This window comes from Bos indicus, chromosome 10, assembly GCF_029378745.1.
Source record: "Bos indicus isolate NIAB-ARS_2022 breed Sahiwal x Tharparkar chromosome 10, NIAB-ARS_B.indTharparkar_mat_pri_1.0, whole genome shotgun sequence".
NCBI classification, from domain to species: Eukaryota; Metazoa; Chordata; class Mammalia; order Artiodactyla; family Bovidae; genus Bos; species Bos indicus.
This window is the reverse complement of record NC_091769.1, coordinates 25884007-25944954: the sequence shown is the minus strand read 5'-3', so window position 1 is coordinate 25944954 and position 60948 is coordinate 25884007. Positions and strand designations below refer to the sequence as shown.

At 48.3% G+C, this 60948-nt stretch overlaps 3 protein-coding genes across 8 annotated transcripts; 2 read left to right on the top strand and 1 right to left on the bottom strand.

Moving 5' to 3' along the window:
* Nucleotides 1-335: 335 nt before the first annotated feature.
* ARHGEF40 (Rho guanine nucleotide exchange factor 40) lies at nucleotides 336-22477 on the top strand. 4 transcript variants are annotated; one of them, XM_019968410.2, is made up of 24 exons: nucleotides 336-547; nucleotides 3289-3486; nucleotides 4106-5357; nucleotides 5505-5672; nucleotides 5821-5941; nucleotides 6492-6588; nucleotides 6699-6779; nucleotides 6909-7025; nucleotides 11576-11671; nucleotides 11779-11894; nucleotides 12269-12395; nucleotides 14431-14553; nucleotides 14630-14773; nucleotides 15260-15870; nucleotides 15984-16218; nucleotides 16577-16663; nucleotides 17504-17719; nucleotides 18430-18600; nucleotides 19403-19580; nucleotides 20281-20385; nucleotides 20611-20754; nucleotides 21260-21390; nucleotides 21773-21818; nucleotides 21938-22477. In XM_019968410.2, exons 1-23 carry the CDS (start codon nucleotides 545-547, stop codon nucleotides 21812-21814), a joined length of 4563 nt encoding a protein of 1520 aa, XP_019823969.2. In that variant the 5' UTR covers nucleotides 336-544; the 3' UTR covers nucleotides 21815-21818; nucleotides 21938-22477. The 4 variants fall into 4 exon arrangements, with proteins under 4 accessions (XP_019823969.2, XP_019823968.2, XP_019823971.2 ...); XM_019968409.2 differs by having other exon boundaries at nucleotides 21248-21390; XM_019968412.2 differs by lacking the exon at nucleotides 20611-20754.
* Nucleotides 22478-22975: 498 nt separating this feature from the next.
* Nucleotides 22976-37346, bottom strand: ZNF219 (zinc finger protein 219). Of its 3 annotated transcripts, XM_070797156.1 has the most exons (6): nucleotides 37244-37346; nucleotides 35814-35887; nucleotides 26380-26471; nucleotides 24691-26098; nucleotides 24257-24388; nucleotides 22976-24037 (listed from the first exon to the last, which is right to left on the bottom strand). In XM_070797156.1, the coding sequence occupies exons 3-6, from the start codon at nucleotides 26383-26385 to the stop codon at nucleotides 23433-23435; spliced, it is 2151 nt and encodes a 716-aa protein (XP_070653257.1). In that variant the 5' UTR covers nucleotides 26386-26471; nucleotides 35814-35887; nucleotides 37244-37346; the 3' UTR covers nucleotides 22976-23432. The 3 variants fall into 3 exon arrangements, with proteins under 3 accessions (XP_070653257.1, XP_070653256.1, XP_070653258.1); XM_070797155.1 differs by lacking the exons at nucleotides 35814-35887; nucleotides 37244-37346 and adding an exon at nucleotides 31129-31500; XM_070797157.1 differs by lacking the exons at nucleotides 35814-35887; nucleotides 37244-37346 and adding an exon at nucleotides 30720-30795.
* Nucleotides 31537-37099, top strand: TMEM253 (transmembrane protein 253). Its single transcript, XM_070798048.1, is given in 9 exon segments — nucleotides 31537-33980; nucleotides 34368-34478; nucleotides 34563-34619; nucleotides 34910-35020; nucleotides 35136-35282; nucleotides 35836-35916; nucleotides 36518-36609; nucleotides 36737-36874; nucleotides 36946-37099. Coding segments are annotated over 9 exon segments (1071 nt in total). The 5' UTR covers nucleotides 31537-33800.
* Nucleotides 37347-60948: the final 23602 nt, after the last annotated feature.

Here is a 60948-nt window from a genome sequence, read left to right as displayed (position 1 = left end):
GCGAGTTAGACTCAGGAGGCTTCCGGCCATCAAATGACTCCAATCCTAGGCTGAGGACCCCAGGGAATTCACGCACGCCCCAGTCTCTGGACAGTCCCTTGCGGAGACTAAACTGATCGCCTAGGGAGCTAGGCGGAGGCGGGAAAAGAGGGGCATCTTCGGCGGGACGGGCCTCCGAGGGTCAGGGTCGGGGAGACGGGCTGGAGGGCGGGGCGGAGGTGGAAGAGGGTTGCGGGAGAGCCGGGGAGATCCTCTGGGGGCGTCGGGGGGAGCGGCCAGAGGCCCGGCGCGGGAGAGGGCGTCCCGGCAGGGGGTCGGACGCGGAGGCGGAGGCGGGCACTGCAGGGCGGGGCGAGGAGGGGCGGCCGTCTCGACCCTCCCTGGTGGGGCCCCGCGGCCTGGGAGCCCGAGCGGGCCGAGCCGCCACCGCGGCCGGAGCTGTCCCCTAGCCAGACCCGGCGAGACGCGAGCGGCGGGAGGGAGGCGGCGGCGCGCTCGGCCCCGCCCGCCGGCCCGAGCGTCGGACGCGGCCGCGAGCCGAGCCATGGTGAGTCCCGCGTCGCCACCCGGTGTCCCCTCCGCTTTCGCGCCGTCCTCTGCGGATCGCCAGCCCCAAGCTGGGTGCCTCCTGCTCCAGCTTGGAACTCTTGAGCGCTCCTGAGACTCTCCTTCCTCCCATCCCCCCTTCTTTTCTTTGATCTGCCTGTCTGCCCCACTGACTGACCCCACTGGGCACTGCCCTCACTCCTTTCTTCCCCTTTTCTTCGCGCCCTCCCCCAACCTCCCTTAGGTCTCTCCCCCTAATCCACATACCTCCCCTCGCCCTCCTCTGTCCTGACTTGTGCTTTCCTTTGCAGGATCTTCCCTCCCCCTCCCAGTCCCAACTCCTTACCCGCGGGAGACCCCTGCGGGTTCGTGCTGCAGCGGCCCTGGAGGGGGGCCCGGCCTTGGGTCATGAGAAATGACCTGCCTGGAACCACCATTTTCCATCCCGGGCCCCACCCCGGGCCCACCCATCCGGCCCTGGGGGACCGGCCACAGCTGCGGCTGGGTTGGGGCCAGGGACCTCGTCAAAAAGGGAAATTCCCGTGGAGAAAGAGATGTTGCCTCAGAATAGTGGACAGAGTGGGGAGGGGGCCCACAGTGCCAGGGGGCGTAACGATGCCGGAGCCGACCCGAGATGCGATGGGGGAGGAGTGCCCCGGAGCTCCCGCTGCAGGGAAGCGAAGCACTGTCTCGGAGCATTCCCGCTGCAGCGGGTTGGGGACCCTGGCAGCAGCAACTCGAGGGCACAGGAAGCAGGAGAGCGCTGCTAGAGGATGGCAGTGCCTATAGGAGTGGACATGGTCCTGTGAACTTTCACTCCAAAAGAACTCTCTAAAGAGTCATTGCAGGTGTGGGCACTGCCAGGGAGAGCGCCCACTGCGGAGGGAGGGGGGGGGGCACGGCCATGGGGGCGCTCACAGCACGGAGTGGAGGAGGGGGGAGAGGCCCTGCCAGGGGGCGCTCACAGCAGGGAGTGGAGGAGGGGTAGGAGCACCACCGGGGTTGTTCCTCTACAGAAGGAAGGGCAGCCCCTGGCAGGGAGACTGGAACAAGAAGAAAGAGGAACTGGGCCAGGGAGAGCTGACTCAGTCTCTCTGCTCTTCTCTTTGGTCCGGGCCGGCTGGAGGCCGGGTCGCTGAGCTCCTGCCCGCCCTTTCCCACCCCAGACCCCTCCTCCCCTCCTGCCGCTGCCGTTTCCTGTGGCTGAGACTCTCACTCAGCCATGAGCTCACCGCCCCTAATGGGTTGCAGCTGCCTCGCCGCTCCAGCTCTAGCTCCCCCTTCCAGGCCTCCGAGGGGACAGCCCACTCTGCCTCACCCCGCCCATCCCCACCCTCCCCCACCCACGCTCCCGGAGCTGGCCGGGTCCCCGGAACACTGGGGGGTCTGTCTGCTCGCCCACACACCTTGGGGCCGGGTCTCGGTGCTGACGCACTGACTGTCGCTCTCTGGAGTGGCTGCCTCGCTTCTCTGACTGTCGGGATAGGCTTGTAACACCCAGGCTGGAAGGATTCAAAGTAAAGTATGCGGTTTTATCCTCAGGGCAGAGCCGGCGGAGTAGGGGGTGGGGAGGGCAATGCAGAGTAGAGAACTAAGTAAACACTTCAATTCGAGCATCACCCTTGCCCAGTTACAGCAAAGAAATCTGATAAAAGGAATTTCAAAGCCACCTTGAAAGAGAAGTAAGTTTGTAAAGGAATAGCCTAAGGGGTGGCTGTTTAGGTTCTGAGATGGAGAAAGATATCCAACTGATTCACTTAGGGAGGTGAGTCTAGAGGAAACAGGGCTGAGAACTTTTGAGTGGCCCAGGATGGAGGTTGTTAGACAGGCCTTACAGAAATCAGAAAATATTTCAGCTCCAATACATACCAGCAAAGCCTCCTCCTCCCTTCCCTACGTGTTCCTTTTGTGACTTTTCCTTCTTTCAGCTGTCCCCACCCAAGTCTTTGTAACCTAATCCAGCACACTCAGGGAATGAGTGATTCCTTGAGAGCCACTGGAGAGGATGAGGGGTGCTAGAAAGACTCAAGACAGATAGCCCTTCAGTCCTTCTTCCCACCCAATGACCATTAGCATATGATTGCTCATGGGTGGTGGCACCTCTACTTAAGAAGGGGGTCTCTGGTTGGTAGTGATTCCCTGGTAGCTCAGACAGCAAAGCATCTGCCCGCAATGCAAGAGACCTGGGTTCAATCCCTGGGTCGGGAAGATCCCCTGGAGAAGGAAATGGCAACCCACTCCAGTACTCTTGCCTAGAAAATTCCATGGATGGAGGAGCCTGGTGGGCTACAGTCCATGGGGTCACAAAGAGTCGGACACGACTGAGTGACTTCACGACAACATGACTCTGGTTGGCAGGCCCTGTGAGGAGGGACTAGTAGAATGGCTGTATCAAAAGGCTTCACCCTGCAGAACTCTCAGCCACCTGTGACTTCCCTGATGGCCCAGGGGCCCATCTCTTCTTGAGAAAGAGGGCCTATGCAATTATCCCAATGTACAAAAACCAAGTTCAGCCCTGATAAAAGACATTCACAGAAAAGTCTCCCCGGATCTCCAAAACCAAGGTCTCAGAGTGCACTCTGATTGGCCCAGCCCCACTCCCATCTCATTCAGCCAGCATTTCCTGAATGTTGCCTCTCTACACACACTTTGTACGTGATGGGGCCCCTGGGGGACAACACCAGCCTTTAAGGAACCATGCTTGGGTGCTAGGGATCCACTGTCTGATCTTGTCTCTTCCAGGAGCCTGAGCCAGTAGAGGACTGTGTGCAGAGTACTCTAGCGGCCCTTTACCCACCTTTCGAGGCAACAGCCCCCACACTGTTGGGCCAAGTGTTCCAGGTGGTGGAGAGGACTTATCGGGAGGATGCGCTGAGATACACACTGGACTTCCTGGTGCCTGCCAAGCACCTGCTTGCCAAGATCCAGCAGGAAGCCTGTGTAAGTGAACACGTTCCTGTTTTGTCTCCCCTAAGATCCACTGCCTCACCCCAGGCACCAGTCAGACTAATTTCCCCCCACCTGGAGACACTGCCTGCCCAATACTGATGCCCCCAGAGACACTTACCACTCAGATACTAACACATAGACACTCATCTTCCTAAATAGTGATCCCTGAGAAACATCAACTCCCAAAGATGTTGACCCTCCAGACCAAATTCCAGACATTTCCCTCCTCATATCAATTTTTTCAAGATACTGACTCCCCCAAGAATGACTCAACAAAGTCACTTCTACAGCTCTAAAGACCTCCTAAGAGTCTCCAACTCCTCCAAAACAATAGCATCTGCTGACCATATCTTTATAATGACTCAGTTCTGCCCCTCCTACTCGTGGAACCAGCTTCCTAGAGAAGCTTCCTACCACCAGAAAACCGATCAGTTCCAATCCTTCCCTCTGTCACATGCACACAGCAAGATATCTCCTCCTGCACCCCTGGAGTCTTAACCCACCAGGCATAAGGCCACTCCTGCCTAGGCTAGTCCCATTCTAACTAGCCTCTCCTGCTGGCTTCATCTGCAGAGGAAGCCTGAGCACAGCCTGCCCTCTATCTCCCCAGGCCCAGTACAGCGGTTTCCTCTTCTTCCACGAGGGCTGGCCCCTCTGCCTGCACGAGCAGGTAGTGGTGCAGCTGGCCGCCCTCCCCTGGCAGCTGCTGCGCCCGGGAGACTTCTACCTGCAAGTGGTACCCTCAGCAGCCCAAGCACCCCGCCTAGCACTCAAGTGCCTGGCCCCAGGGGGTGGGCGAGTGCAGGAGCTGCCTGTGCCTAATGAGGCTTGTGCATACCTGTTCACACCTGAGTGGCTACAAGGCATCAATAAGGACAGGCCAACAGGTCGCCTCAGCACCTGCCTTCTGTCTGCGCCCTCTGGGATTCAGCGACTGCCCTGGGCTGAGCTCATCTGCCCTCGATTTGTGCACAAAGGAGGCCTCATGGTTGGACATCGGCCAAGCACACTACCCCCAGAACTGCCCTCGGGGCCCCCGGGGCTCCCCAGCCCTCCACTCCCAGAGGAAGCCTTGGGCACCCGGAGTCCCGGGGATGGGCACAATGCCCCCGCTGAAGGACCTGAGGGCGAGTATGTGGAGCTGCTGGAGGTGACACTGCCTGTGAGGGGGAGCCCCATGGATGCTGAAGGCTCCTCTGGCCTCTCCCGGACCCGGACAGTACCCACACGCAAGGGTGCTGGAGGGAAGGGCCGGCATCGGAGACACCGGGCATGGATGCACCAGAAGGGTCTGGGGCCTCGGGACCAGGATGGAGCCCGGCCACCTGGTGAAGGGAGCAGCACTGGAGCCTCCCCTGGGTCTCCCCCGGGAGCTGAGGTTGAGGCTTTCCCAGAGGCAGCAGCCCTGGAGGTATCTGAGCCCCTGGCAGAGGCACTGGGAGAAGCCTCCGAGTCTTGCCCTCTGAGGCCAGGCGAGGTTGGAGCAGGACCAGGCCAAGGGGCTGAAGGGCTGCCTGGTACCCCTCGGAGAACAGGCAAAGGAAACAGGAGAAAGAAGCGAGCTGCAGGCAGAGGGGCTCTTAACCGAGGAGGGGACAGTGCCCCACTGAGCCCTGGGGACAAGGAAGAGACCAGCCACCAGGAAGCCCTTGTCAGCCTGCCCCCACCAAACGAACACGAGCTTCCAGGATGCAGCCCAGTTAAGGAGGAACATGAAGGCTCGGGGAAGCCAGAACCTGAGCCAAGAGAGGAGCTCAAACCACCAGATGAAAAAGAGCCTCGGTCCCAAGAAGTCTGCGGGCCTGTAGAAGAAAGGGCCAGAGAAAGAGAACAGGAGGGGCTAAGCCTGGTGTGCATGGCAGGTGAGACAACATTGAGGCCAGTAGGGCAAGGGCCGGGCTAGGTGGAGTCTAGGGAAGGGGGCTAGAGGAAAAGCAGAAGTGAGGCTGGGAGTGGAACAGCCAGACCTGTCCTCACTTCAGGCCCATAGCTCTGCCCTGTGTCTGCAGCGCCCAACGATCCAGAAGGGCTCCTCTCCGACCCCCTAAAACCACCCCCAGAGACTGTGCAAGAAGTGAAAGGGGAGAGCATTCCGGAAGAAGGGCCCCCAGTCTCCATCTCTGATGACCCTGGTGTAGCTTGGGACTTACTGGCATCTGGATTCCTCATCCTGACTGGTCAGTGGGCAGCAGTGGCTGAAGGGAAGGGGTTGAAAAAGCCTCTAAGGAAAAGCCTCCAAGGTGGGCTGCAGAGGGAGGCGGGGTAGATGGGAGGTAGCCAAGGCCTGCCCTCAGCCAGGACAGCCTGGCCATTTTGTGTCCTTAGGAGGGGTGGACCAGAGTGGGCGAGCTCTGCTGACCATTACCCCACCGTGCCCTCCCGAGGAGCCCCCACCCTCCCAAGACGTGCTGAGCACTGCTCTTCATTACCTTCACTCACTGCTCAGGTAACTGAGGCCCAGGCTGCCACCCTGCACAGTAACCTCCTGGGTCATAAGGACCCTGCCCTCTTCTTTCCACAGGACACTGACCTCTAGGACACCTACTTCTACAACCCTCAGATTGTTCAGGTCATTGATGTCTGACCTTCCTGACCCCTGACTTGCAGAATGTCTTCATCAATCCTCAAAATCAACCCTGCTGACTTTCAGTCTCCTAAGATACTACCTAGATTATAAAAATGTTGATTTATTCATCCAACAACTATTTCTTGAGACCCAGAATCTATTAGGCTAGGTGCTGGATTGAATTCATATCCTTCTGGAGCACAGAATTCGTAACTTTTTAAACTCTGATCCCATGACCCAGTAGTTGTATGAATATAGACTCCTAATTGCTAGTCATCACTATCGCTTGGACACACATCCCAGGCTTTGTTTGATCCTTTGCCCATTTCTAGGATCTAACTTCTCCTGAGGATGAGTGACACTCACACACACACACACACACACACACACACACACTCTCTCTCTTTCCTTGGCTCTTCTGCCCCCACAGACCTGATCTACAGATATTGGGGCTATCTGTCCTGCTGGATCTTCGCAAGGCACCCCCACTGCCTCCAGCTCTCATTCCTGTCCTGAGTCAACTTCAGGTAACCAACCCCTTGAGATGATTACTTCTTCTGGGCCCTAACTCTTTCCTAGTGGTCATTCCAGGCCACCTAGTCACCTGTAGTTTAGGGTTATTCTTCTCTGCCTTCAGGACTCGGGAGACCCTCCCCTCATTCAGCGGCTCTTGCTTCTCACTCTTGATGAGCCTCCAGCTGAACTCCATGGACTTCAGGTTTGAGCTCCTCATTCCCACCTAGTTCCCATCAGTGATGGAGAGAGAAGAGGCTAGTTGGAGCCCCTGGTCAATCCCTGAATCCCTAGGTGCCCAGGCCCAAAACCCCCTGTCTTCATGTGTCTACAGGGTGCTGAGTTGCTATCAGAGGGCGATCTGAAAAGAGTGGCCAAGCCAGAGGAGCTGCAGTGGGACTTGGGAGGTCACAGGGAGCCCTCTCCTAGTCACTGGGTAGAGACACACCAGGTAAGCTTCCTCTCCCACACCCAGGACACTGGGAGCCAGGAGTGACCCAGCAGAGGACATTTCTAGGAAAAAATGGCAAATGAGACTTGACCAAGGGGCTGGGAAAGAGTGGTTTCCCTTCCATTTAGTTCAATAAGTAGTTATGGTTCACAATTCAACACCTGTTTATTAGCAAATTTAATAAGTATTTATGAGCAAAAGATTGTGCGTGTACCCTGGGCTGCTGGGAAGATGGGAGGAATATATTAAATAAATTCTTTTTTTCCTTCTAGTTTTGAGATATAGTTGACATACAGCACTGAACAAGTTTGAGGTATACAACACAGTGATTTACATACAATCATGAAGTGATTACCACACTAGTGAATATTCATCATCTCATACAGATACAAAATTAAAGAAATAGGAAGATTGTTTTCCTTGTGATGAAAACTGTTAGGATTTACTCTTAACAACTTCCATATTTAACATACAGCAGTGTTAATTATATTGTGTTGTACATCACTTCCCTAGTACACAGCACATTTTGTAACTGGAAGTTTTAACTTTTGATTGAGTGAGTGAGTGAAAATCGCTCAGTTGTCCAACTCTTTGCAACCCCATGGACTATACAATCCATGGAGTTCTCCAGGCCAGAATGCTGGAATGGGTAGCCTTTCCCTTCTCCAGGTGATCTTCCCAACCCAGGGATAGAACCCAGGTCTCCCACATGGCAGGAGGATTCTTTACCAGCTGAGCCACCAGGGAAGCCCAAGAATACTGGAGTGAGTAGCCTAGCCCTTCTCCAGGGGATCTTCCTGACCCAGGAATTGAACCAGGGTCTCTTGCCTTGCAGGCAGATTCTTTACCAGCTGAGCTATCAGGGTAGCCCTGATCATCTTTGTCCAATTCCCCCTCCCCCTCATCTACACCCTTTAAAAAAAACAAAAACCTGATCTCTTTTTCCATGAGTTTTTTGTTTATTTGTTTTTGAAGTATAATTGACCAACAACACTATTTTAGTTCCTGGTATACAAGAGTAGATTCAATATTTCCATACATTTCAAAATGATCACCATGATGTTTAATTAACATCTGTCACCATACAAAGGTATTACATAATTATTGACTATATTCCCCACACTGTACATTTCATACCTGTGGCTGATTTACTTTGCAACTGAAAGTTTGTACTTCTTAATCTCCCCCACCTATTTCTTTCGTCTCCCCACACCGCCCCCCCACCTATTTCTTTTCTCTCCCCACCCCCTCCCCTTTGGCAACCACCTGTTTTTTCTCTGTATCTATAACTTTGTTTCTGTTTTGTTATGTTTGTTCGTTTGTTTTTTAGATTCCACATATAAGTGAAATCCTTCAGTACTTGTATTTTTCTGTCTGACTTATTTCATTTAGCATAATACCCTCTAGGCCCATCCATGTTGTCACAAATGGCAAGATTTCATCCTTTTTACGGTTGAGTAATATTCGTGTGTGTGTGTGTGTGTGTGTGTACACCACATCTTCTTTAGCCATTCATCTACTGATGGGAACTTAAATTGGTTCCTTATCTTGGCTATTGTAATAATGCCACAATTAACATGCTGCTGCTACTGCTGCTAAGTCACTTCAGTCGTGTCCGACTCTGTGCGACCGCATAGACAGCAGCCCACCAGGCTCCCCTGTCCCTGGGATTCTCCAGGCAAGAATACTGGAGTGGGTTGCCATTTCCTTCTCCAACACATGAAAGTGAAAAGTGAAAGTGAAGCCGCTCAGTCGTGTCCGACTCTTAGCGACCCCATGGACTGCAGCCCACCAGGCTCCTCCGTCCATGGGATTTTCCAGGCAGAAGTACTGGAGTGGGTTGCCATTGCCTTCTCCGACAATTAACATAGAGGTGCATATATATTTTCTAATTGCTGTTTTCACTTTCTTTGTATTAAATACTCAGGAGTGGAATTGCTGGATCGTATGAGGATTATCCATACTGTTGTCCAGAGTGCCTACACACCAGTTTATATTCCCACCAATAGTGCATGAGGGTTCCCTTTTCTGCACATCCTCACCTATACTTATTCTGACAGATGTGAGGTGGTATCTCATGGTGGTTTTGATTTGCACATTCCTGTTTATTGATAATGTTGAGCATTGTTTTCGGTGCCCATTGGCCATGAAACGATGTCTGTATGTCTTCTTTGGAAAAATGTTTATTCAGATCCTCTGCCCATTTTTTAATTGGGTTGCTTGCTTATTTGATATTGAGTTGTATGAGTTCTTCATATAATTTGGATATTAACCCCTTATAGGATATATTGTTTGCAAATGTCCTCTCCCCTTCAGTAGGGAGTTTTTTCATTTTGTTGATGGTTTCCTTCACTGCACAAAGGTGATGTAGTTTGATGTAATCCCATTTGTTTATTTTTGCTTTTGTTTCCCTTCCCTAGAGATGTATCCAAAAAAATAATACTAAGATGTCAAGAAGCATATTGCTTATATTTTCTTCTAGAAGTTTTGTTATTTCAAGATTTACATTCAAGTGTTTAATCGATTTAGAATTTATCTTTGTGCATGGTGTGAAAAAGTAGTCCAGTTTGATGCTTTTGCAGGTAGCTATTCAGTACTCCCAACACCATTTATTGCAGAGATGGTCTTTTTCCATTGTACATTCTTGCCTCCTTTGTCACAGGTTAATTGGCCATATGTGTGTAGATTCATTTCTGGGTTCTCCATTCTGTTCCATTGATCTGTGTGTCTATTTCTGAGCCAGTATCATACTGTTTTGATTACTGTAACTTTGTAGTTACAGTTTGAAATCAGGGAGCATGGTACCTCCAACTTTGGTCTTCTTTCTCAAGATTGTTTTGGCTATCCAGAGTCTTTTGTATTTTCATATAAATTTTAAAATTATTTGTTCTGGTTCTGTGAAAAATGCCATTGATATTTTGATAGGGATTGCCTTGAATCTGTAGATTGTCTTGGGAAGTATGGACATTTTAACAATATTAATTCCACCAATCCATGAGCATGGTATATCTTTCAATCTGTTTGTGTCATCTTCAGTTTCTTTCATCAATGTGTTATACCAAGTACAAATCTTTTACCCCCTTAGTTAGGTTTATTCCTAGGCATTTTATTTGTTTTGATATTATTATAAATGGAACTGTTTTCATTTCTCTTTCTGATAGTTCATTGTTAGTGTATAAAAATGCAACCAATTTCTATATGTTAATTCAGTATCCAGTAATTTTATTGAACTCATTGGTGAGTTACAGTAGTTTTTTGGTGGCTTCTCTAGAATTTTCTATGTATAGTATCATATCATCTTCAAACAGTGACCATTTTACTTCTTCCTTTTCAGTTTGGATGCCTTTTTATTTCTTTTTCTTCTCTGATTGCTGTGTCTAGGACTTCCAAAACTATGTTGAATAAAACTGGTGTGAATGCATGTCCCTGTCTTGTTCCTCATCTTAGAAGAAATGCTTTCAGCTTTTCATCATTAAGTATGATGTTAGTTGTGGGTTTGTCATAATTGGGCTTTATGATGTTGAGGTGTTTCCCTCTTCACCCATTTTATTGAGAGTTTTTTTTTTTTAAATCATAAGTGGATATTGAATTTTGTGAAAAGTTTTTCCACATCTATCAAGATGATCATGTGATATTTAGCCTTCATTTTGTTACTGTGGTGTTTCATGTTGATTAATTTGCAGGTGTTGAACCATCCTTGCATATCTGGAATAAATCCCACTTAATCATGATGCATGGTCCTTTTAATGTATTGTTGGATTGGTTTACTAATGTTGTGTTGAGTGTTTTTGCATCTGTGTTCATTAGTGATATTGGCCTGTAATCTTCTCTTTTTGTGATTCTTAACATGACATTAAATAACATATCATTTTTGGTGGAAGATAAGTTAGAAACAACAGGAGAAGCATGCAGAATGTCACTGGGGTTCTAGAAAGAGCTGACTCAGAGGGGCTGATTCTGGTTCCATATGACCTGTAACAAGTTACTTACTTTTGGAGATGGTGCCTTCCTATACCTGCTCCCTGCACCAACATTCCAGCCTCAAGATTTTTGCCCACAAAGTACACCAATTGGGACATCTCTGATTTTATGAAATCTGAATGCTGTCTTCAAGAAAAGAGGTCTGAACATGACCTGAGCTGAGTATTAAAGGGGGTCTGTAACATGGTCTCTAAGCTGTGGATCAAAGGGGAAGCGCATCTGAATAGGCAGAGAGGTGGGTCTTATAGTGTGAAGAGGCAGTGCAGATGAGGGAAAGGAGATTCATGTTTACTAAGCTGTAAAATGTGTCAGCCCTATGCTAACTGCTTATGTAGGGTCATCTATTTAAACCTTTAAATCTGGTACGTCTTTACAGTTGAGAACACTGAGGTTCAGGGAATTTTCTGGACCTGCCTAAAGTCATATAGTTAGTAAGCAATAACCTACTTTCTAACTGAATCCAGCATTGCCTCATAAAAGTCTCTAGGGTTGCCCCACCTCCACTCTTGGGCTTAGGCCCCTTATCCTAGACTCTGTCCCTGGACTCCATCCCCGTGTATTTGTTTCAGCAAGTGGCAAGGCTGTGCCACCTGTGCCGAGGTGTGCTGGGCTCTATACGGCAAGCCATTGAGGAACTAGAGAGAGCAGCAGAGCCAGAAGGAGAGGTATGAAATAAGATGGGACCAAAGGGCATGAGGTGGAGGTGGGGATGGGGCTGAGCTGAGCTGAGGACCTTCTGGTGGAATCCTGTCAATTTTTCCCTGCCCGCCAGGAGGTGGTAGGAATGCCTGAGCCCCTGCAGAAGGTACTGGCAGATCCCCGGCTGACAGAGCTGCAGAGGGACGGAGGAGCCATCCTGATGAAGCTGCGATCCACCCACAGCAGCAAGTACGAGGGATGGGTGCACGGGGGCAGGTGGACATGCATGATGGAGACACAGCAGAGAACTGCCAGTTCACCTTAGCTGCCAGAAAATTCTTAACTAAGCATGTTATCTGGACAGGATATCATGCTTCTCCATGTACAACCCTCATAACATCCCCAGATGCTAGTCATGATTATAAATGGAGATTTGGAGGATCAGAAATGTTTAATGTCTTGGCCAAGGTCAGTCAGTAAATGGAAGAGTCAGGATTCAGATACAGGCCCATCTGCTGACCTAGAATGCTGTGTCACCCCTCACGTTGGAATGCAAGGATGCGATGGGTTTGGAGGAGAGCTTGACAAGGGCTGTGGTTAATTCTGCCCCTCTTCCTCCCCAGGCTGGAAGGTCCAGGTCCAGCTGCACTGTATCAAGAGGTAGATGAAGCCATTCACCAGCTCGTGCGCCTCTCCAATCTGCACGTGCAGCAGCAGGAGCAGCGGCAACGCTTGCACCGACTGCAGCAGGTGAGCCAACACCCCCTCCCCCATGCCTCTTTCCACCTGAGGGCCTGGCCTCCAGCAACGCTTTTCCCACTGATACTTACAATTGATGGTGTTCTCCTAACCTGAACAACCCTCCCTCCCTCTTCATCTCCTTGGAAGTTGATCATGGTCAGTGTGAGATTCAGCAAGAGGGAGATGGCATTTCAGCACCAGCAAGAAAGAGAAGACAGATCTCCCCTTCCCACTGTTGATATTTGATCAAGGATCCTTAGAAATTGTGAGATGCTCGGGTGCCCTCGGGGACTGTAGGAAGAGTCTATTGATTCTGAGAGCCTACCTCCTTAGCTCAGAAATAACAAATGTCCATTGACACCAGCTCTGTCCACCCCTTAGGCAATAATCATCCCCAAACCTGAGGCTGGAAAGGTCCCACCTCCCTCCGCCTTAGAAGGAGAGGATGATGGAAGCTGCTAAATGCCTTGGAAACTGAAGTCTCTTTATGAGAAAGATTCGGGGATAAGGCTTGCTTTTTTGAACCTTAATTCTTTTCTCCTGGGGTTAAGAGCTCCATAGAGATTTGCTCTCCACCCTATCTTGTAGGGTAAACGGAGCTTTGAAATCTGATTGCTCTTCCATAACTCCTGTGTGTGCTTAGTGATCACCTCATGGACTGCATGTAGCCTCAGGGGAAGGGTCATCTCAGGGTCAATGACAAAGGAGGGTAGGGGCAGGGCTGTCTTTTCTGAGATTTCTGCATATTTAGCTTCCTCCATTGCAGCATCTGTGTTTCCCTGGTGGCTCAGACAGTGAAGAATCTGTCTGCAATGCAGGAGACTTGGGTTCGAGACCTCGGTTGGAAAGATCTCCTGGAGGGCATGGCAACCCACTCCAGTATTCTTGAGTGACTAAGTGCACACACACATTCCAGCATCCAGGTCTGTGAACCAGTGAAGTTTCTCAGTTGTGTCCAACTCTTTGCAATCCCATGGATTGTAACCTACCAGGCTTCTCCATCCATGGAATTTTCCGGGCAAGAGTACTGGAGTGGGTTGCCATTTCCTTCTCCAGGGGGGATCTTCCCGACATAGGGATTGAACCCAGGTCTCCCGCGTTGCAGGCAGACGCTTTACTGCAGGCAGAACCACCAGGGTATCTGGTGGAGCCCTCTTCCAGGCACTCTGCTTCACATAAAACCTAACCCCCTACTTCTACTGTTTGTTTGCTTGCTAATCAGCTGTTTTCCTCCTGTTTAAAAACTGTTAGCACACAGGATTTGGAGTCTAAAGTGCTCAGTTTGAGTTGTGCTCTGCTAAGAGTGAGATGTTGGAGAAGCCTTGAAACATCTCTGACTTCCCACGTTCTCGTCTGCAGAATGGGGGTGACAGTAAGGCCTGCCTCACGAGGGCATTAGGGTGATCAAATGATTTCAGCAGAGGACTGCAGAAGTGTTTATTGTTGGCACAGGTTATTGGGAACATTCTCAGACTTCTTGTCCTCAGGCTGTCTTGCCCCAGCTTCCAGCCTTTCTTCAGAGGAAGGAATTACCATCCCTTTTTGGTCAAACATCCCAGAACCAACATGAGAGTTCTTAGAGCCCCATAATAGGCAACCAGAGCTACACACACACACACACACACACACACACACACAAACCTGAGTTGTCTCTCCAGGCCCAGTCCCTGGAACTACTGCCCCCTATCACTAGGCTCTGTAAATGTGAAATTTCTTCTGGCCCCTTTGCCTCCAGTTCACACTAATTTTATCTATTTCACCTCCAGGCATAGTCCTGGAACCCAAGCACAGGTCTCAGTGCTTCCTAACAGCCCAGCCTCCCCTTCACCTCGTGTTTTACAAAGATCTCTTACTCACTTTCTCGCTTGACCCTTGTGGAAATTATCACCACTCACTGTTATTTCCACTTGACAGCTGAGATGACGTGGTTTCCCCCAACTTCTACAAGTTAGGGCAGTCAGGTGGGAGCTGGACCTCAGCTCTCCTTCGCCCTGCCTGCCCCATTCTCCCTCATGGCCCTGCTCTCCCACCCTGTCTGCCCCAGGCACTGCAGTGGCTCTCAGGCCCCGGAGAGGAGCAGCTGGCGAGCTTTGCCGTGCCTGGGGACTCCCTGCCTGCCCTGCAGGAGACAGAGCTACGATTCCGGGCTTTCAGTGCTGAGGTTCAGGTGAGAAGGGGGAGCGGGGAGGAAGGGGAGACTGCTGGACTGAGGGCCAGGCCTCAGAGCAGCCTCGCTTCTCCAGGAGCGCCTGGCCCAAGCGAGGGAGACCCTGGCCCTGGAAGAGGACGCTGCCTCCCAGAAGCTTCTGGATGTCTTTGAACAGCGCCTGGAGCAGGTGGAGAGTGGCCTCCATCGGGCTCTGCGGCTACAGCGCTTCTTCCAGCAGGTATGTGCCGAGCCTTTTCTTCCAGTGCCCACCGCCACCTTTCTTCTGCCTGGAGAAGCTGATCGGGGAGCTGTTAGAAGCCAGGACTTAGGAGGCCTCCCCTGGGCTTTGACTATTGGCTCTAACCTGATGAATGACCTGGGATAGGAGACTAAACCTGAGTGTGCCTCGTGGCACCTACCTCACAGGGCTGCGTGAGGCTTATCATAAGCAGTATGTAACAAGCACTCAGTACAGAGCCTGCCACTTGTAAATTCTGTGTTTTGGCCATCTTCATCTAGGCCCCTCTGTCTCCCTACCAGCTCAGAGTAACACATTAGGCAGGGATGCAGGACAGTGAGCGGAGGTGTTCTGAGGGGGTTGGTGGTGCTGGGCCTTGGGAAGCCATTGGTGAAGAAGAACAGGAGCTGCCATGGGGCAGCTCGTGGGAGTGGCCCGGGACCTCACCCTTTCCTGGCCCCATTCCCCTTCGCTTTGGCCTTGCAGGCACACGAATGGGTGGATGAAGGTTCTGCGAGGCTGGCAGGAGCGGGACCAGGGCGGGAGGCAGTGCTGGCAGCCTTGGCCCTGCGGCGCGCCCCGGAGCCCAGCGCTGGCACCTTCCAGGAGATGCGGGCCCTGGCCCTGGACCTGGGCAGCCCGGCAGCCCTGCGAGAATGGGGCCGCTGCCGGGCCCGCTGCCAAGAGCTGGAGAGGAGGATTCAACAACAGCTGGGGGAGGAAGCAAGTCCCCGGGGCCACCGGCGACGACGGGCAGACAGTGCCAGCAGCGGAGGAGCCCCACGGGGCCCCCACAGCCCCTCACCCAGCCTCAGCTCCCTGCTGCTCCCCAGCAGCCCCGGGCCACGGGCAGCCCCGTCCCACTGCTCCCTGGCCCCCTGTGGGGAGGACTATGAGGAGGAGGGTGCCGAGCTGGGTCCAGAAGCAGAAGGCAGACCACCAAGGACTGTGCTGATCCGAGGTCTGGAAGTCACCAGTACGGAGGTGGTAGACAGGACGTGCTCACCCCGGGAACACGTGCTGCTGGGCCGGGCTGGGGGACCAGAAGGGCCCTGGGGAGTGGGCACCCCCCGGATGGAGCGCAAGCGGAGCATCAGGTGAGAACCCAAGCAGCAGACCCAGCTGCCCCGCAGGAAAAGAACGTGACATTGTCGGGGTGGTGACTGCCTCCCATGCCACAGCCTCCTATCTCTCCCTGTGGTACCTGCAGCGCCCAGCAGCGTCTGGTGTCTGAGCTGATTACCTGTGAGCAAGAATATGTGGCTGCCTTAAGTGAGCCGGTGCCACCCCCAGGGCCTGAGCTGACCCCAGAATTGCGGGGCACCTGGGCTGCTGCCCTGAGCGCCCGGGAGAGGCTCCGCAGTTTCCACCGGACACACTTTCTGCGGGAACTTCAGGGCTGCGCCACCCACCCCCTGCGCATCGGGGCCTGCTTCCTTCGCCATGTGAGTCAGCCTCTAAAATGTCTTCCAGGGCTTCTCCCTTCACACGTCTCAGCCCCATCCATGGTCCCTCCTTCTCAGTACGTCTCTCCTCCCCACTCCCCCCACCGGAATGTGCAGTTCCAGATACTGGGGCCTAGTGCTGTTTGCTGGGCTCCTGGATCTACTCCACCTCTGTGTCCCCAACATCAGGGCTGCCTGGCCTTTGCTCTCTCCACCGGAGCCTGTCATTCCCCAGGCAGACTGAGTGCTCCCCCGGGGCCGGTCCCTCCTTCCGGCCGCACAGGATGTGGAGGAGGAGAGGGAGAGGCTGGTCTGCAGGGCCTCATGGAGATGACTTACTGCTTCCCTACTGGCACAGGGGGACCAATTCAGCCTTTATGCCCAGTACGTGAAGCACCGGCACAAACTGGAGACCGGTCTGACAGCCCTCAGCCCCCCAACCAAGGTAACTTTTTCTCCTACTCTCATGAGAAGGGGAGACGCCAGGAAGACATAAAATTCAGCCAACCTCAAAATCTCTCAGGGAAAAAAAAAAGCTTTCCTAGACGTGCCGTGGAGCATCAGCTACCAGTAATCTCCCAGAATTGCTGAGGGTGGGGCACGCATTGGTCTGGGAGCCAGGTGAAGCTGGGATCATATCCCGTCCACCTGAGGATTTTGGGCAAGGGTCTTGATTCCTCCAGGCTGCTGTTTCTGTATCCAGGAAAAGTGGGCAGTGTTCACTACATCTAACTAATGGACTGCTCAGAGGCTCAAAAGACCTCACATCAAAAGATGTGAAAGTGACTTCAAAAGTTAAAAGCCGGAAAAAAAAAAAAAAGTTAAAAGCCGGAGAATTCAAGGGATTATTTGTATTCCTCTTCCATTCTCCTTTAAGATATAGAGGATGTCTGAGTCTCATGCAGGCCTCCTACCTCCTTTCTTTCTGCGGAAAGGTTTTTCACCTTACCTTTGGGTGTATCTGGGCTTGTGGGTGCGTGCTAAGTTGCTTCAGTCATGTCCAACTCTGTGACCCTATGGACTGTAGCCTGCCACGCACCTCTGTCCATGGGATTCTCAAGGCAAGAATACTGGAGCTGGTTACCATGCCCTCCTCCAGGGGATCTTCCTGACCTGGGGATCAAACTTGAGTCTTTTAAGTCTCCTGTATTGGCAGGTGGGTTCTAGTACCATCTGGGAAGACCATCTGGACTTGATCTACCCCTAAAAACCCAGAGTACTGCCCATCTTCTCCAAAGGCCTTTAGCACCTTCCTTCATTCCTATCTGTTTCCTCCCCATACTAGGGCACCTTGGAGGGGGGCCCTCACCTGCCCCGGGCCTTGCAGCAGCCCCTGGAGCAGCTGGCCAGGTATGGGCGGCTCTTAGAGGAGCTCCTAAGGGAAGCTGGGCCTGAACCAAGTTCTGAGCGCCAGGCCCTTGGGGCTGCTGTGCAGCTGCTCCGGGAACAAGAGATCCGTGGCAGAGACCTGCTGGCTGTAGAGGCGGTGCGTGGCTGTGAGGTAAGAGCATGTTCCAGACATACCAGCCCAGGCCGCCCTGTGACCTCAGAAGCAGTGTGGGCTGGTGACCAGGGAAATAGACTCAATGTCAGAGGGCCCCAGGCTGTCATTTCTAACAAACATGGATAGCTTTGGTCAAGTCACTGAACTTCACTGGCCCTCAATTTCCTCATTACTAATAAAGCTATGTCCTGCCCAACATCCCATGACCCTGTATCTGCCTCTGCTTTCCTATTCCTTTCCTAATTCTTATCTACATCTACCCTGCAGTTCATTCTGTATCTCAACACTCAACACATACCTATTCTCCTCTCCTTAGTCTTTTTCCAGCCCTAAGGTTCCAGAACAACTTGGAAACCTACCTCCACTGGGTTAGACCTCTTTTCCCTTCAGGTCTTTGCTGATTTGATTCTCTTCCTGGGGCAAAATGGTGCTTTGGTCCCCAACATGCAAAGGCTTACCCACTGGAGGCTCTAAACCCTACTGTGTGATCCATCTTCTGTCTTCAGAGGCAGGGCTGTGCTGCCACGCCAGGTGTGCTGTGCATGGTGACCAGTAGATGGATTCTAGGCCAGGGGCTTTCCTGATTTCCTCACTCTGCCTGAGAACCAGTGCACTAGGCCCCTTGCCCTATAAATCCCATTTTTACGCTCCATAAAATATATATAAAGGGCTCCAGGGCCAATGACTTTTCCTTTTGCTTTCCCCAGATAGATCTGAAGGAGCAGGGCCAACTCCTGCACCGGGACCCTTTCACAGTCATCTGTGGCCGAAAAAAGTGCTTTCGCCATGTCTTTCTCTTTGAGCATCTCCTCCTGTTCAGCAAGCTCAAGGGCCCTGAGGGGGGGTCAGAGACCTTCGTTTATAAGCAGGCCTTTAAGGTACAATGCCTGGGGGCAGGGTGGTGGTGGGAAACCACAGGGACAGGACAGGAAATCATGCTCTACTTGAGAACTCAGGATGTTCTGGAAAACTCAATCCCAACCCAGCTTCAGAATCTGTATCATGTTGAACAGGCTTTGGCCTGTAATCAAACATCAGGTTAGGGTGTCGAGGTGACAGAAGTCCTTGTCATTGGCCTACTGCATGGCGTTCTTATTCACACAGGAGATTCATGGGGCATTCCAAACCAGAAGGGAAGAGGAACTTTCCCATTAAGAACACACATGCTTTCTGAGTTAGGGATGGTCCCTGGGGGATGAAGAGAGGACACTATAAATATAGCTTAACTTATGGAACTGAAGAAACCAAGAGGAGGGAGGCCTTGCTTTAGGGAAACAGCCTTGATATCCAGATAAACATCAATAGCAGCCTAGTCCCAGATCAGGCAATGTAGCATGATTCTAAGAGTTTCTCTGACGTAGTCCTCTTATACTAGTTCCAACAGAGTCCAATATAGAGAAAAAAGCTTGGGTTTGGAATAACACAGCCATGGGCTTGAACTTTCTCTAATAAGCTATGATAAGCCTTTGGACAAGATGCTCTGGGTATTATACAGCCCCCCCTTCTGTAAATCGTGGTTGTTGTGAAGGCTAAATGTAGAGCACTTGGCACAGGGTAGGTGTTGAGCAAACATTTACTGAGCATCTCCCAGATGCCAAGCTAAGTGTAGTGCTTTTCCACATGGTACCATCTAGTCAGGACGCACTTCATCTTCACCCACACTCCTCTGCTCTTTCTCAGACTGCCGACATGGGGCTAACAGAAAACATCGGGGACAGTGGGCTCTGCTTTGAATTGTGGTTTCGGCGGCGGCGCGCACGAGAGGCGTACACCCTGCAGGCAGCCTCACCAGAGATCAAACTCAAGTGGACAAGTTCTATTGCCCAGTTGCTGTGGAGACAGGCAGCCCACAACAAGGGTACCGGGCAGAACCAGGAGCGGGTGTGCTTGGGATCAAGGAGGTTAGCTGGAGAGAGCCTGGGGAAAAGAGGGTATAAGATGGAGAATGGTGTATGAGAAGATTCGACATGAGAGAGACTGCTGAGATAGAAATTAGTCTAAGGTGTACCAAAAGAAAAGAGGAAGCCGCTAAGCTTCAGGAAGGTGAGCACAAATGGCTGGGCAAAAGAGAGTCAGAGGGTGTTCCATGCACGTGCCTTGCCTTTCAGAATTTAATTTCTGTGTTAGCAGACCTAGTTTGTTTGTTTTGAGCAGTCTTTTGCTAGTTTTTGTTTTTCATTTTTAATTCTCTTTAATTCTCATTCCACTCATCTGAAAAGTGGAAAGTAACATCTACATCTTGGTATGATAGGAAGGATTAAATAAGGTGATATATATGGAAACACTTGATAAACTGTAAAGGTATGTAAAAATGGGAATTTTGCTCTTAATACCCAAGATAAAAGAAGAGGTGAGTATTAGAAGAAAAGTTGAGTAGCAGGAATGCCAAATGGGCAGGATGCAACAGGTAGAAGAGACAGCTGTCTAAGGGGGAAGTCAAGGATCATCATCATCCATGTCGTAACAGGAGAGTAACAAGAGACGCCAAGGGAATGAGAATGAGGAATGAAGAGTTGGGAAGGAGCAAAGAAGTTGGTAACATGGTCTCTGTTCCCTAGAGCTCCGAGTGCAGCAGATGGTCTCCATGGGCATTGGGAATAAACCCTTCCTGGACATCAAAGCACTTGGGGAGCAGACACTGAGTGCCCTGCTCACTGGAAGAGGTGAGGGCCGGAGTGCAGGGGGGTGGCCCCCAGGAGTCAAAGACCTTGAGAGTGAATGCACAGTGAGGAGGTGTGGTGGAAAGAGAGGAAGGGTCGCAGTGGATATATCTTCTCAGAAACTGTGGGACTGACTGGGAGGCCCTCTAGTAGATGAGGATCATTTCAGGGAGCCAGGAGGGCTTTCCCACACCAGCACCCCACCCCCCACCCCCCCACTCTCTGCAGCCGCCCGCACCCGGGCCTCGGTGGCCGTGTCATCCTTTGAGCATGCCGGCCCCTCCCTTCCCGGTCTCTCCCCGGGAGCGTGTTCCCTGCCTGCCCGCGTCGAGGAGGAGGCCTGGGATCTGGACGTCAAGCAAATTGCCCTGGGTGAGGCACCTCTCAAGGGGTGGCTCCCAACAGCTGGGTCATCATGGTGATGTTCAGGCTGCTTGCTGCTGAGCAATTCCTTTCTCTAGCCAAGTGGCCCAGTTGCCATGACAACTATGTACAGCTTCCCCATTGCTAAAAGAGCCTTCCATCTGGTTGCTAGGGTAATGCTTACAGCAGCCTGTTGCTAAGAAGCACTTCCTCTGTACCTCTCTCTCTAGCTCTCCTTGGGTTTCTATGGAAACTGCTTCAGCTTCCTGTTGTACCCTCCTGGTTCACCACGGCAATCCTTATAGTTTCCTGTCGCTTCTTCCCTGGTTGCTCTAATGATGCCGCTGACAATTTCCTGCCTCTTGGTAGGGGGGTTCTCTTGCAACTGGATTGCTATGGTGACTTACAGCTTCCTGTTGCTATGGAGCTTTTTCTTCCCTGATGGAGCAGCTTGGTTGCTTAAGGTAATCTAGAGGGGTTCTGTACTCTGCTCTCACCCTAGCTTCCCCTCCAGCCCCAGAAACACTTGACTCTTCTGGAGATGTGTCCCCAGGACCGAGAAACAGCCCCAACCTGCAAGCCCCACACCCTGGGAGCAGCACTCCCATTCTGTCCAGTGGAGGGATCTTAGGGCTATCCCGGCAGGTAAGTCCTTGCAGTAGTGCTGAGAATGGGGTGGGCTCTTCTGGTCGTTCAACTCATGAGGGGCAGAGGAACCAGTGAGCCTGTGCTCCCGCAAGGCTATTTGTCCAGTCTGCGTTTCTCCTCTCCTCCAGGCCTGGCTAAGAGGGATGAAGGTCAGAAGTGAAAAAGAATCTTTAATAAGGAATGTAGTGCAAGAGTGAGAGAAAGGGGAGAATTCTAACAGACTGGTTTGAACTTGGATTCAATCCACAAAATTCAGGAATGATGAGGAAAAAAGGGTGAACTAATTGACAGGCTTGGGAGAGAGGGAGGGTTATATAATCTCTCTATACAAGAGATGATTTCTTATGCTTTAAACTCACTGTGGTTTCTCTTCCTTCAGAGTCATACCCGGGCCCTGAGCGACCCCACCACGCCTCTGTGACTGGGTAAGTTGGTGCCCCCTTTCTACCATATCCTACATCCTTTCCCTTCCCTTCCCCAGCTGCCTGGGAGTCAGCTTCTTCCCTCTCCCAACCCATCTTCCCTCTTCTCTCCTGGCTTCCAGAGAAGATCCGGAGCTTGGCTACCGCCCCTCCTCTCAGCACACTTTGGGCTGGGATGCTGAGGGCACAGAGTGGAGGACTGGAAGAGCACTGAAGTCCTTCCCTCTGCTTCCTGGACAGAGAGGAGGTCAAAGGACTAGTATGTCTCCCTGCTACCACTGTCTCTAGCTCTTCCCAGCCAGGTGCCTTCCTACAAGAACCAGAGTGTCCACACTTGCTTGCCTTTATACCCTGGAGGTGGGGAAATTTTCCTCCGTCCAGTCCTTCCCCATCCGGGGCCAGTGCATACTCCCAGGACACAGCTCCGTGTCAGCCCTGCCTCCATAGCCTGTGTTCTCCCCTCATGCCGCCCCCTGACTCATCCTGAGAAGACTCATCTCTGCCAATTCCTGGCAACTCCGTTTTTGAGGGTGGGGGGCAGGTGTCATAGGACACGGAGCTATGCAAACCATTACAGAAGAGTGGGGCAGGGAACTGCAAACTTTGTATATGTAATTACTGTTATTATAATACTATTGTTATATTAAATATATTTACTCACACTTTGTCTCCGAACAGCTAGAGCAGACCTCAGGGTTGAAGTGATACCACTAACTTGAGCACTTCTGCTAACCCGATCGTTAACTAGAACACAGAAAATAAAGCCAAGGCTGCAAGGTACACTGTACCCCCTTACTGGCACAAAGCTGGGCCTGGGTGAACGTGCACCCTCCCAGAGGAGAGGCCTCCAGAGGCCTGAAGTTCCTCCTCTCATTCTGCATGCACTTCCTGAGGCTGAGCTGCTCACAGTCAAGCTGGGGTCTTCTAGCACCATCCAGCAGTTTCTCAAGATGAGTCTCAGATCACAGTACAGGAGAACAATGGGCTACTTGTTAAAATACTAATTCATGGGCCCCACCCCAGAGCTACTGAAGCCAAAGCCTGAGGGTAAAGCCCAAGCTTCTTACCAAGCTCTTTGGGTGGTAAAAAGTGCCTGAAGAAAGGACTCTTTTCTGGATGCAGTGGCCCAAGGACAGGACATAGGCAGGCAGACACAGTGCCCTGTGTCTCAAGACACCTGTTTATTGGGGACACAACTCTGCGACAGGGATGACAGGAATCGTACCAAAAATAGCGACGTCTACAGGGCCCCTGAAGGGGCTAGAAGGGTGCAGTGCCCCCCACCCCCACCCATTGTACAAAAATAAACTCTCACGCCTATGGACCAGCAAAGACTGGCAGAGCTGCCCCTCAGCAGGAACACTCCTCTCTGCCAGCCCTGGGACCCCGTTCTTTGATCCTCACCCCTGCCACTGCTAAGGCACTGTGACTCTCCCGTGGGCTGGGTGGGTGTCGCCCGCCCACCCTCCTCACGCTCTCTGCCCCTCCACCTCTGGTCCGCCCGGGGCTGGGATATGGGTCCCATGCTGCCCCCTGCTGGCTGCTCTACCCAACTACCTCTACCGCTGCCCCGCTCCGGCGGGGTAAACTAAGCTAACGGCCCCCTAAGAGGGCTCCCTACCTTTCTTGGCCCCCTAGCCCAGCCTCTCCGGATCTCAACAGCCCGGGGCCCTCCTCCCCTTCCTGCGGAGGAGTGGGAGGGGTCTCTCCTGACGGTGCTCGGGCATAGGGCGGGGATGCATCGGCCTGGGGCGGCCTGCGGCCCCGAGCCCTGCGGCTGTGGTGCACTTGTAGGTGCAAGGCCATGAGCTCGGGGGCTCCCGTGGCGAAGGGACAGAAGAGGCATCGGTGGAGGGCACCCCCTGGCCCAGCCTCGCCTCCTGGGCCTGCCCGCAGGGACAGGTCCAGGGGCTCGGCCTCACCGCCTCGCCCGTTGCGCAGGGTCCTCCCGGGGCTGGCGGGCTTCCGACGGGACCCCGGCGCGCCGCCACTCGCGGGAGGCCGGGGGCTCGCTCTGCCCTCTACCCAGGTCGCAGGCTGCGGAGCCGCCTTGGCTCCGGACGACTGGCCCGAACCCCGCTGGGAAGGGGGCGGCGGCTCCGGGGGTGGCCCGGGGCCGGCTCCGCTCTTCTGCTCCCGGTGGTGGCGCTGCAGGTGATACTTGAGCGAGCCGGACTGGGTGCCCGCGTAGTCGCAGTGCGGACACTTGTAGGGGCGCTCGCCTGGAGAGGAGGGGTGCGATAATGCCAGAGTCACGATCACTGCCCGCCCCTGCCCGCATTTCACTCCATGTACAAGCTTTGGGCAAGGAAAAAAAACCACTGCCGCACCCACCCTTCTGATTTTAATTAAGAGGTGTTTCTCGGAGCTCTCACCCGCACCCCGCACCCCGCTTCCTGACCTCAGCTCCCCCCCCCCATCCCGGAGGTTGCCCCCCTCACCTGTGTGCACGCGCAGGTGCACTTTGAGGTGGTGCGCTGAGCGGAAGGATTTTCCACAAAAGGGGCAGTCCTTGCCGGTGGCCCCCCGGCCCCCTTCAGGCCGGGCCCCTCCAACTAACAGACCATTCTCTTCTGCAATACACGCATTAAAAGAAGTCAGAAGGACCCGTTGCCCTAACTCTATTAGGTCCATGTGCCCCCATACCACCCACAGAACTGCTTCCCCTCCCAGCCCAGGAGGAAACAAAACGTTTGCGGGAACCTGAGAGGTTCGACTTGCTCTGAGTTGGACTGTGCCCTCAAAGAGTAGTAAAGCCTCTAAGGGAGGAAAACCGAGAAGAGGCAGGTCCTTTTGAAAAGGAGCGGGCAGGAGGGCAGTGGTGGCGTCAGAGTGGGCCACAATGTGGAACACCTTAGAGGAGATCCTTACGTACCCTGCGTGGCGGTGGACCTCGCCTGGGCCCCCGCGGCAGGCGCAGAGTGCCCTGGGGCCTCGCCTGGGCGCGAGGGCAGGGAAGCCAGAGGGCCCACCGCCCTGCTCCGGGCCCAGGTCTCTTCCTCTGCCTCCACCACCTCCTCTTCCTCGTCTGGCTCCTCAGCGCGGTGCCGGCGAGCCCGGGCTGGGAGAGCAGAGGGCAGCGGGCGGAAGCTTCCAAAGCTGCGGCCAGCCCCAGGCTCAGCGCCCTCACCATTGGGCCGCGCCTCGCCAGCTCGTAGGCTCAGGTAGCCCAGGAGGCTCGGAGGCTCACGGCGCTCAGCGGGGGTGGGCGCTGGGGCCAAGAGGAGCGCAGGGCCCAGAGGCTCATAGGCAAGTAGGCCCAGGTCAGGAGGCTGGGGGGCCCGGGCAGGCCCGGAACCAGGCCCCGGAGCACGCAGTGGGCCCAGCTTGCTGGCGTGCACTTTCATGTGGTTCTTTAGGAACCAGGGCTCCTTGAAGCAGCGGCCACAAACAGGACATGCATGATCGAAGGAGGCCTTGTGCTTGCGCATGTGACCCTTGAGAAACCAGGACTGCGTAAAGCTCTGGCCACACACTTGACAGCGGAACTCTGGAGGCGCTGGGGGCTCCTCGGGAGCAGCAGGAGCGGGGGCGGGGGTTGCCTCACTTTCAGGCTCTGGCTCTGGCTCGGGGACCGATCTAGGTTCAGGCTGGGGTGGAGGTTGAGGCTGGGGCGCAGCCGAGGTGGCCGCCAGGGGGCGCTCGGGAGCTCCGTGGGCCGTCAGGCTGTGGTGCAGCAGCTCCTCCTCCTGACTGGAGCCGAAACTGCACAGGCCGCACTTCCAGGGCCTGTGTAGAATGTGCAGGTGGCGTTCGCGCTCCGCCGCGGTGCGAAATTTGCCTTTGCAGAAGGGGCAACGGAAGGCGGACGACGAAGAAGCCTGGGGCCGCGGCAGGCCCTCGGTGGCAGGGGTGGCCTGCAGGCCCCCTGAACTTCGAGGTCTCCCCAGCCGGGCCTCCCGCAGTAGAGCTCGCTCCTCCAACTCCAGCAACAGGCGCGCTGCGGGGCTTCGCGGGCGCTCGGGCTGATGCGTGCGCAGGTGTGAGCGCAGCAGCGCCCGCTGCGCAGCACGGTGGCCACAGTGCGGGCACTGGAAGGCCTGGGCGCCTGGGTGCGCCCGCAGGTGCAAAGCCAGGATAGAGTTGAAGCGGAAGCGCTTCCCGCATACAGGGCAGGGGAAGCGCCGTTCGCCTGCGCGACTCTCAGACCAGCCCACTGCTCCCATCCCTGGAGACCCGGCGCTCACGCCTGGCCCGTTGGAGTAGCGCTGCAGATCCAGTTCGCCGTCGAAAGCCGGGGGCGACGGCGCTAGGTGGCCGACCGGGGCGCGGGGACGTGAGCCCTGTGGAGAAAAATGTGAACAGAGCGAAGGGTGGAGAAGGGAGAGCTGTGGGGGAGACATGGACACGGAGAGCCAGAGGAACCCAAGAGAGGGTGGGTCGGGGCCTGAACCAAGAACACCGGGGGCCCCTCCCACTCACCTCGAGGAAGTTGGGGGATGAATGGGAACTGAGCTTTGGGGACCACGGAAATAATGGGAGGCCAGAGAGACAGAAAGAGAGGTAGGGAGGGGAGGAAGTATAGTTGCAGGTACTTGTAGGTTCAGGCCAGAGCCTCACTCACCTCCATGGACCCCCTTCACATTCTTTGGTTCTGAGGAGTGTACGGAAGAGGAGGGGGAAAAGCTGCTAGTGAAGGCAACAGGTGCTGAAGAGCTAAAGCAAGAGAGACAGATTTGGAGCAAAGGATGAGCCCTGATTTTCAGCAGTGGAAAAAGTCACCCCTAACCCGAGTCTCTTCCGGAGAGCCCCAAACTCTTAGCACCCTGGAATCTATCCCTTCTCCTTCCTGCCTTACATCCTGAGACAGGAGGAGGCTACTGTCTTCAAAACTTGTACTACTTTATTTGTCCACAAGGCTCCCTGATAACCCAGATTTCTTCCCCCCAAATTTTTCATTTTAAATGCCTTATGCAGAACCACCATCACCACCAACACCACCACGCCCCCCACCCACGTCTCCGCCACCCTGCTGGTGGAAGAGACCATCACAGTATACTCTTCTCTCATTTAGACTGGGCTGTGCAGTGGGAAAAGCAAACGGGGTCGGCTTGCCATGCTCCTCAGCTATCCAAGTGGGACCAGTTGCTCTCAGACCCCTAACTGACCAGCCAGCCAAACATTCTTCCAGGCTCCATAGTTCTTCCTTCTGCCTTTACCCTGTCTTTCTGTCTTTCCCCCTCATTCTTCCTCCCTCCGCCTGGATTCCTGATCCATTCATTTCCATTCATTACAGAGACTCATTCATGCATGGGAGAGAAACACCTCCCAGCAGCAGAGTCTGGAGACAGACAGAGGGGGAGGGGCATGAAGGGGGAGAGAGCCAGAGGGAAAGGGAATGAAGAGAGAGTTGGGGGAGGAGTGGAAGTTAAGGGGCGCTGCTGGCCTTGGGAAGGGGTTAAAAACTGCAAATACCAGATAGAATTCATCCCCTCGTTTCAAACCTTGGAGCCTGCAGTTTGATGGGGCATCTCAGCCCCTTTGTCCAGGGCTGTTCCGAGGCAGGCTTTCCTCCTCTCTGCAGGGGAGAGGCTCCCTCACACAAGAGGAGGATTACACTGGCTCTGAGCTCAAGAGGCTGGAGTGAGGGACGGGGGGCGGGGCTGGGCCATCTGCACAGATAGGGGCTCAGCACATGCTCTGAGCTGAAAAGGGTTAAAATTCTCCAGGCTAAAATTCCCTGAGCCTGGGATGTGCAAAGCTCCAGTTCTGAGGAAGGAGAAGAGCATTGAGAGGAAGAGGACTTGGGGGTGGGGGTGGGGGGTGAGGATCTCCTGATTCTAAGCTGCAGAGGAGGTTAGCAGGACTTAGAAGCAACCCCAGAATTAAGATTCATGGAAATAGACCTAGGAGAATGACCAGAAGTCATCTAGTCTATCTTTCTTGCTTCCATATACAACTGTATGTGGTCAAAGCTAGACAAATGTGGACCTTACCTGATTTTTTTTTTTTTTTTGGCCTGAGACAGAAAGAATGTTTGAGGTATAAAGAACCTGCTTACAATAGGTATTGTGAAACTGAAATAGGTTACTGAGAAAGAAAAGGATTCAGCATTATTTTGCTTAAGGAATTTTAACAGAAGAGAACTGAGCTAGGGTCAGCCCTGCAAAGAAAAAAGGCTCTGGAGACCTAACGGTGCTTTAATTTTTGATGTTTAGTAGATGGGACAAGACTCTGTGAAGGGTCAGGTACCTGTTACATGTGGAATCTGGGTGATGGGAATTTTATTAACAGGAAATTAATTAACAAAATGTCTTTGTCCAAGGTCACTAAACAACCTCAACCACAACTTTTAATATCTTTATTTCTGCAGCTCCAAATTAAGGCATCCACTCTCATCTTCTGGATCCTCCAAATAAGCCCCTTTCCTGAGACCAAGAGCCTTGTTGAGTTCACTAAGTAATATAATGAAAGATGAATTAGTGTAGGACTGAAGGGTACAAGACTACTGTGGGCCCAGTCAGATCATTAATAGCCCTGCAACCTTCAGTAAATCACTTAACTTCCCAGTTTACTCATCTGTAAAATAAGGGGATTAGACTAATTTATACTGATGGTCCCCTCCAGTTCAAAAGTTTTGTGGTTCTGAGTCATAGGACTCTTCTGGACCCCAGAGAGATGTTGAAACAAATGGTCATTCCTTCAGTACCATGGAGAGTGCAGTGGGCTACCAGAGGAGCCTCTTTGGCCACCTCCATACCATAGAGCAATGAAGTGCTAGAGGGGCCACATTTGCCATTTTAGCACCTCACATAAGGCAATGAGAAAAGCCAGAGGATTTTTTAAAATTCTTATCTGGAAACCATAGAGGGGGGAAAAACCAGTGGTACCAGAGGGATTATTTTGGCCTTTTGGATGTCACTGAAAATAGACAGATGTAACAGAAAATAGATGTAACTAGAAGAATTTTAATTAGCTATAAGCAGTGTTCTGACAGTTACAGTTTGTACATCCTGGAATGAGTTACTGAGGCATCATATTTGGGTCCATCACATTCTGTTGCTCTCCTGGGGATTCCCGGAACATCCTGGTGTACAGCCAATCTGGTATATTCAGAGGAAGCAGATGGTGGGGGAGGAGGGGGAGGAGGCTGGGAATACTGCATGGTCATAGCTGACTAACCTATGGGCACATACTCTGATTCTGAGAAGATTCTAGGGCCCTTAAAAGTGCCTATAGGATAGTAAACAAAATACCTCCTGGGAGACTGATCTCATACCAAGGCAAGTAGAGTAGGAATTGGGCAAAGCTTCCTCCCCAAAACAAAACAAAAACACTGCTTTCCACATAGCAGTTTTCCAGGACGGAAATGCAGTGATATACAAGAAGGCTCAAAGTGAAGCTGAATTCCCAGCAGGGAAAGTTTCCCCAGAGGGTAGCCTCAAATCAACAAAACCCACTGAGAGACCCTCCTAGGCTCAGGCAAGATCTCCAGAATCATCTCCTCACCAAAGAGGTCCCAAGAACCTGATCCCACAAGTTTTTCTCAGTAGGAGAAAGCACTGACAGAGCCCCAGAGCCCCAGATTTTATGAAATGACCTGGAACCCAGATCATGCATGCATTGCCCGTGGGCAATAATCAGAGTTTTCTATAGTCAGGCCCTAAACACCAACCACGAGACTTAGCCAGGCAGTAGCACTGACCTACTTCCCACCCTCAGTGGGAATCAAGGGTTATTTTGCCCTTATTTGGGTTCTACAAGGATGTAGGGCCAGGGATAGGGATCCAAAATCTTTCCAAAGCAATAGGCCAATTCCTTTTATGTGCTAGGAGACCTGGTGGGAAAGGGGGTGTGGACCATCAAGGGTTGGTGAGAAGACTCTTAGAAACAACAGGGACAAGTACATAGATGCATCTGCTGTCTGGAGGACCATCAAGATTCTCTCTCAAACTTTGTGTTTCAAAAGCTTTTAGGGTGAAAGTGTAAGGGGCAATGGTCAAGACTTGAAGTATAGGGCCTGAAGGACAGTGACTAGATCTCTGTCTCTGGTCATCTCTAATACTTGATGTTTTCCCCCTCTGAGAATTTTTACGCCTTCCAAGTCCTCTAACATTATGATTAATGCTGTACTAGATGGAGTTGAAAGGGAACTCCTTAGGTGGTCTAGAGTCAAGACCACCTTTAACACATGGACACGCCACTAGTTCACTTTTATGGCCTCCTTTCCATGGTCCTCTGAACTGCACTGCTCAGGTGGCTCCCCCAAAACTGACCTAATAGCACAGCCTGCCCACCTTTTAGATTGAGTTCTTGGTAAAGCCTCCTTCCTTCCATCCTCACTACCCTGAGTGGGGGTTATAGTCCGCAAATGGACAGCAAGAGGTGAGAGGGAAGTACACCTGCTCACCTACAGCCACCCCACCATGGTGAATCTTATCCCAGAGGCATGTCCCAAGTTGACCCCTCTTCTGAAAGTTCCGAAGAACCTGGATCTGGGGGAGCGGCATGCAGCCAGCCCTAAGCCCCCTTAGCTGGAGCTGACCCTAGAAGGGTCAGAGTCTCAGCATCCATATGAACCTCAGTTCTCAGATTAGGGGGTAGGGAGTGGGTAGGAAAGCCTCTGGGAAAATCTCCTTCCCAGAAGTAGGTTGGCAAGTAGGGCAAGACCTTTGATCTTGCACAAGAGGTTCTTCTAGCAGCACCCCTGGCCCCTCCCGGGGAAGATAAACCAGAAGGATGATGGGGGACAGGGTTGGGAGACTGGGAGGCCAAGGCTCAGCTACCCGGGCCCGGAGAACAAAAGCTGAGTTGCAGCCGCCTCCGCCGCTGCCGCCGGCCGAGCTCTTTGTGACACTTTGTTTGGGACGCAGAGAGGGAAGCACCCCCCCATCCTCTCCCCTCCCCCATCCCCCGCTCCCGGAGAGTTTGGGTCCCTTCCCCCTCCTCCTCCATCAGCCCTACCTGGGCCGGGGGGCACTCATCCACTCTGGTTCCCAGTTCGGCCGCCCGGCACCCCCAGGCCCCTCGCGCCCTGCCTTCGGGCCCCTACAAAGACGACCGCCCCCCCCACCCCCGCTGGCCTTTCCCCTTTGGTGTCCGCTTTCCCGACTCCCCCACCTACCCCCCCTCCTTCGAGGCCCCCCTAGCTCTCAGGCTTCCGTGGCCGCCGCCCCCACCCCGCCCCCCCCGGAGCTCTGGGCGAAGTTTGCTTGGGGCCGAGCCGGCGCCCCTCCCCCGCCCCCGCCCCCTGCACCTGCTCCGAGCCGGGCGCGCGTAGCGGGGGCCCCCCCCTCCGGGAGGGGGGGCGGGGGCCGGGGGCGGGGGCCGGGTGGCGGAGGGGGGGCCGGGAGTGGGGGGAGCGGCTACTCACGAGCCCCGGGCGGGCGGCGGCGGAGCGGGCGGCGGCGGCGGCGGCGGCGGCGGGCGGCGGGCCGGCGGCGCGGGCGTCAGCGTTACGTGGGGCCGGGGGAGATGCGCCGGGCCCCGGCCCCCCCGCCCCCGGCCCGGCCCCCGCCCCCTCCCCGGTCCCCCGCCCCCGGCCCCGGCCCGCATTGTGTGCGGCGGGAGGCGGCCCGGCCATTAGCATGCGGGGGGCGGCGCGGCGGGGCTGGGAGCCGCACGGGAGCGGGAGCGGGAGCGGGGCTCTGGCTCCGGGGACAGGGAGCAGGGGACCCCGGGAGCCGCGAGAGGCGGCCGCCAGGGGCGGGGTGCGGGCCGTTTGGAGACTGGGGGCGCTGTCGGAGGAGGGGGGGGAACGGGGGTGGGGCGCACGGATGATTCCAACAGGAGACTGGAAGAGATTTTGAAAGGTCATCTCGTCCTTCCCCCAGCCTCCAAGCAGGACTGCCCCTCCCACCCTAAACCCGGACATACCAGGGAAGGAGCTGGCTCTGCCGCTCTTTCTGCCCCAACATGCACAGACTCGGGAAGTTCTTCCTGGGGTTTTATCTCAAAGCCTCTCCCTTACAATTTCTGTCTCTCTTTTGGGGGAGGAGGAGGGGCGATTATAGAGATAGTTAATGTCGGCCGTGTAAGAAACATTAAAGTTACTCTTCGGTCCTTTCTGTTCTTGATAAACAATTCCTGCTCCTTCCTCTCGAATTCTATTTTTCCATTCCTTAAGTTACTTTAATGGCTCTTCAATACAACAAATATTTACTGAGTGCTTACTGAGTACCAAGCACTACGCTCAGGGCCGTGGGGGATGAACACAGCAGGGGAATGTGGTACTCTCCCTCGAGGAGATTGTAATCTAGACAGGGACTACAAATTTGTAAATTGGACACTTAGATTTGATCAATATTTCACTGAACGCCTGATCACATATTTAATAGTATACAATCCTTCCAATAACACTTCTATAATTAGTCTGCATTTACAGGTAAGGAAAACAAAGCTAGTAGTCTCTTTTCACTGGCCTACCAGTTAAGGGAAACTCAGTGCAAGCCTAACATCTCACATTCTGTCAGGCCATCGCCACAAAATAAAATTAATATACGTAAGGATAGAGGAGAGAGTAGACACAGCAGTTCTCAGGATTCCTTTAAATGTGATTCTCACTGCCCAGGAAAGAAGAGGGGGCACAGTGCTCCAGTGAGTTGGCACAGCACTGAGCAGGGCAGAAGTGGCTCACATAGAAGGCCACTTGCCCCCCAGGACCCTGCCTCCTAGTTCTAACTCCTGGGGTCTTCTGGCTCAGTCTTCTGTCATCAATTAATAATAGCGACTCACATTTATTGAGTGTGTATGAGCCAGGTGCTGAACTGAATTGGTTCATATGCATTTTCTCTTTTAATACTTAAGGCAACCCCTTGAGATTGGTATTAATTTGCCTTTAATGATAAGAAAACAGAGATTAAGTAACTTGCCCAAGGTCACCTGGATTGCTCTGGGATTTGAACATAGATCTGGTTGCCTCCAGAAGTCAGGCTTGCAGCAAGGTGGGCTTTTCCTATTTTTGATCTACAGAATATATATTTGGGCCTAGGTGATGCTGCTTCTTTATTGCTGTTCAGTAGCTAAGTCGTGTGCGACTCTTTGCAACCCAAGTGCTGTAATATATGGGCATCAGGTATATCAGTATAAATTAATCAGCATCATTAATGGTTATTATGTACCCACCCTGAGTCAACAACCCTTCCCAGTCATATTACTGTCCCCCTTTTAATCACTCAGTTTCAACAAACTGAGGTTCAAATTGGTAGAATAATGTATCCAAGGCCACACAGCTGGGAAAGTGTCAGAGCTTGCCTGGCTTCAAGGCAACTTCTGTCCCTCAAAAATATTAATTGTTGCAATAGTGTCCTTTCCAAGACTGACCATTTAAGGACCATCTTCTAACATGTCTAACTACAGGTTATCACTGAGTCAAAAACAATCCCTACTATAAATAGAGCTCTCCATCCACTTAGTCAGTGCCCAATCCAGAGTAAATCCTTCAAGAAAGGAATGAGAGAGGAGAAATTGTCCAGAAAGTGAGAGATAAGAAGCCAGGTCTTGGCTGGTCTTGGGACAAATCTTCAAGTGGTAATGATGGGACTAATCCAGAGAGTGAGGTGGGATTTCCCTATGGAATGGCAAGTAAGTTAAGGAGGAAGCCCCCTAAAAAAAGGAAAAAAATTAGGTGGAAATGGGACATTGGAGCCCAGGGTGATAGTATCCATGTGGATAAGGTGAGTGATCAGAAGAGGCACAAAGGATGGGCAGAGACGGGGTCAACAGGAAATGGGAACAGAATGAGATAGGGCGAGGTGTCTTGTAGAGTGAACTGAGGCTGGTGTCTACCCACCGCCACTCCCTGGATCCATAAGCCCTCATAGGGACCTTTGCCCCACCACACCTCAGCCTTGATAGCCTGTCTCTGCCAGGACAAGTTTGTCATCTGCTCTGAGCTACCAGGGGCCCTGCCAGGAGCTCCAGGCCCGATTGGGACCCATCCCTTTGGAGCAGCTGCTTCAAGACTAGGTAGGTGTAAGGACTCTAAACCTCAACTTCCTGGATATTGAAAGTGGGCAGAGGGGCAGCTGAAAGAGATGTTGCTGTATGTCCTGTCTTCTGATGGGTGTCATAATGCATTTTTCCCAGGCTAGAAATCACGGAGCTCTAGTGGTCAAGGGAGCCATGGAGGACAGAGCTGGTCAGCAAGAGAGACCTAGCCTTCGTTTGGAAAAGCTACAGCACTGGGCCAGGCACAGGCAGAGTGGGCGCCTCCTGGTGCTGGCGGTGAGGCCAAGCTGCCCCACCCCGACCTTCAGCATGTTAACTTGTACCCCCAATTCAGTTCTACACATGTTTTGTAAGCACCTATCACGTGCCTGAAACTGTGCTAGGTTCTGAGTGGGAGGAGGGTGGAGGAAATATAGAATAAACAAGGGAAGACCCTTAATCTCCAAGTAGATTCTCCATATGGGGAAAACACACAGGTAAGTAACTGAACTACAACATGAGGCAGAAAAAAATTAAATGATATCTCCTTCTCCTTATGACCCTTGGTTGACTACTCTCTGGCACTATGATTCCTCCCAATCGCTGATCTCTGGAAGAGGCAAGGATTGGGAGGAAGGGAATTCCTGACAGTTTCCCTTTAACTACACTGCATCTGGCCTCCAGGTGAGCCAGCTATGGCTGGCAGTGGCTGTGGTGCCCTTTGCTGTCTCAGTAGCCTGCCTGAACTCTGCTTGTCACATGACCACAGCACTGCCACTTGGGCCTGGCATACTGGTAAGAACTACCACGTGGGAGGGTAGAAGGAAGGGCCCCTCCCTAACAAGCCAAACCTCACCACTTGCCTTTCTCATCATTCAGGGTCTCCTCACTGGGATTGTTACTCTTGAGCTGCGCAGAGCACCCCGTCTCTGGAAGGTGAGAGGGGAAAAGAATGTAGTACTATTATCCCACCCCCTGAAACACATACACACATGCACATCTCAGTCTAGGAAGTGAATTTCTCACTGTTGACTAACTGTGTCAGCTCTCTGCCCATGACTGGCCTAAAACCCTGAGGGGGTAAAATAAGAAAGTTTAAAGGGCTGATGGTCTTGTTTGGAGGTGGAGGAATAGGAGCTGAGTTTTGTTTTCAGCTAGGCTACAGGTGGGGCTTGAGGTTCCAATGAGTCCCCTAGGCTGGCAGGACTCAACTGGCTCACTGGCAGGTGCGCGCCATGATGATATTCAACACCTTTAATCTGATCTCGGGCTTCATCGCATTGGTGGTCGAGGTGATGAAGACAGCCTTGATGTCTGCCCCAACTGTCCCCTCTGAGGTACAAGTAAATAAAGAAGAATGTGGGAGGATGTGGAGGCGAGAGGAGGGGAAAGGACAAGGGCAGATAGGTGCAGGGTCCCCTGCAGCATACCCTCAGCCCCATCTACCTACAGCTAGCCGGCTTGCTGGTGCTGGAGCTCAGCGCTGAGGCCTTCACCCTAGGGGGAGTGCTGGTCTCAGCATATTCCCTGTTCCTGCTGAGCCAGAGGAAGCCAAGATGCTGCAGAAGCCAGAGTCTGCGCTACCAGGAGCTACAGGAGGTATTGAGGGTGGGGAGGAAGCAGAGAGCTAGAAACTTTTTTCACTGGCTCTTCTGGTCAATGGTACTTAAGGGAAAACAATGGGGCAGGGCAGGAGAGGTTGTTAAACTGAAACTTATTCGTTTTCTGGCTTTGGACATGTCTCTCCTAGTGATGGCTAGGAGACTCAGACGGTAAAGCAGTGCGGGAGACCAGGGTTTGATCCCTGGGTTGGGAAGATCCCTTGGAGAAGGAAATGGCAACCCATTCCAGTACTCTTGCCTGGAAAATTCCATGGACTGAGGAGCCTGGTAGGCTACAGTCCATGGGGTCTGCAAAGAGTCGCACTGGACTGCAACTTCACTTTCCCTTTCTCCTAGTGATGGGCAACAGGAAACTGAGTATCTAAATGGTTGGGGCTAGAAATGTGGGAGAGCATTAGGAATGTGACTAAATATTGGAAGGACTGTGCGAACATGAGGGAAAAAATCGGAGAGGAGGAAACTGCGTCTCTCTGGGATTCCTCCTTTCTCACCCTTGATGTTTGCTCACCTCACAACTGTCTGGTTTTCAGGGCCTCTCAGAGTTGGAGGAAGTTCCTGAGTTGGAGACTGGTCCCACAGTGGCTAGCACAGCAAAGAGAACAAATCAGTGAGCTGGCAAGTGGAAGCAGACATGTGCTGCTCTCCTACCCCACGGGAACATTCTCCAGACTCTCCTGCACAGCATCCCCCTGAACTCAAACTAGATGGAGTCCCCTGAGACATACATGAAGTCTGGTGGAGTGCCTTCAATTCTCCCTCTAACTAGGCCCCTTGCTTTACCCTTCCCTGCTGGGGAAAGCAATACCTAGAGTGAGTCTGCCATCACCTCACAGCCCTGAGAATCTGACTGCCTGCAAGATAAGATATCCTTAAACTAACTTTCAGCTAGATCCATTTCCTCCCTTCCATTCTTACCCATTGCCTCCCCAGCTTCACATCTGCCTCATCTCACTGTTTCCAAGATTTCCACCTTTCACAATCCCATTCACTCCAAACCCGGGTTCCTGTACACGCCCACTCTCTGAAATCAATTCACCACTGGTGCTTCCGTTCTCTCACTTCGATCTGGTGCCTTTCTAGTCTAGCGGAAACTACAAATCCCAGGATGCCTCGCCGCCCTGTGGCCTGCTGGGAAATAAAGAGCCTTCCCTTCTGTGGTGGGGGCGCTGTGCATCTGCTGAGTGACGCGAGGCGCTGGAAATATGGGCCTAGACGAGCGTTTCCTCGGACGTGACCACTGGCCCCGCGTGCAGGGAGGAGCTGGGCGGGCAGTGCTACGCGGGGGCGCCACCACCCCAACCTCGGTAACTAAGAACTGACTGGGGTTCTATATTCCTCCATCTGGTAGCTTCGGAGACCGGCTGGGGTTGAGGGCTGCCCCTCGGCAGAGCTGGGGTTTCCCAGATGCTGTTGCCGTGCCCCCTCCCACAGTGCCCAGGTCCAAAGTCCTGAGACTTGGAGCGCGCGCGAGAAAGGGGTTGGAGATGATGAGTCAGAAGCCCAGGGCCCTTCTCATCCCCCTCCCCCGGGGCCTAGGCGCCTGAGGAGGACGGACCGGCTGGGCAGACGGTGTGGACAGGGCAGGAAGAGGGAGGGACACGGCGACCCAACCTAAGATTTTCCCGCCTCTTGTGAGCTAGCCGGTGTAAAGATCCCGCGTTGCAGCCACCCTTTCTCTCCAAGGCGGGAGCGGGACTGCGCAGGCTCAGCCTCTCGGCAGCCCTGCCGACCTTTGATCCCAGCTGCGGCGCGCTTGCAGAAGCTCTGGTCGTGCTCAACCCCCACCGTTTATGACCTTTGCAAGTGTGCAAAAATGGCAAGTTCAGGTGGGCTTGAGAAAAGCCCAGGAAAACGAGGGCACCCCGTAGCACCAACCCGACAGCTTGCTAGCCGCTAGAGAAACTAGAACTGACCAGAGCTGCAATACTAAAAACTCACCCCAAATTCACATAGTGCCGGGATGGGTGTGCGCCTCACACTCATTTTTGTTCCCACTTGAGAAGGCTGCTTCTCCAGGCTTAACCAAGCCCAGGCACCAGTGAGGAAAGAGCGCAGCCTGGCTGCATTGCCCTTACATTGCAGTGGCGCCAGCTGTTTGTGACACCTTGGGAGTGGTAATAGTTGCCCTATGACAAGATTGTGTGAGTATTAGTGGGTGGGGACAGTTCTGGGATTAGGCTCTGGAATGAGAAAACAAAATCTCCCCCGCCCCCCTCCCCGTCTAAATACCAGAATAATGGAGAGCTCATCTGTGAAGTACTCAAAATAATTTTCCTCAAAATCAGAAGGTGGTGGTAGCTGAAGAAGCTAGGAATGAAAGTCAACAATTCATTCTTAACTGTCTTCCACATAGGAGCAACAAGTTTTAGTCATATGATCAGATATCTAAGAATTGCATTTTAATTCTTGGAAAAGTTCAGTTACCATGCAGATGAACCTTGTATCAGGTTAGGCTAGGTTATGCTGTGGTAACAATGCCAAAATCTCAATGGCCTAAAACCACAAAGGTTTACTCTCTGGCAGGGTGCTCTGCTCCTTGTAAATTATTCAGGTACCCAAGTCCATGGACCACCACCATTTGGAGATCCTACCACGTCAGTTCAATTCAGTTCAGTCGCTTAATCGTGTCGGACTCTTTGCGACCCCATGAATCGCAGCATGCCGGGCCTCCCTGTCCATCACCAACTCCCGGAGTTTACCCAAACTCATGTCCATCGAGTCAGTGATGCCATCCAGCCATCTCATCCTCTGTCGTCCCCTTCTCCTCCTGCCCCCAATCGTTCCCAGCATCAGGGTCTTTTCCAATGAGTCAACTCTTCTCATGAGGCCAAAGTATTGGAGTTTCAGCTTTAGCATGAGTCCTTCCAAAGAACACCCAGGACTGATCTCTTTTAGGATGGACTGGTTGGATTTCCTTGCAGTCCAAGGGACTCTCAAGAGTCTTTTCCAACACCGAAGTTGAGAAGCATCAATTCTTCGGTCCTCAGCTTTCTTCACAGTCCAACTCTCACATTCATACATGACCACTGGAAAAACCATAGCCTTGACTAGACAGACCTTTGTTGGCAAAGTAATGTCTCTGCTTTTGAATATGCTATCTAGGTTGGTCATAACTTTCCTTCCAAAGAGTAAGCGTCTTTTAATTTCATGGCTGCAGTCACCATCTGTAGTGATTTTGGAGCCCCCAAAAATGAAGTTTGACACTGTTTCCACTGTTTCCCCATCTATTTCCCATGAAGTGATGGGACCGGATGCCATGATCTTCGTTTTCTGAATATTGAGCTTTCAGCCAACTTTTTCACTCTCCTCTTTCACTTTCATCAAGAGGCTTTTTAGTTCCTCTTCACTTTCTGCCATAAGGGTGGTGTCATCTGCATATCTGAGGTTATTGATATTTCTCCCAGCAATCTTGATTCCAGCTTGTGTTTCTTCCAGCCCAGCATTTCTCATGATGTACTCTGCATAGAAGTTAAATAAGCAGGGTGACAATATACAGCCTTGACGTACTCCTTTTCCTATTTGGAACCAGTCTGTTGTTCCATGACCAGTTCTGACTGTTGCTTCCTGTCCTGCATACAGGTTTCTCAAGAGGCAGGTCAGGTGGTCTGGTATTCCCATCTCTTTCAGAATTTTCCACAGTTTATTGTGATCCACACAATCAAAGGCTTTGGCATAGTCAATAAAGCAGAAATAGATGTTTTTCTGGAACTCTCTTGCTTTTTTGGTGATCCAGCAGATGTTGGCAATTTGATCTCTGATTCCTCTGCCTTTTCTAAAACCAGCTTGAACATCTGGAAGTTCATGGTTCACGTGTTGCTGAAGCCTGGCTTGGAGAATTTTGAGCATTACTTTACTAGCGTGTGAGATGAGTGCAATTGTGCAGTAGTTTGAGCATTCTTTGGCATTGCCTTTCTTTGGGATTGGAATGAAAACTGACCTTTTCCAGTCCTGTGGCCACTGCTGAGTTTTCCAAATTTGCTGGCATATTGAGTGCAGCACTTTCACAGCATCACCTTCCAGGATTTGAAATAGCTCCACTGGAATTCCATCACCTCCACTAGCTTTGTTCATCGTGATGCTTTCTAAGGCCCACTTGACTTCACATTCCAGGATATCTGGCTCTAGGTGCGTGATCACACCATCATGATTACCTGGGTCATGAAGATCTTTTTGTACAGTTCTTCTGTGTATTCTTGCCATCTCTTAATATCTTCTGCTTCTGTTAGGTCCACACTATTTCTGTCCTTTATCGAGCCCATCTTTGCATGAAGTGTTCCCTTGGTAGCTCTAATTTTCTTGAAGAGATCTCTAGTTTTTCCCATTCTGTTGTTTTCCTCTATTTCTTTGCATTGATCACTGAGGAAGGCTTTCTTATCTCTCCCTGCTATTCTTTGGAACTCTGCATTCAGATGTTTATATCTTTCCTTTTCTCCTTTGATTTTCGCTTCTCTTCTTTTCACAGCTATTTGTAAGTTCTCCTCAGACAGCCATTTTGCTTTTTTGCATTTCTTTTCCATGGGGATGTTCTTGATCCCTGTCTCCTGTACAGTGTCATGAACCTCCGTCCATAGTTCATCAGGCACTCTGTCTATCAGATCTAGTCCCTTAAATCTATTTCTCACTTCCACTGTATAATCATAAAGGATTTGATTTAGGTCATACCTGAATGGTCTAGTGGTTTTCCCCACTTTCTTCAATTTCAGTCTGAATTTGGCGATAAGGAGTTCATGATCTGAGCCACAGTCAGCTCCCGGTCTTGTTTTTGCTGACTGTATAGAGCTTCTCCATCTTTGGCTGCAAAGAATACAATCAATCTGATTTCGGTGTTGACCATCTGGTGATGTCCATGTGTAGAGTCTTCTCTTGTGTTGTTGGAAGAGGGTGTTTGTTATGACCAGTGCGTTCTCTTGGCAAAACTCTATTAGCCTTTGCCCTGCTTCATTCTGTATGCCAAGGCCAAATTTGCCTGTTACTCCAGGTGTTTCTTTACTTCCTACTTTTGCATTCCAATCCCCTATAGTGAAAAGGACATCTTTTTGGGGTGTTAGTTCTAAAAGGTCTTGTAGGTTTTCATAGAACCGTTCAGCTTCTTCAGTGTTACTGGTTGAGGCATAGGCTTGGATTACCGTGATATTGAATGGTTTGCCTTGGAAACGAACAGAGATCATTCTGTCGTTTTTGAGATTGCATCCAAGTACTGCATTTCAGACTCTTTTGTTGACCATGATGTCTACTCCATTTCTTCTGAGGGATTCCTGCCCACAGTAGTAGATATAGTGGTCATCTGAGTTAAATTCACCCATTCCAGTCCATTTCAGTTCGCTGATTCCTAGAATGTCAACGTTCACTTTTGCCATCTCCTGTTTGACCACTTCCAATTTGCCTTGATTCATGGACCTAACATTCCAGGTTCCTATGCAATATTGCTCTATACAGCATCGGACCTTGCTTCTATCACAGGTCACATCCATGACTGGGTATTGTTTTTGCTTTGGCTCCATCCCTTCATTCTTTCTGGAGTTATTTCTCCACTGATCTCTAGTAGCATATTGGGTACTTACCAACTTGGGGAGTTCCTCTTTCAGTATCCTATCATTTTGCCTTTTCATACTGTTCATGGGGTTCCCAAGGCAAGAATACTGAAGTGGTTTGCCATTCCCTTCTCCAGTGGACCAGATTCTGTCAGACTCTCCAGCATGACCCGTCCATCTTGGGTGGCCCCACAGGGCATGGCTTAGTTTCACTGAGTTAGACAAGGCTGTGGTCTGTGTGATCAGACTGACCAGTTTTCTGTGATTATGGTTTCAGTGTGTCTGCCCTCTGATGCCCTCTTGCAACACCTACTGTCTCACTTGGGTTTCTCTTACCTTGGATGTTGGGTATCTCTTCACGGCTGCTCCAGCAAAGCGCAGCTGCTGCTCCTTACCTTGGATGAGGTCGCCCCTCCTGACCTTGAACATGGAGTAGCTCCTCTCGGCCTTCCTGTGCCTGTGCAGCTGCTGCTCCTTGGACGTGTGGTTGCTCCTCTTGGCCGCCACCCCTGACCTCGGATGTGGGGTAGCTCCTCTCGGCCACTCCTGCACCATCGCAGCCTGGTGCTCTCTACCATGTCACCATGAGACTAATCCCCCCTCCCCCGATCTCCAGCCCCTTCCCAAGTTGTGAAGTAAACATGAAGAATTGTTCAGGTTCTTAAATGCTTCTGCCTCAAAGGGATACATATCACTTTCACACACACTTCATTGAGGAAAACAAGTCATATAGCCGCACCCAACTTCAGAATGGTTAGAAAGGCAATCTTCATATGCCTGAAAGGGGAGTGGACATAGTTCACTGAAAGAAGAGGAGGTAATCATTTGCAAGGATTCTTGAACAACTAAACAGTGGGAATTCATCCATTCCAACAGTTATACCTGTATCTACTTCTCTGGTTTTGATACATGAACCACTAAAATGTAGTTCTTTTTTTTTCTTTGTCCATGTCACATGCCTCGCAGGATCTTAGTTCCCTGACCAGGGATGGAACCCATGCCCCCTACAGTTGGAGACATGAAGGGGACACGCCAGGCCTCCCTGTACATCACCAACTCCCAGAGTTCACTCAGACTCACGTCCATCGAGTCAGTGACGCCATCCAGCCATCTCATCTTCTGTCGTCCCCTTCTCCTGCCCCCAATCCCTCCCAGCATCAGGGTCTTTTCCAATGAGTCAACTTTTTGCATGAGGTGACCAAAGTACTGGAGTTTCAGCTTTAGCCTCATTTCTTCCAAAGAAATCCCAGGACTGGTCTCATTTAAGATGGACTGGTTGGATCTCCTTGAAGTCCAAGGGACTCTCAAGAGTCTTTTCCAACACCACAGTTCAAAAGCATCAATTCTTCGGCACTCAGCTTTCTTCACAGTCCAACTCTCACATCCATACATGACTACTGGAAAAACCATAGCCTTGATTAGACAGACCTTTGTTGGCAAAGTAATGTCTCTGCTTTTGAATATACTATCTAGGTCGGTCATAACTTTCCTTCTAAGGAGTAAGCATCTTTTAATTTCATGGCTGCAATCACCATCTGCAGTGATTTTGGAGCCCCAAAAAATAAAGTGTGACACTGTTTCCACTGTTTCCCCATCTATTTCCCATGAAGTGATGGGACCAGATGCCATGATCTTCATTTTCTGAATGTTGAGCTTTTTCACCCTCCTCTTTCACTTTCATCAAGAGGCTTTTTAGTTCCTCTTCACTTTCTGCCATAAGGGTGGTGTCATCTGCATATCTGAGGTTATTAATATTTCTCCCGGCAATGTTGAAGTTCTTAATAGAAACTTAATAGTTCCCCCTGCCAAGAATAATAAGATTGGGACTCAGAAAATCTAGACTTTGGTTTTGATGTGGAAGTTTGGGCAAATCAGACCTCTCTGAAATGCATTTTGCTTAAATGGAGATTATAATATTTACTCTCGCTACCTTACTGGAGGAGTAATGCTCAAAATTCTCCAAGCCAGGCTTCAGCAACACGTGAACCATGAACTTCCAGATGTTCAAGCTGGTTTTGGAAAAGGCAGAGGAACCAGAGATCAAATTGCCAACATCCGCTGGATCATCGAAAAAGCAAGAGAGTTCCAGAGAAACATCTATTTCTGCTTTATTGACTATGCCAAAGCCTTTGATTGTGTGGATCACAATAAACTGTGGAAAATTCTGAAAGAGATGGGAATACCAGACCACCTGACCTGCCTCTTGAGAAACCTGTATGCAGGTCAGGAAGTAACAGTTAGAACTGGTCATGGAACAACAGACTGGTTCCAAATAGGAAAAGGAGTATGTCAAGGTTGTATATTGTCACCCTGCTTATTTAACTTCTATGCAGAGTACATCATGAGAAACGCTGGGCTGGAAGAAACACAAGCTGGAATCAGGATTGCTGGGAGAAATATCAATAACCTCAGATATGCAGATGACACCACCCTTATGTCAGAAAGTGAAAAGGAACTAAAAAGCCTCTTGATGAAAGTGAAAGAGGAGAGTGAAAAAGCTCAACATTCAGAAAATGAAGATCATGGCATCTGGTCCCATCACTTCATGGGAAATAGATGGGGAAACAGTGGAAACAGTGTCAGACTTTATTTTTGGGGGCTCCAAAATCACTGCAGATGGTGACTGCAGCCATGAAATTAAAAGGTGCTTACTCTTTGGAAGGAAAGTTATGACCAACCTAGATAGCATATTGAAAAGCAGAGACATTACTTTGCCAACAAAGGTCCATCTAGTCAAGGCTTTGGTTTTTCCAGTAGTCATGTATGGATGTGAGAGTTGGACTGTGAAGAAAGCTGAGCGCTGAAGAATTGATGCTTTTGAACTGTGGTGTTGGAGAAGACTCTTGAGAGTCCCTTGGACTGCAAGGAAATCCAACCAGTCCATTCTGAAGGAGACCAGTCCTGGGATTTCTTTGGAAAGAATGATGCTAAAGCTGAAACTCCAGTACTTTGGCCACCTTATGTGAAGAGTTGACTCATTGGAAAAGACTCTGATGCTGGGAGGGATTGGGGGCAGGAGGAGAAGGGGACGACAGAGGATGAGATGGATGGATGGCATCACGGAGTCAATGGACGTCAGTCTGAGTGAACGGGAGTTGGTGATGGACAGGGAGGCCTGGTGTGCTGCAATTCATGGGGTCTCAAAGAGTCGGACATGACTGAGCAACTGAACTGAACTGACTGAAGGCTCAAATAAATCACACATGAGAAAACAAAAAAAACTTTAAAACTATAAAGCACTTCAGAGATTGAAAATAAATTGCCTATAGAAATGAGAAATGGTGTAAATAAGTGAAGCAGATTAGGCATGAGTTAATAGGGAGTGATGGGAACTATGGCAAACTAGAAAGCCCACATTTTGTTTAAAGACTAACCCTACTCAACTCTACCCAATTATTGGCATGTGGGACTGTGGGCTTAGTATTGCCATTGTTCCAATTTTTCTATAATAGTCAAAAATTCTGACTTTTAAAATGTAAAATCTTCTGATTTTAAAATATTAACAACTGATTTTCTTAAAACTGAGTACCAGATTTGGTCCATAGTCCTTCAATTATTATCTCTCCTTTATATACACATATGGTAGAAATTTAGAGTTTAGATGTACAATATGGTTTTTGTAGGCCATCAAAGCCTTTTATAAAATTCAAGAGTCCTGTAGAGATTTAACATTAGGTTCTCAAAACCATTTTTTAAGAATCATATCCCTCTCATATTGATTTTCAGGGAAGGGTATTTTGCCCCACAGGGATTACTTGGCAATTTTTGGTAGTGACAGCTTTTGGTAGTGACAGTGGGGGTGGGGTGGGGAAGACTATGTAGGCAAAAGAGTATTAAGAGGATAAATTGGAAGATCAGAGATTTAGTCCCAGTGCTACTGTTGCCCCTTTCCTGTGCATTGTCCTCTGCAAGCTGCAAGTAAAGACTGTGAGACTTGTCCTGTGGTCCTCATTATCCCCCCACACTTCCCGGCATACTGCCTACTGCCAGAGTTACTAGCTGCTCCATGAAAGCATTCTGCTTTGCTCAATGCTTCCCAGCAACCATTGTATCTGTCCCTTCATCAGTTTGGCAGCCGCTATAGAAGTCACTCATGTTTTACTTGAATTGCTGCCCATTGGAACTTCACAGAAAGAAGTGACTGTGACAAGGTTCCTGCTGACGTCAGTTTTAAAGGCCTTGACCCCATCCCCTGCTTTAAGCATTTGAGAAATATGTGGCTTCATATGCGACTGAATTCTGAGGTGGTTGGGAAATTCTCCGTGTTGATGAATTTTACCCTGATTTTTTTGAAATTCAGTCATTTATTCTGACCTCAAATACATGATTGTAGACAACAGACATTTCCCAAATGAAGTATCAGCTTTTGCAGACGGTTCGGGTTTTGTGTCCTGGGCTTTGTCCTCTGCTGCCATCTTGTGGCCTCTTTGCTGCCGGGGTTGAGGTCTCACAAAGGGCCTTGCCTCCAGGTAATGGCGTGTGTCAGTGGCTTATGGCTTAGTTGGAGAAGGACTCTCTGCTCACTGTTGGGTACGCGCCAAATCCCTCCCCTGCTATGAGTCCACCTGGGCCATGACGCACGCCAAGCGCGTAGCAAGTAGGCTGGAGGCACAGGGCCCTTCTGGGTCATTCCCAGCCCTTGGGCCTCCATGTGTTATGCAATCCTGGACTCAAGCCAGAAAATCAGTAAACTCAACTACCCAGGAGTAATCGGAGCTGACCTCGCTTGCTTGGCCCAGTGAATGCCCTGCAGCCTCTCTCTACTCACCGTCAGGGCTGAGTTATTCTTTATCTTAGTGAGAAGAGATGATTACCTCATCAGGATTTTGTTTTACTGTCTAGGCCCATTTTGGTTTGCTCTGTGTACACACCGTTGCTTCTTGGCTTGTCCAGCCAGTACTGCTACAAGTTCAATGTTTAATTGCTGGATTGAGCAGGACAGTGGCAGTGTGTGTCACTGTTAAGCAGTGTTTCCTATAAGGATGACAGGATCTGAGCACTGTAGTGATCAGAGGTCCATGCCCAAGGCACAGGGAATCTAGGAGACTGCCCTTGTAGCTGGGCTGTTGGTGACTGAGCAGCAAGTGACTCGTTCTGGAGGAAAGGCAGGAAAACTTCTAGTTGGTGCTATTTTTCTTTCATTATAATAATGTATTTAAAACCTTCCAAGCGTTAAAGTATTAATAAATGTATAGAACTGTCTCCTAGCTGTTTGCCCTTCCTGTATATTTTACACATGTTTGGCTTTTTATGGAGAGCCCAGACTCTACCAGGCCCTCCTTATCCCTAATTGCAGAATTGGAGGAGGAGACAATGGAGGAGGGGGAGGAAAAACAGTTGCCTGTAGTTTGTTTTAATATGCTTTCCCATGTGTAAAAATTTAGGGGAGTCTGGTGCTCTGTGATGACCTGGAGGAATAGGATGGGGGAAGGCGAAGAAGGCTGGGGAGGGAAGGGCTATATCTATAATTACAGCTGATTTGCATTGCTGTATGGCAGAAACTAACACAACACTGTAAAAAAATTTTTTTAATTAAATTTAAAAATAGAAAAAAAAAGGCAAAAATTCAGGGAAAGGGCCTCCTTGTATAATTTCCTAGGCTATTAAACTGGTATGTGTTGCTTTATAACTCAGATGCTGTTTATTTAATAGGAGTTGTCTTCTGTTTCTTTTGTTTTTCCTTCTTTGCTTATATTTTTTCAGCTTTATTTTAATTATATTTTGTGGTTCATGTTATTCCTTTTTATTTTTATAAATTTTTTAAAAAACTTATTTATTTTTGGCTGCTCTGGGTCTTCATTGGTGCACATGGACTTTCTCTAGTGTGGCTAGCAGAGGCTACTCTTTAGTTATGTTGTGCAGGCTTCTCATTGCCATGGCTTCTCTTGTTGGCGAGCATGGGCTCTAAGGTATGCAGGCTTCAGTCATTGTGGTACACGGGCTTAGTTGCCCCGTGGGATGTGGGATCTTCTCGGACCAGAGATTGAACAGTGTCCCCAGGATTGGCAGGGAGATTCTTAAGCACTGGACCATCTGGTAAGTCCTATATGTTATTCTTGATTCTACTTATGATCTGAATCTCTGGTTTATTTTTCTTATCAGAAACTTTTCCTGTGTTCAATCCAGAGTGAGTGAGTTGTTTTTGTTGACTCTTATCTATTTTTCCTTGCCTTTTAAAGTTTCTTGTTTATAAAGTATTTTTCTACAAGTCCAAGCTCCTCAGATAGAGGAGCTTTGCTTCTTTATAATTCTATGCTCACTTTATGTATGAGGAAACTACTCTGTATCCACTCTTGTGCTTTAGATAAAATGAGAGGACTCAACGTCATGGCATAAGAGGAACAGGACTGATGTCTTTGTAAATCTCACAGATAATTATGAGGAAGAGAAACTATTGTTAGTGAGCCCAAGATGTGAAGCTGGGTCCAATGGTGTTCGTATTATAGAGAGGCAGAGAGGCTGGTTTTCAACCAAAAAAGAGAAATGGAACACCTTTCTAAAGATGAGCTGCTTTGAAGTTAATCTCTCAACCTCTGGGTAATGTTTGAGGTGTTTTGTGCAATGCACTTCTGTACAGTTAAGTTGTTGAAGTGAGTTTTCAAGTATCAACCAAACAGTTGGAATGTTGTTGTTCAGTTTCTGAGTCATGTCCAACTCTTTGAGACACCATGGACTGTAGCACACGAGGCTTCTCTGTCCTTCACCATCTCTGGGAGCTCAAACTAATTGCTCAAACTAATGTCCATTGAGTCAGTGATGCCATCCAACCTTCTCATCCTCTGTCATCCCCTTCTCTTCCTGCCTTCAATCTTTCCCAGCATCAGGGTCTATTCTAATGAGTCTGCTCTTTGCATCAGATAGCCAAAGTACTGGAGCTTCAGCTCCAGCATGAATCTTTCCAGTGAATATTCAGGACTGATTTCCTTTAGAATTGACTGGTTGGATTTCCTTGCTGTCCAAGGGACTGTCAACAGGCTTCTCCAACACCACAACATTGGACTTTATATTCACCATCAGACACATCCACAACTGGGCATTTTTTCCGCTTTGGCTCAATCTCTTCATTCCTTCTAGAGCTATTTCTCTGCTCTTCTCCAGTAGCATATTGGGCACTTAACAACCTGGGGAATTCATCTTTCAGTGTCAAATCTTTTTGCATTTTTGTACTGTTCATGGGGTTCTCAAGGCAAGAATGCTGAAGTGGTTTGCCATTCTCTTCTCCAGTAATGGTTGGAATAGATGACCTTTAATTTATTCTCCAACATTAAGATTTGGTTTCTCAGCAGTGAAGGTTTTGTTCTTTGACTGCTCTGGGTCTTCGTTGCACATGGGCTTTCTCTGCTTGCGGAGAGTGGGGGCTACTCTGTAGTTATGGTGCGTGGGCTTCTCATTGAGATGGCTTCTCTTGTTGTGAAACACAGGCCCTAGGGTGCTCAGGCTTCAGTAGTTGCAGCTTGCAAGCTCCAGAGCACAGTCTCAATAGTTGTGGTACACAGGCTTAGTTGCCCCATGGCATGTGGGATCTTCCTGGACCAAGGATTGAATAATGTTCCCTATATTGCAAGACAGATTCTTAATCACTGGACTAGCAGGGAAACCCCAGTGATGGTTTTTTAAATGGACCCACCCATAAGCTGGTGTCTTAGGCAGTAAAGAATCTGCCTGCAATGTAGGAGACGCAGGTTCAATCCCTGGGTTGGGAAGATCCCCTGGAAAGGGGAAAGGCTACCCACTCCAGTATTCTGGCCTGGAGAATTCCCTGGACTGTGTAGACCATGGTGGGGTCTCAAAGAGTCGGACACGACTGAGTGACTTTCACTTTCAAGGATGATGATGATGACAGCAGTGACTCAGTGATGGGCAAGGTGGGAGTCAGGACTGTTTTTTGCATACATTAGTGAAAAGTCAGAACAATCAAAATTCCAGTGAGAAGTTAAAGCCATGTCATGTCAAAATAGCTAAGTCAAAACATCTCACTTTGGCACATATGTTTCTTACTTTTATGCCTTATTCAAGCAGTGGTAAGTCCTAGCCCCAAATTGCTAACTGGTACTGATTCTTCAAGACTCAGTTTAGTCTTCACCTACTTTGGGAAGCTTCCCTGACTTCTCTCCTCACTAAGGTGCTTTTACAGTGCTCTACACATAATTCCATACTTACTATGAAGGGGATCAGAAGACTTCACCCCAAAATGTGTTACATTGGCATGGAGATTGTCTTGATTAGAAGGTAAATAAGCAGCACACTCAGAAAGAGCTCTTTGCCCTCCCTCTAATAAAAGTGGAATATAAATTTCCCTTTGTAAATGTCATCCCCCTCCTATCTCTCATAGTGGGAGGAAGAAAAGCAACCATTACACGTCAGAGTCAGCACCATCATGAATGTACACAAACAACCATACTAAAATCACCATTATCTTTTATCAGTTTTCCCCGTATATTTAGTTTCCTGAAATCTATCACTCCTAGAGGCCTAAAATGCTTTTCCTTTGTCTTGTTACTTCTCCACAGTTTATCACCCTTTGTTAAAATAGTATATAATCCCCTGTGTCTAAGCACCTCTTTGATCCATCATTTCTTTTCTATGAAGAGCCTCTGTATATATAAAAATTGAAATATTAACAAGTGAAGTGTATATGCCTTTTTTCCTGTTAATTTGACTTTTATCAATTTAATTTGCAAGCTCCAGCTACTAAACCAAGAAGGTAGAGAAGTTTTTTCTTCCCCCAAAAATTAAATTATCATTTATGTGCCCACCTTTGAAGCAGGAACTGTTTTATTCATCTTTATAAGCCCAGAACCTAGCTAAGGGAATGGCATATAGGAGACATTCAATACACATTGACTGACTGAATGAATAAATACACTAAGTCTGAAGGAACTTCAACATAGTAACTCCTATGCAACATTCTGACAGTCATTCAGTCTCTGCTAAAACATTAACAGTAACAGTCACTGGAGAAAATCACTCAATCATGGCAGCTGGTTCCACAACAAATTCCTGATCTCAAACTGCAGCTATATCCTAAAAGCAGCCCCGTAATATTAATACTACTATTGGCAGTTCTCAGTTTCCACAGCTGCTACTTCAAGTTTTTTGTCTTGTTTTGTTTTCAATAGTTATTCTAAAGTGCATCTAGAAGAATAAACAAATGATAATGAAAGAACGAGAAGGCAGGAAAGAAGAAAAAGAAAGAAGAGAGAAAGGGTTTCTAACAAGAGTAATAAGGTGAGACTTGGTCTATCAGCTATTAATGTATAAGATGAAAAATTAAAACACTATGGTATTGACATCAGAATAGATAGATAGATGAATGGAATAGAATAGAGTCAAAAGAAGAGCTCAAGTATATATAAGATTTAATAAATTTTAGTAGTACTATTTCTTATCAGTTAATCATGAACTAAAATCCGTTTATGATGTTGGAATAACTGCATAACTGTACCAAATTATACTTCTATCATATACCATACACGAAAATAAATTCTAGACATAAATGGAAAAAATCAAAATCATAAAAATATGAGAAGAAATATAGGTAATTATTTATATAACCCAGGTCAAATGAGAGCTTTTAGATATAACATTAATAACAGAAACTGCAAATAAAGCTAGTGGAGGCGATGAACAAAGCTAGTGGAAGTGATGGCATTCCAGCAGAGCTATTTCAAATCCTAAAAGATGATGCTGTTATAGCGCTGCACTAAATATGCCAGCAAATTTGGAAAATTCGTCAGTGGCCACAGGATTGGAAAAGGTCAGTTTTCATTCCAATCCTAAAGAAGGGCAGTGCCAAAGAATGTTCAAACTACCACACAACTGCATTCATTTCACATGCTAGCAAAGTAGTGCTCAAAATCCTTCAAACTAGGCTTCAACACTATGTGAACCGAGAACTTCCAGATGTACAACTTGCATACAGAAAAGGCAGAGGAACCTGAAATCAAATTGCCAACATCCTTTGGATCATAGAAAATACTAGAGAATTCCAGAAGAACATATATTTCCACTTCATTGACTACGTGCTAAAGCCTTTGACTGTGTGGATCACAACAAACTGTGGAAAATTCTTAAAGAGATGGGAATACCAGACCACCTTACCTGCCTTCTGAAAAACCTGTATGCAGGTTAAGAAGCAACAGTTAGAACCGGACATGGAAAAATGGACTGGTTCAAAATTGGAAAATGAGTATATCAAGGCTGTATATTGTCACCCTGCTTATTTAACTTATATGCAGAGTACATCATGCAAAATGCCGGGCTGGATGAAGCACAGCTGGAATCAAGATTGTGAGGAGAAATATCCATAGCCTCAGATATGCAGATGATACCACCCTTATGGCAGAAGAGGAACTAAAGAGCTTCTTGATGAAGGTGAAAGAGGAGAGTGAAAAAGCTGGCTTAAAACTCAACATTTAAAAAACTAAGATCATGGCATCTGATCCCATCACTTCATGGCAAATAGATGGGGAAACAATGGAAACAGTAAGAGACTTTATTTTGGGGGGCTCCAAAATCACTGCAGATGGTGACTGCAGCCATGAAATTAAAAGACGCTTGCTGCTTGGAAGAAAACCAATGACAAACCTGGACAGTTAAAAAGCAGGGATTATTAAAAAGCAGGGATATTACTTTGCCTACAAAGGTCTGTATAATCAAAGCTGTGGTTCTTCCAGTGGTCATGTACAGATATGAGAGCTAGACAATAAAACAGGCTGAGTGCAGAAGAATCGATGCCTTCAGATTGTGGTGTTGGAGAAGACTCTTGAGAGTCTCTTGAACAGCAAGGAAATCAAACCAGTCAATCCTAAAGGAAATTAACCTTGAATATTCACTGGAAGGACTGATGTTGAACCTGAAGCTCCAATACTTTGGCCACCTGATGCAAAGAGCTGACTCATTGGAAAAGACCCTGATACTGGGCAAGATTGAAGGCAGGAGGAGAAGGGGACAACAGAGGATGAGATGGTTGGATGGCATCACCAGTTCAATGGACATGAGTTTGTGCAAACTCCCGGAGATGGTGAAGGACAGGGAAGCCTGGCATGTTGCTGCCCATGGGGTCATAAAGAGTTGGACACTACTGAGCGACTGAACAACAAAGTAGAAACTGAAAGGAAAAAGATTGATTTCACATTAAAAATTTTAAGCTTTCTATCAAAAAAATTGCAATAAATAAAGGTAAAGTTCAAATGTAAAGTTAAAAGATGACAGAATAACATAAAACTAAAAGATGGTTAGTATCAGTACTGAATCTTTTCTAATATTTATTTTTCTTTATTATTTGGCTGCTCTGGGTCTTAGTTGTGACATGTGGGATCTAGATCCCTCACCAGGGTTCAAACCCCGGCCCCCTGCATTGTGAGTGTGGAGTCTTAGCCACTGGGCCATCAGGGAAGTCCCTGAATCTTTTCTTACAGAGAAATTGAGCCAATTTACCAAAGAAATACAGTAAAGAAACTTACATGGCGAATAAATTCAATTTATTTATTTATCTATTTTTTGGCTGCACTGCTCAGCATGTGAGATCTTAGTTCCCCAACCAGGGATGGAACCTGTGCCCCCTGCAATGGAAGCAAAGAATCTTAACCACTGGACTGCCAGCTGCTGCTGCTGCTAAGTCGCTTCAGTCGTGTCCGACTCTGTGTGACCCCATAGACGGCAGCCCACCAGGCCCCGCCGTCCCTGGGATTCTCCAGGCAAGAACACTGGAGTGGGTTGCCATTTCCTCCTCCAATGCATGAAAGTGAAAAGTGAAAGTGAAGTCGCTCAGTTGTGTCTGACTCTTAGCGACCCTATGGACCACAGCCTACCAGGCTCCTCTGTCCATGGGATTTTCCAGGCAAGAGTACTGGAGTGGGTTGCCATTGCCAGGGAAGTCCCTAAATAGATGCAATTTAAAACAATAAGATGCTATTTTGTGTCAATCATATTGTTACTTTTAAATGCATAAAACCCATCATTGATGAGTGTGTAAGGAAATAGGCATTCTCTTATTTCTCTGATAGGACTGTAAATTGGTAAGCTATAATGGAAAGCAACTTAACATCTTGTACATACAGATTAAAAATTGCCTATCCTTGGGAATTCTCTGGTGGTCCAGTGGTTAGGGCTCTGCACTTTTACTGCAGGAAGCACAGGTTTGATACCTGGTCAAGAAGCTAAAATCCTGCATGCTGCATGGCTTGGCCAAAAAAAAAAAAAAATTGGCTACCCTTAACCCAGCAATTCCGTATCTAGGAATTTTTTACAGGAATACTTTTGGACATATATAAGGAGTTACCTACTGAAATGTTTAGTACATCATTAATTTTTAAAGTGCAAGCAGTTTTAAATATCTAACAATTTGGTGTGTGTGTTAGTTGCTCAGTTGTGTGTGACTCTTTGCAACCCCAGGGACTGTAGCCCGCCAGGCTCCTCCATCCCTGGGATTTCCCAGGTAAGAACGCTGGAGTGGGTTGCCATTTCCTTCTCCAGGGGATCTTCCCAACCCAGGGATTGAACCCAGGTCTCCAACATCGTAAGCAGACTGTTTACCATCTGAGCCACCAGAGAAACAATACAGTTGTTGATTTTATTTTATTATTATTATTTTAAAATTTTACTCCACACCCACGCCCCCTGCAGTGGAAGCACAGAGTCCTAACCATCAGACTGCCAGGGACGTCCTAGTTGATTTTTAAAGTATAATAAACCTAGAGATTGAAATGTTATACTATATTACACTGGTATAAAAAGAGTAAAAGATGCCCATGGTATATTCCTAAGTAAAAAAATTTTTTCATCATTACATCCAATTAAAAAATGGCAAAAAGACTTGAAAAAAAAGTCTTTTGCCATTTTTCTCCAAAAAATTTGCAAATGGCCAATAATCACATGAAAATTATGTCAAGCATCATTAGTCATTAGGGAAATACAATTCAAAACCACAATGAGAGCTATAAGAACAACAACAACAAACGGAAAATAACAAGTGTTGGCACAGATGTGGAGGAATTGGATCTCTCATGTATTGCTGGTAGGAGCATAAATGCTGCTTTGGAAAATAGGTTGGCATTTCCTCAATAGGTGGGCATTTCCTCAATAGGTGAGACATAGAATTACTATATGAGCCAGTAATTCTTATCTTATGCATTTACTAAACAGGTGTTCAAACAAAGATTTAGATATAAATATTCATAGAGAAAGGATGGAAACAACTCAAATGACCATCAACTAATAAATGAATACATACGATGTGGTATATCCATATAATGGAACACTTCTTATTCCACTATACAACATGGATGAACCCTGCAAATACTGTACTAAATGCAAGAAGCCAGACACAAAAGGCCACATATTGTGTGATTCCATTTATCTGAAATATCTAGAATAGGCAAATCCATGGAAACAAAAGGCATATTAATGGTTGCCATGGGCTAGGAAGAAAGAATGGGGCAAGACTGCAAAATGGCTATGGGGTCTCCTTTTGTGATGCTGAAAGTGTTCTGGAACTAGATAGTGGTAATGATTGCAGAACACTATGAATGTATTAAATGCTGCTGAATTGTATACTTTAAAATAGTTAAAATAGTGAAATGTATGTTATGTGAATTTTACCACAATAAAAAAAGCACATTACAAAACAGTAGGTATAGTTGGTTTTGTTTTTCTGAAGTATATGCATAGGAAAAAGTGTGTAGAAGGACAGGGACTCCTCTGGTGGTCCAGTGGTTAAGAATTGCCTTCCAGTGCAGGGGATGCAGGTCTGATCCCTAAACAGTTTCTGATCAGTCTCTCTCAGTCTTGCCTAACTCTTTGCGACTCCATGGAGCCTGCCAGGCTCCTCTGTCCTTCACTATCTCCCTGAGATTGCTCAAACCTATGTCCATTGAGTCAGTGATGCCATCCAACCATCTCATCCTTTGTCACCCCCTTCCCCTCCTGCCCTCAGTCTTTCCCAGCATCAAGGTCTTTTTGAATGAGTCAGCTCTTCACATTAGATGGCCAAAGTATTGGAGCTTCAGCTTCAGCATCAGTCCTCTCAAGGAATATTCAGGGTTGATTTCCCTTAGGATCGGCTGGTTTGATCTCCTTGTAGTTCAAGGGACTCTCAAGTCTTCTCCAGCCCTACGGTTCAAAAACATCAATTCTTCAGCACTCAGCCTTCCTTATTATCTGGCTCTCATATCCATACATGACTACTGGAAAAACTGTAGCTTATACACACACACACACACATAATCTGGATTTTAAATATTATTTTAAAGTTTTCCTGGAGGATACATGAGCATCGTGTAGTGTGAGAAGCTCCCTTTGTCTCACACCTTCAATTTACAACTAGTAAAACATCCCTAACTCAAGAAAAGCTCCCTGGATGCTAGAGAGATCCATACATCTGTACATGTGAAGGTGGGTGTGGATTGGAACACAGAGGAGGTGGAAGGTGGGGAAACAGCAGAGACAGTGCCCAGGATCCCAGCCCCTTGGTCACAGCAGCTGAGCCCAGCAAACAGCAGAGCAGGAGGAGGGGCAGCAGACACAACTTCAACATCTCTGCTGCACAGGAAACAGGTCAGCGGCACTGGCGGGGCCGAGACAGTCCCTTCAACTGTGGTGACGCCTACAACTCTGTGCTCCCCTGCCCTTGCCTACTGCAGCAGTTACTGCAAACCAGACAACCCCAGACATGGTGGAGGTGTCCCTGACCCTGGCTCCCCCAGCTCTTCCCCTCCTCTCTCATCATGGTGGCAATGCTTGCAACCCAGACAACTTCGGACAAAACAAAGGTTCCCGCCGTCCCAGTGCCCCTGGTGGTGACACCAGCAACACCAGTGTTACTAGCAGCAGCAAGGCACTAGGAACCCCAGAGGCACAGGCAGCTACGATAAGGGCAGCAGTGACACCTTTGGCAAAAGTAATGGAAGATGGAAAGTGCTAATTCTCATATCTGGGCAGCAGCTCTGGTAAGAGAAACCAAAAACTTGTGCTATAGCACCACCTACCGATAAGCAAAAGAAAGGCCTTCTAGTGACCAGTTTGTTAAATTGTTAAAAGTAAACAAAACTACTTAAATAAGAAAAGTGTTCACTATTTCAAATGTGCTGGCGGAGGATCGGTTCATCAAGCATCATAAAAAAACATGATAACATAGTATCAAAAAAAGATAATGACAAGTCCATAGAACTGAAACAAAATTACAGAAGACTTCTAATCCAACTGTTAAAGAATTCAAAAATAGCTGTCATGAAGAAATTAAATGAGCTACAAGAAAATACAGAAAACAGCTCAATGAGCTCAGGAATAGAATCAATGAACAGAAGGAATATTTTACCGAAGAGAATGAAACTCTAAAAAAGAACCAAAGTAGAAATTGTGGAGATGAAGGGCTCAATAAATGAGATGAAGAATGCATTCGAAAGCATTGAAAACAGAGCAGGCCATATAGAAGAGATAATTCAGACTCAAAGATGGAAATCTAGAAATGATTCATGTAGAAGAGGAGATAATAAAACTAAGTTTTGTTTTGTTTTATTTTCAATGAAGAAACTATGAGAACTATCTACATTAGGAAAGGCAACATAAAGATAATGGATATCCCAGAAGAAAGGAGGAAGAGGGAGCAATTTAAAGAAATAATAACTATTATTTAAAGAAATAATAACTGAGAATTTTCCAAACCTGGGGAAGGAAATGGATGTATACATTCATGAAGCTAGTACAACATCTAATTATATCAGTGCAGAAAGACCTTTTCCAAGACATATTAAAACTGTCAAAAGTCAGTGACAAAGAAAGAATTTAAAAGACATTGAGGGAAAAAAGAGTAACCTACAAAGGTACCACAATAGGCTATCAGCATATTTCTCACTAAAACCTCTACAGGCCGGAAGACAGCAAAATGACATACTCAAAAATACTGAAAGATAGAAACTTTCAGCCAATAATACTCTATCCAGCAAAGTTATTATTCAGATATGAAGGAGGAATAAAGGCTTTCCCAGACCAACAAAAGCTGAGAGAGTTCATCAACACTAGATCTATTTACAAGAAATGTTGAAGGGAGCTTTTAAACCTGAAACAAAAAGGCAAAAGTACACAAAACTTTGAGTAAGGTGATGAATAGACAGAATCAGAAAAATGAAAACTCTGTATCAGAATACTGTTAAACAATATAGTCTAAAGTTTAAAGGGAGAAAAGTATTTAAAATAACTATAGCTTCTTCAATTTGGTAATGAACTCATGATATAAAGAAGGATAATTTGTGACAATAAGAACATGGAAGGGAAGAAGAAAAGGACAAACCTATATAGACACATGAAGACAAGATGCTATCAGCAGAAAAAGAAACTATAGTCCTAAAAAGGACTATTTTATCTTTGAGATATTTTATACAAACCTCATGGTAACCACACACACACACACACACAATTGGAGCAGAAACATGAAACATGAACAAGAGGAAACAGTAAAACATCATAGAAAACCAAACCACACCAAAATAACAGACAGAAACACAAGGGAAAAGAAACAATGGAGATAAAGAGGAACTAGAAAACAGAAGATTAAATGGCAGGACTAAGTCCTCCTCTATCAATACTCACCTTAAATGCAAATGGATTGAATTCACTAAGTAAAGGATACAGAGTGGCTGGATGGATTAAAAAACAAGACCCAACTATATGCTGCCTTTGGGAGACTTAGCTCTAAAGACCAACATAGGCTCAAAGTGAAGGGATGGAAGATGATACCCCAATCAAATGGCAGCCAAAATAAAGCAGGTACAACCACTACTCATATCAGATAAAACAGACTTTAAGAAAATAAAGTAACAAGAGACAAAGATGTACCTAATGACAAAGGGGACAATCCTTCAAGAAGATATAACATTTCTTGATATAGATGGAACTAGTATATACAAATCAATTATTAATAGACCTATAAAGAGAAATTGACAGCAGCGCAATAATAGTTGGGAACTTTAACATCCCACTACATCAATGGATAGATTATCCAGACAGAAATTCAATGAGAAAAACATCAGACTTAAATCAGGTGAACTTAATAGATTTATGCAGAAGACCCCGTTCAAAAGCAATAGAATACACATTCTTCTCAAGTGAACATAGAATATTTTCAAGGATATAGACTAGATGCTGGGACATAATACAGCTTTCAGTAAATTTAAGAAGCCTGAAATCACATCAAACATTTTTTCCATACATAACAATGTGAAACTAGAAATAAGATATGAGAAAAAAGCTGGGAAAAATATGTGGAAACTGAACAACATGTTACTGAGAAACGATTGAGTCAATGAAGAAATAAAAGGAGAAATATAAAAAACACCTGAAGACAAAAATAATGACATACCAAAATCTATGGGATGCAGCAAAAGCAGTACTAGAAGGAAAATTTATGGCAACATAAGCCTACCTCAAGAAACAAGAAAAATCTCAAATAAACAACTTAACCTTATATTTAAAGGAACTAGAAAAGAACAAATGAAGCCCCAAAAAGGAAATAATAAAAATCAGAGTGGAATTAAATTAAATAGAAACTAAAAAGATATCAGAAAAGATCAATGAAGCTAAGAGTTGGTTCTTCGAAAAGATAAAAAAAATAAAGACAAAATCAGAAATGAAAGAAGAGGAATTATAACAGAAACAACAGAAATACAAAGGATTATAAGAGAATGCTATGAACAGCTATACAACAACAAATTGGACAACCTAAAAAATAGGTAAATTCTTTGAGTATAGAACCATACAACCAAGACTGAATCATCAAGAAATAGAAAATCTGAATAGACTGATCTCTAGTAATGAGATTGAAACAGTAATAAAAACCTCCCAAAAAACAAAAGTCCAAGACAAGATGGCTTCTCTGGTGAATTCTACCAAACATTCAAAGGATATTTAATACCAATCCTCAAGCTATTCCAAAAAAATTGAAGAGGAGGCAATGCTTCCTAACTCGTTTTACAAAATGATTATGCTTATACCAAAACCAAACAAGAGCACCACAAAAAAAGGAAATTACAGGTCAATATCACTGATGAATATAGATGCAAAAATCCTCAACAAAATATTAGCTAACCAAGTACAATAGTACATTTAAGTTATCGCACACCATGATCATGCTTCCCTGGTGGATCAGCTGGTAAAAAATCCTCCTGCAATGCAGGAGACCTTGGTTCAATCCCTGGGTCAGGAAGATCCCTTGGAGAAGGGGTAGGCTACCCACTCCAGTATTCTTGGGCTTCCCTGGTGGCTCAGATGGTAAAGAATCTGTCCGCAATGTGGGAGACCTGGCTTTGTTCCCTGGGTTGGGACAATCCCGTGGAGGAGGGCATGGCAACCCACTCCAGTATTCTTGTCTGGAGAATCCCCATGGACAGAGGAGCCTGACCGACTGCAGTCCATGGGGTCACAAAGAGTTGGACATGACAGCGACTAAGCACAGCACAGCACATCATGATCAAGTGAGATATATTCCAGGTATGCAAGGATGGTTCAACATCTGCAAGTCAATCAGCATGATACACCACATTAGAAATGAAGGATAAAAATCATATGATTATTTCAATAGAGTAGAAAAAGCATTTAACAAGATCCAACATCTACTTATCTGGGTAATGAAAATCTTTTTTGTACAGTTCTTCTGTATATTCTTGCCACTTCTTAATATCTTCTGCTTCTGTTAGGTCCATACCATTTCTGTCCTTTATTGGGCTCATCTTTGAATGAAATGTTCCCTTGGTATCTCACATTTTCTTGAAGAGATTGCTAATCTTTCCCATTCTATTATTTTCCTCTATTTCTTTGCATTGATCATTGAGGAAGGCTTTCTTCTCTCTCCTTGCTATTCTTTGGAACTCTGAATTCAAATGGGTATATCTTTCCTTTTCTCCTTTGCCTTTTACTTCTCTTCATTTCTCAACTATTTATAACTTGTCAGACAACCATTTTGCCTTTTTGCATTTCTTTTTATTGAGGATGATCTTGATTACTGCCTCCTGTACAATGTCACGAACCTCTATTTATAGTTCTTCAGGCATTTTGTCTATCAGATCTAATCCCTTGAATCTATTTGTCACTTCCACTGTTTAATTGTAAGGGATTTGATTTAGGTCATACCTGAATCGTTTATTGGTTTTCCCTACTTTCTTCAATTTAAGTCTGAATTTGGCAATAAGGAATTCATGATCTGAGCCACAATCAGCTCCCAGTCTTGTTTTTGCTGACTGTATAGAGCTTCTCCATCTTTGGCTGCCAAGAATATAATGAATCTGATTTCGGTATTGACCATCTGGTGATGTCCACGTGTAGAGTTTTCTCTTGTGTTGTTGGAAGAGGGTGTTTGCTATGACCAGCACGTTCTCTTGGCAAAACTGTGTTAGCCTTTGACTTGCTTTGTTTTGTACTCCAAGGCCAAATTTGCCTGTTACTCCAGGTAGCTCTTGACTTCCTACTTTTGCATTCCAGTCCCCTATAATGAAGAAGACATCTTTTTGGGGTGTTAGTTCCAGAAGGTCTTGTAGGTCTTCATAGAACTGTTCAACTTCAGCTTCTTCAGCATTACTGGTTGGGGCATGGACTTAGATTACTGTGATATTGAATGGTTTGCCTTGGAAACGAACAGAGATCATTTTGGCATTTTTGAGATTTCATCCAAGTACTGCATTTTGGACTTTTTTGTTGACCATGATGGCTACTCCATTTCTTCTTAGGGATTCTTGCCCACAGTAGTAGATATAATGGTCGTCTGAGTTAAATTCATCCATCCCAGTCCATTTTAGTTCACTGATTCCCAAAATGTCACTCACCTAAGTGGGCCTTATGAATCATCACTATGAACAAAGCTAGTGGAGGTGATGGAATTCTATTTCAAATCCTAAAAGATGATGCTGTGAAAGTGCTGCACTCAATAGCCAGGAAATCTGGAAAACTCAGCAGTGGCCACAGGACTGGAAAAGGTCAGTTTGCATTCCAATCCCAAAGAAAGGCAATGCCAAAGAATCTTCAAACTACCACACAATTGCACTCATCTCACACGCTAGCAAAATGATTCTCAAAATTCTCCAAGCCAGGCTTCAACAGTACATGAACTGTGAACTTCCATTGTTC

What these genes read in the sequence shown, in the direction of transcription:
- ARHGEF40 (XM_019968409.2), top strand. An exon ending in TGCCCTGCTCACTGGAAGAG is followed by an intron (nt 20,386 to 20,610) that starts GTGAGGGCCGGA and finishes CACTCTCTGCAG; the next exon opens with CCGCCCGCACCCGGGCCTCG. An exon ending in TCTTAGGGCTATCCCGGCAG is followed by an intron (nt 21,391 to 21,772) that starts GTAAGTCCTTGC and finishes CTCTTCCTTCAG; the next exon opens with AGTCATACCCGGGCCCTGAG.
- ZNF219 (XM_070797156.1), bottom strand. An exon ending in GAGGTCCACCGCCACGCAGG is followed by an intron (nt 24,389 to 24,690) that starts GTACGTAAGGAT and finishes CGTGTATTGCAG; the next exon opens with AAGAGAATGGTCTGTTAGTT. An exon ending in GCACCTGCGCGTGCACACAG is followed by an intron (nt 24,038 to 24,256) that starts GTGAGGGGGGCA and finishes CCTCCTCTCCAG; the next exon opens with GCGAGCGCCCCTACAAGTGT.